General features: G+C 39.8%; 1 protein-coding gene across 1 annotated transcript; it reads right to left on the bottom strand.

Annotated features, from left to right (window-relative positions):
• Nucleotides 1-28,428: 28,428 nt before the first annotated feature.
• On the bottom strand, nucleotides 28,429-71,329 carry IPO5 (importin 5). Its single transcript, XM_005141123.4, has 26 exons — nucleotides 71,203-71,329; nucleotides 66,523-66,603; nucleotides 60,585-60,777; nucleotides 60,003-60,105; nucleotides 59,640-59,736; nucleotides 58,450-58,554; nucleotides 55,083-55,205; nucleotides 54,865-54,985; nucleotides 51,603-51,690; nucleotides 48,382-48,488; nucleotides 47,022-47,146; nucleotides 46,843-46,932; nucleotides 46,584-46,757; nucleotides 46,138-46,356; nucleotides 44,702-44,785; nucleotides 43,779-43,911; nucleotides 43,570-43,691; nucleotides 42,950-43,046; nucleotides 42,290-42,462; nucleotides 41,734-41,845; nucleotides 41,149-41,204; nucleotides 37,345-37,467; nucleotides 36,822-37,041; nucleotides 33,899-34,127; nucleotides 32,201-32,342; nucleotides 28,429-29,393 (listed from the first exon to the last, which is right to left on the bottom strand). The coding sequence occupies exons 1-26, from the start codon at nucleotides 71,284-71,286 to the stop codon at nucleotides 29,307-29,309; spliced, it is 3,288 nt and encodes a 1,095-aa protein (XP_005141180.2). The 5' UTR covers nucleotides 71,287-71,329; the 3' UTR covers nucleotides 28,429-29,306.
• Between the last annotated feature and the right edge of the window lie 760 nt (nucleotides 71,330-72,089).

Here is a 72,089-nt window from a genome sequence, read left to right as displayed (position 1 = left end):
TATGGTACATACACAAAGTGTATGTAGAACTTCCCTGACAAAGGACAGAATTTAAAACCCATTTTAAATCTGAATCTTGTGATGATCTGAAAGGAAATCTTTAGCTGACTGTATTCTGCCACAGGGGAGAAGGGAATAAAAGCCTCTAACAAATCCATCAAGATAACTGTCCAACACCAGACTTGCTATTTGCAGTCTAAATCATACCAATCATATACAAAATTCGTTGCAGCATTTAAAGGCTTTATGCCAAAAAAAATTTTAGTATTATTGGGCCATCAAAACCTGCAGATGAGCCTTCAATAGATCTGCATTCCTTCCTTACTGTTAAGAAAGCTGTAGGACTAATGAGAAAAGAATATTCCTGAAAATGTACATACTTACACTTTTGTTGAACATGTAAATGAATAGCTGAAAAGCTCTGGGACTTTCTATCATCAATTGTTTTGGCTATAAGCCTACTGAAACTTTACAAAATATAAACACTATGTTCTTCCATCACATTTATCTTGTCAATGAAAAATAAATACAAGTATCACAGATAAATACCATAGAGTGCTGTCACAGACAGTAACTGAAGAAGGAAAAACAAGTAAATATTGTACAAATAATCAATACTTCCAGGTTTGGAGAACACCAAGTAATTCTTATGATCTGAAAACCGGATAAAAGTACCATCAGTAGCATCTCAATTTAATTAAAGGAATGATTCCATCCCTGGCAGTGTTCAAGACCAGGTTGGATGAAGCCTTGGGTGATACGGTTTAGTGTGAGGTGTCCCTGCCCGTGGCAGGGGGGTTGGAACTAGATGATCTTGAGGTCCTTTCCAATCCTAACTATTCTATGATTCTATGATTCGGATTGCAGACTCGCTGCCCTGTATTTCAAGAAGAAAAGCCATATATTCACGAATTTACAGTGATTAAATACATTTCCCTAATCTCAGCCTTATAACAGCAGCAGTTATTGTTGGTTTTCCTCACAAACTGGCAATAAAACTAAGACAAGAGAAATGGTTCCTCCCAGAGCTGCCAACAGCAGCACACATAGAATCATAAAATGGTTTGGGTGTGAAGGGACTTTGGAGCCCATTCTGTTCCAACCCCCCTGCCATGGGCAGGGACACCTTCCACTAGAGCAGGTTGCTCAAAGCCCCATCCAACCTGGCCTTGAACACTGCCAGGGATGGGACAGCCACAGCTTCTCTGGGCAACCTGTGCCAATATCTCACCACCTTCATAGTGCTGAATTTCTTCCTAGTATCTAAACTAAATCTTCCCTCCTTCAGTTTAAAGCCATTCCCCTTTGTCCTATCACTACAGACCCTTGTAAAATGTCCCTCTTCTATGTCCCCTATAGGATGTACAGAAATAGAATCACAGAGCCTCCATTTACATCATGGTTTTCTTTCACCCCTGAAGAAATTCAGCCTTATTAGTGAATCAGAAATAAAGTACATACTGTTAAAATACTGAGAGTATACACACATGGGGGTTTTGAGGAGGAGGAAGAATGGGGAAATAAAGGGTAGACAAAAGAAACAGGCACAAAGAAATGGGTTACTGTTCTTCCCTCTAACATGAACTAATTGCATATTGGGTAAAGATAATCCCCCGTGACATTCCAAAAGGTTTCAGAAGTGTTCAGAAGTCAAGACTTGTGCTTTTCAATTGTCCCCGTCAAATCTTATTCCCCGAAGAAAATGGTCTGAAGCTGTTCCATATTACACACACTCGCCGACTTGGGGGTTAAGCATTCTAGCTCCACACAGTGTAGTATTGCATCAGGCATCACCAACACAGCCCTTGGAGATGAGCACTGTAACACAGCACACGAACAAGAAGCACAAACAGGCAATGATATGAGACCTTCTAAAAGCTATGTTGTCTGTTCCAAAATAGCAGGGACAGGGTTTTAACACAACTGCATTCATTGTGCTAACGTACAAAGGACTCGTTTCACCTGTGTTGCTATGGGACTTTAAAAGTGGAGCTCTTCTCTCTTAAGGCTTTTAAGAGCATCACTGGGGGACAAGCCTGTACCCACTGAAACCACCCATTCCCAGTGATAGAGGAACCACTCCAGCCACTGTACCAGGTATTATAAATCTTTCCCAATTGCAGAACTACAAGACAGAGTCCTCAAAGCAAGCACCCATATTACTGCTACTCCTCTCTGCAGTCCCGCACAGCACAAGGAATTTGAGTAAACCTCCGCTACAGGAGAACACTAAATAAACACTGTAAATTAAACAAAACTATGCTGATGATCTAGTTGCAGTTACTTCCAATTGATTTGGAAGAACTCAAGCTTTAAACTTCGTAGATAAAAAAGGATCAGGCCTTACTGGGCGAATACCAAAGAAGGAGTTAGGAAACTTTCCTTGAAAAGTAACCAGACTACCTTGTCCTCCAGACAAAATTCCGATTAAATTTAGGCTGGAAGTCTAGTGAAAAAAATAGGTTATTCCAGGATTTGCCTAAGCAAGTTAATGCCTTGAATAAATTCACTCATTGGTTAATATACACACATACAAATTACAAATTGCTGCAGCATATTTTATTTCACAAAAGTCAGATACTGCTAAAAGACTCTGGGAAACTTTTACCCAGCTGATACTGTATACTCCAGCTCTTACGCATTTCAGCCTTCTCCAAGTTGAGCCAAACTGTCACTTGATTGCAACAGGAAACATATGCACACTAGTGAAGTGGGGTCACTTACTGCAATTCACATTATTCTATGGGAAAACAAAAGCAGATATTCTATTCCACTCCTTTGAACTCCTCTGCGGAAAAATCCTGGAATTACTTGCAGATTTTAAAACATCTTCTTATGTCCTGTTATACACTGTCAGGTTGGGTTTATAATTAATTTTCAGATATTAGTTTCATTGGGCTCGATCTACTTGCAAGGGCCAGACCTATTATTCTGATTAATTTTCTCTTCCACGTCTCCAACCCAAGTTTTCTTTGCCAAGCCGGAACCATTCTCAGATCACCATTCTCTGAAATGAATTCTGCTCCGGGGTTAGCTCAGAACTGCCACAGATACAAGGCTTCAAAACTTCTAGAAGTATTTCACATTTTCCAGTAGACATTTATTAGACGCATAGCTACCATTTTCCTTTCACAGCACACATCTAAGCTTCAGTCCCAATCCTGGGTTGCTTTTAAGTGGAAAGAAATTTATCCAGGTTGGAGAGGGCATCTCGTTTTGACAAAAGCAGGCAGAAAAGCATAATATAGGCTCTTATTCAGGATATTTTTTTCCATTGAGTTATGTCTACACTACAAGGAAAATTCTATGAGCTTTGTTTTAATCCTGCAGCAATAAATATCCTTATATCACACTGATGTTACAGAGAATCCAAAGATGAAGGGGCACACCTAGCTCTCCCTACTGTTTTCTTTATGCGAGAGCAGGAAGGAAAATGTAGTTCTTTTGCCTACATCCACCTTTTGTGATACATACTCAAAAGAGTTCACCATCTCTACAGCCAACCACTTCAGCTTTAATTAGGTTATTCTTTGTTTGCGTATTAGCTGTTCTCATCACATCACCTATTCTCCACTCTAAATATTTCAAATAATAACATAAAATATGTATTTTCAAACATTACTCTCCCTCTTAAGGAAAAAAACTTTCAAGAAAATATTCAGTAGTTTTACCCACTTCCCAAAGAAATTTTACCAACAGATCTAAGGGGGTTAAAGCAACCCTAGCAAAGAGCTGATTAAGAAGAATACTGCATTCAGTTTTAATGCTTTCACATGTATGTCTGAATTTTCCTGAATATACAGAGTGCTGGATTTGATTTTCAGTTCCAGAAAAAGAAAATGCTTCTGAACTCCCATCTTCTCATTGTATGTACAGCCATACACACGCTACTCCATCACAATGGTGATCTAATTTTTCAGTCATGCACTTTTAACATGCCCCTTTTAGTCCCTAGCTCTCCTCTGTCATGTAATTTCTCTTCATTCAGGAGGACAGAGATGACTCCTGTGTTGGGTTTTCTCAAGCAAACAGCTACAATCAAGAGTCATTTGCTCGTCCATTGCTTCAAATGATCCCTGAAGCATTATTATGACTAGACACTGTTCCAGTGATTTCTCTGGTGCCTTAGCTGGCAGTCATTGCACACAAAATTAAGGCAGAAATGTTCATGTCCAAAGTATTGCCTGATTGATCATTTCTTGGTCCAGAATCCGAACTAGTCCTTGATTTGCACTTGAAAAGCTGGACAACTGAAGGTAAACTTCATGCAGATACCCTGCTCTTGCACCATCATTTTAGTACTTCACTGGATAAAGGCATGCTACTTCATGGCTACAAGAAGCATCTTCAGGTAACTGCAAAATTGCACATAGTGTCAATGTGGCCAAGGTTTTTGATAAAGATTGCACTTTCTGGACAAGCTTCATTAGTGCTAGGTTTGTTTTCTCCCCACTAAGAGCCACTATGTAAACATGCTCATGTCTGGTGACCAACAGAGCTAATAAAAATTGGTTTCCACTCAAATGATGCGCTTCTCTCATCCCCTGCATGATGAAAATCCAGCTGCTGCATGGCTCGCTCCACCACACACCTCCTGTACTGCCAGCCAACCCCTCTCTCCACACTGTCCTATTTATTCCCTGCTAATTAGATGGCATGAGGCTGCATTTGCTTTAAGAGGTATCTATGCGACTGCCCAGCCAATACAAGTTGAACGGGCAATGCAGATGACCTCCAGCAACAGCTGCAGGAATTTGAGTCTCTCCTCTATTAAGCACTTATGTTTTAATTAAGTTTCACTGTTTGCCCAACAGTTTACAGAAGTATAAGCAGAGAATAGTCACAAAGAGTCAGCATTACCATTCAAGCCTTAATTGTAAATAATATGAAGGAACAAACTACCCCATAAAGTTACCACCAGAGCCTCCCTTCCTACAGGTCCATTTAGAAATCCTTCTCTTAGCGGTTCACTTCTTACACACAGGTTTAGGCAAACGGATCCTTGGATCCTATATTCTTGGAACTGTGCTGTTTTTGACTTATCTTGAAACTCAAATATTATTAGTAAATGCAGAGCTGTGAGCAGCCCTTAATTAGAATGCCTTTTTAAAACCTTTTTTATATTCAAATGGCACAGTCACTTGCCCTTCTCTTCACTGCAATACTATCACACCATCTGCTTTGTCTTTGTTTTATTTATTTATTTATTTGCTATGGAGGCACTGCCAGGGTATTTTCTGCTGGCTTCAAGTTCAATATTTATTGAATCCATTAGACTACATTCTAGGTATCATTCCCTTTTTGCTTATTTTGTATTTCTTTTCATGTTTTATAGTATTTTATTTTCCAGAGTACTGAAAACAATGCTGAACATTTCAAAGCACAAAGGGGGGGAAATGGCATTCTGCACCAAAATGTTGAGCAATTTTGTTTTCCACATTACACCAGTTAATTCAGCTAAGCTGTAAAAAATGGTTAATGAACAATATAGGTTACAATGGCATAACCGTATAGTTGATCTTCCTACATGCACATACTGATGTTTCTGTTTAAAAGGCAACATTGAATGTTTAATATGTTAAAGGTAAACATTAGTGGTTTCAGCTTTTACGAATACAATACAAAACAGAGGTTTTCAGGAGGAATTTTCACAAAGATAAGATGGAAGCCAAGGTCTTCAATTAAAAAGACAGAAAACTACCTCCGAGGAGGCTAATCTTGCAGGTTCACACCAAGTTCAACTTCTGTAATGCACCAAGACTACCTGCTAAATAAATACACTTTTAATTCTCTACAAGGTGCAGCAACTGAATCCCCCCCATTCTCTTGTACTATTTGTCATATTGTTAAGGGCCTGAATACTAACTGTTCCCTGGAGAATGGCAAACTCCTGAGAGAAAACACAACTTCTGCAGATTCTTACTTCTATAAGAGTTTTGACTTCCTTTTTAGCCTTGATGTTTGAGAAAATAACTTCAGGCAGGACAAAGTAAACAAATCATACTTTTCCTTAATCTGAAAAAGACACTACTTATTACACACCACAGCAAGAGTTGGCCAGAGACTTCTCAGTTGTAATCACTGTTATTGCAATCATAAGACTGCAGAGATTTAACAAAATAAAACCAAACCAAATTCATTTCACTTTGATGGTAAGCCATAAGCAGCAGCAAACTCCAGGATAATTGGAAAAGTGAGAGATGAACAGGAAAAAAATCCTCAACTCCCAAAAGGCACCCCATTCTCTCTTCCCATAACCATATGAAGATCAGGGTGGCCAGGGAAACACTCCAAGTCTGTCTGATACCTGCTGTGTTCCCAGAGACTCTGAATGATGTGAAGCCCTGCTCCAACTGAATAGATATCACCACATCCTCTTTTCGTTTTAAAATAACTTTAAGATTTATTTTCACTTATTTACAAATGCAAGGGAAAACACCTCCTATATAGGTAGCATAAAAGTTTGCTCAGCATTCCTGACTCTCTTAGCACAAGAGTCTGTTTTAAACACATTTCGCAACGGAAAAAGGCAGCTACCAAAGACATACTTGCTATTTCACATAATTTAATGGTACTCTTCCCCTCCCCTGAACTTCCAGGCCAAAAATCAATGTCATACAAACCTGCTGAACAGGAAGCCTAATTATTCTAACATGTGCAACCAAAGCGATAGGGAGTTTCACAGTAAAACTGATAAGGCTAGACATAAAAGACTAATGAGCAGCCTGCCAGTGCTCCATTGCTGGGCTAGCAAAAGTCCCCGTGGAACACCTTTGGTATTGTTCAGTGGAGGCTGGGACGTGGCCAAAAACAACACTCAGAGATGGAAGAAATGAACACACGATGTCTGCAGCTCAACTGCTTAATCCAGGCACTAAAAAAATATTATTTGAAAGAGCATAACCAGCAGAAAAATGCATGATGCAGAGCAGAAAGAGCCAATTAAATGTACACAGGTTACTGAGCAGCGAGACCCTTTGTGCCACATTTGCTATTTGAATAAATTGACAAATGTCTTCTTGACCTGTGCCTGCGGTGCAGGTGACTGAAAAATAATGGTCCTTCATTAAGAAGACATAGTCGTTAGTATTATTTGTGACCAGTGATCAAACAACTGGTCCTGCAGTAATCAAGAATGAAAGACACAGAAAGGCTGACGGTGGCCAGCAGAAGCAGCAGCCCCAGACCAGAGAAAGAAGCACCCAACAATACTACTCTCTCCTACCACTGCTAGGTTTTCCAGGTTACCAGTAAGTCATCTTTTGGCCTATAAAAATGTGTGCCCTTCCCTAGCAGTGTTTTGTACAAGACAATGCAGGTATGTGAGCATCTGCTCCCAGAAGCAGCATTCCTATTTTCTCTATTTATCCAGAGCCTACTCCCTCACTCAAGAGCAGCTGCTTCAGGCAGGAATGACTTGCTGCTAGTATCTTTGTTGAGAAAATCATTGCTTTTCTTTAGACAAACTCTCCATGTGACACATATGCAGCTGTAGAATTTCTATAATATTCTGTGTATTGTACACACCTCATGTATTCTAGAAATAGATGCCCTGAGGAGACGTATACGCTGGGGGAGGAGAAGTTCTCTGGTTCCAAGACTTACTCTTCTGCGTTAACATACCCAATGAGGGAGAGAGCTTGAAACAGCAATTTAAAAGAGCCTTACAAGTCAGTAGAATCACACCTTAAACTGGAGTGTAATAGTCTCTTAAAGTACTTTCATTGTGGCAAATTCAGTTACCTTGCAAGGTCAAACCATTACTTTGGCTCCCAGGTCAACATATTTTCAAGGAAACTGGAATTGAAATCATCATTAGCATTACTACTCAGTTGAGTAGTAACCTCCAGCAACGATGCCAAGGTAGCCAAAAAACTGATTTTAATGGCAAGCAGCAGAGTGCTGCATAGGTGAAGGATCACCAGGAAGGGAACCAAGAACACTGCCTCAGAGATGTGGTCTCCCACCTTTCAGGAGGCTTTACCATTATGCCCAATTTATGACCTGGGAAAGAAAACATAGTCTGGAAACACCATCCCTGCCTCAGACTGAAATACCACCCAAGCCTCTAGGTGTTCCTCATGCCTAGTAACAAATGTGTATTGTACAGAAATCTACTGTAAACCTCAGTATGCAGATTTCATGGCTTCCTTCCTCCATTTTATACAGCAATACAAAACCAGGTTTTACTGTACAGACTTACTGCGTCACATTCAAGGACACATCACAAAAATCACAGTTCCCTCCAAGATCAACAGAAAACAGAACTTTAGCACCTCTATGAACTTCACCAGCATTACTTAATTTTGTTTGAGTACCAACTAACAGAGGCTCCATTCTTTTTTAAGTAAGCCCTTTCTGATAACCAAATATTAAAAATCATTTCCCATATTTATAGTTCCAGACTAAAAAAAAACAAACCCAAACAACTGTAGCTGCACACCCTGTTTCTCAAATCTCCCAGAAGGCATATCATATTTTCATTGCTCATAATATTTAATCAAGTCCACCTCATTACAGACAAGGCTAAAAAGCTCGTCATGCTGCAATTGATTACAAACAAGCCAGTGCCCACATCTGATAAAGACTGACCTAATTGTCCGATTCGCCTACATTTCTGCAGGCCAGATTTACTGACATTTCACATAAATTCAAAGCTGACTGAGCCTCACGACCTTTTATACCTCTGTAATTAGTCTTCTGTGCCTTTACAACCAGAAAAGCAAGTTGTCTCTTTACTCTCCCTAATTCAGCAGACCATCTGTAAAGTACAAACTTCACCATCTACTCATCACCTACTAGTCAGAAAAGTACATGGAAAATCAGAAAACACACAAACTGCAACTTTACAAAGTCATGAAATTAAGTCTGGGAAGGCCCTTTTAAGATAAACATGCCAACTACTAAAAGAAGAAACTAAAAAAGCAGGACAAGTTAGTGGACCTGAATCCAATAAACAGCATTTTTATCATGCTTTTCTAAAAAAGACGGTATAAAGTAAGGATACTGGCATAGACAAGCACCATGAAAAATAGTGGAAAAAACCCAAAACAAACCAGAAGCCAAAACCAGTATGTTTAGTCCCCATCACTAATATCACAGCAGTATGAAAAGTATAATGCAAACACAGTGATTCTACTGTAGAATGTAACCAAGATTGGTAATACAGAGGTTTAACTGCAGAAAACATCCACTAGAACCTCATTTATGTATATAATCGGGCTTTGCAACCCAATCCTACAGCTGCAAAAAATATTTAGAATTACCAGCCTCTGTTTGAAAAGATGGGTCAGGTCGATCCCAGTGAGGTTCTGGATCCAGCTCCCTGCTGCAGTCAGCAAGACACAAACTGCTTTCCCCCACACGAAGCAGAGACAAGGTCAGAGCAATGACCCACACTTCAAATTCCAGTCTCGGAAAAGAGGGACAGACAACCATTAACAACCAGTGAAGACACAACATTGTTCCCTGCAGTCTTCCTTCCACCTTGCAAAACCTGAGGGGACGTACGTGCTCCATCAGCAACAGGCTCATGAGCCTTTATCCCACCGGCAGCCCTGGAATTTCTCTGCCCACCAACCAACTTGTCACTGCAAACACTGTGAAAATAACGTGGTCCCATGGACCATCTTCCCCAGTCTCGTGCCCTAACATTTCATGAGACACTGCACTAGTCAGTCCCTTTAGATTTAGAAACCTGTGCCCAAGAACAAGCTAAAGACTTAATGCAAAGCTATTTCAAACCAGAGCAGCATTTCTTTTGCACAGCTCCATCAGGAAGCATACATAATCTAAAAAGCTGCCAGCACTGGCAGCCTCGTATTCATCAGTGTCAAGAATTCTTCTATTTTTTAAAAAGAGCTGCTAATTTTCATCTTATATGTATTTCTTCAGGAGAATTTTGGAATTTTTCCTAAGTCAAATGAATCTAAAATCAGCAGGGAAAGTTTACTGACTAGCTCTTTAAATTCAGAATTCTAAATCTGAATTTTAATGCAGAAATACATCTCCTAAATCAAGTCTCTCTCTCCCATTTTTCAGACCATCACATTTCAGTGGTGTTTCCCCTGTGGTCATTTATCATCCACAATTTTCTTTCAGAAAGTTTGGTTACAAGTAGCTTTAAAGTATTGATCACAAAATGACTAATGAACTGTGTCAACATGAGAGAGGATAAAAGATTTCCAATTTGAAGTCCAGCCATTAAACAGAAGTCAAGCTTTGCTATTACACATTCAATCTCTAACCAACTTTTGACATTTTGACATCCCATGTTGCCATGTGTTACACATTCTGCTTGGTTGGTCTGTTCACAAAACAGAAGCAAAAAAAAAAAAGGAAAAACACAATTTAATTGGCTATATACAAGATAATACAAAAAAAGAGAGCACAGAAATACAGCTTTCTAACCCCTTCCCATGATGCGCACTGTTGGCCCTACTGCCAATGATACCTTCCACAGCTACATTGCATCTTCAGTCTGTGGGGATAAAAGTATTTAGTGTGTTTGGGCTTATATAGCAACATCTCAGATTTCAAAAAGAACCACTGTCATTCAACGTGTTACACATAACCTCTCAACTTTGCTATTTGCAAAGAAAAGAGCCTCTACCCAATCCTAGAGCAAAACCATACCTGAGAGAATGAATTAGAAAGCAAGAACGTTAAGCAGGATCCTTGAGCCACAGAGCTGTTACACTTTGCTTGGCATCAGGCTCTTCTGATACCAGGAAGGGCCTATGCAAAGAGGGATGACAAGCTCTCACCTGCTTCATTCACAGCCCGCTCCTTATGCACACAGAGCTTATCAGCTTGGCTGCAGGTCAGGGTAACTACAAGCCCCACGCTGCAACGCGGCGGGCACAGCACCCATGTCTCCCATCCTCGTCCTGACGTGTCAGCCAGCGCAGAGTTTTGAGACCCCAGGAGGTTGGACACGTGAGGCATGGCTAAGAGGATTTTGTACTTTCTTGGTATGTGGGACCATTTCGGAAGGGCTCAGATCCACTCATTAGCTAGATACTGCAGTTCTTGCACAAAACAGCCTTAAGTAGGGGAAGGGGGTATCTTAATTCACAAGAACATTTGGGCTTTTCTTGACTCCTCAGGAATTTTGTTTTTGTTGACTTGATTCCAACATCAGCTGCCTGCTGTAAATACTTATTGGAAGCAACGCACGGAGTGTAAGTACTGAGATACAGAGAGTGAAACAGCTGTGCGACACTGCTCCTTCAGAGCAATCATCTCTCTACTCTCTGGGGACAGATCTCTTTGAAAGAAGCCCTGGTAAGAAGGCTGTGACTGAAAAAGATACACTACACATTTCATTTATTTCATGCCAGCAATCAAGCAAACCCGGCAACTTTACAACACAAGTGCACAGAATTTGTGTCTACTTTAAGAAAAGCATACGAATCACGAATGATAAGGCCCACTACACACGAGCTCCCACTCGGAAAATAACTTCTGTTTACTCAAAACTTTCCCCAGCGGTTCATGCCCGTTTGAGGCCGCTTATACCCAAAAGCAGCGAACTTTCCCTCTCGGCCAGGGGCAAGGCGATGTCTGAAGCGTCGAAGGAACCAGGCCAGAGCCGCCTCAGCGCACCCCTGGCCGAGAGGGCTGAGGGAGCACCGGGAGCTGCCAGCGCCAAGAAGGGAGCACGGGTGGGTGGGGGCACGGGGGGGCGGCGCTGGCCGGGGCCGAACGGGCAGCCCACACACACCGCCACCGCTCGGGGCCCGGCCGGGCCGTCCCGCCCTGCCCGGGCCGCCGTGGGGCCGAGCTGCCTTCGTACTGCCCCCCGGAGCTGCACCTCCCCGCCAGCCTGAGCTAAACCTTCCCTCGGGACAGCGAGGACGTCCGTCCGTCCCTCCCTCCCTCCCTCCCTCCCACCCTCCAACTCTGGCCGTCACCGAGCGTCCCACCCGCAACCGGGCAACCGCCGCGGGGGGCCGGGTCCCAGCCCGGGGGCAAAACAAAAGGCACCAAGTTGAGTGTCCGCCCTCGGCGTCCCGGCGGCAGCGGGGAGGGAAGGTGGTCTGCGAGCCTCCCCGCGGATTACCCTCGGTAATGGGATTACGCGGGGCTGAGCTGTCCGCCGGTTGTCACGGCCCGGGGAGGGGGCGGTGGTGCCTACCGCCGGCTCCCTCACGCCCTCCGGCGCCCCGCGGGCGGGTCCCGCCGCCTGCCCGCAGCCCACGCCGCGGTGCCCGGCGGGCGCCACCCGCTGCCGCTCCCGCCCGGCCCCATTGTTCGCCGTGCTGCCCTTACCGTGCGTGGGGCTGGGGCTGCGCGGGCTCCCGCGGGCTCTCCTCGCTGCGGCTGGTGCAGGGACAGTCGCGCTTGGCCGCCGGAGGTCCGAGCCATTAAAAGCTCCGTGGGCAGGAGGAGGAGAAGGCGGCGGCAGGAGTGGTGGTGGCGGCGGCGGGGGGAGGAGGAGGAGGACAGCCGGGGGCTCGCAGGAGCAGGGTCGCCATGTCCGGCTCTGCAGCGGGGGGGAGCCCACCGGGCCGGGCGCTAAGGAGAAAGGGGACAGGCGGCTGCGGAGCTGGGGTCCTACTGCCGCCGGCACACCGGGGGAGCGGGAACTGGACGCCGCTCTCCGCGCTGCCGCGGCTGCACCTCCCCTAACCCTGCCCCCTCCCGGAGGGGGAGCCGCCGGCGGGAGGAGGCGGCCGAGAGCCCCCTCCAGCGTTCACAGGCGGTGGCGGCTCTCCATGGCCGCTGCCGGCGGCTGAGGGAGCGGGGTGCTCGCCTCGGCGGTGCAGCCCGTCGGGAGGAGGAGCAGCAGCAGCGGCGGCGACCACCGCCCTGCGGTGCTGAGGATCCCAGGTACCCTGCTGCTCCTCCTCCTCCTGCCGGGCACCAGAAGCGGCCAGCGGCACTCAGGGAGCAGCCAGGGAAGGGTTAAAGCGGCGGCCGCCGCAACACCCTCACGGGCTGCCGTTCCCGCCTAACCTGATGTCCCGCTCTGTGGGTTTGGGGTCACCGTCCGAGCAGGTGCCCTGAGCGGCAGCCCGCAGGGAGGTTGTTCCCTGCTGCCCCTGGGGAGGGAATTGGTTCACCCGCCAGAGCTGCGAGGTTGAGAGGAACCAGGACATCGCCTCAAGGGGTCTGTGCAAACCCATTAATAGCCCGGCTTCTCTGCTTGAGCAGGAGGCTGCAGGACTCCGCGGAGAACAGATCGATGCTTGATTTACCAAGAGGTATCCATTCCTCCACTCTCATCATACCCAAAGTGCTTGCCTGAGGCACAGAGAAACCAAAGGACTAGGTGTATGGGTAGTGCATGCACTTTATGGTTACTAGTTAGCAATTTAGATTTTCTTCCTCGTTAAATAACCACATACCTGTAAAATTTAACAGGTAGTAGCAATCTGGGCTTCAAGGGCCATCTCTCCAAACAATCTCCACTGCAGTATGCAAGCAGAAAGGAGACCAGGGTTGGGGGTGTGCCTTTTCCAGAGACCCTGTACATCCCCTCAGGGAAGATGTGGGGGTGTAGCATAAAGGCTGTCACATCCCTGGGAGACCAGCAGTTATCTGCACACAGCGGCTCTTCCAACACCGCTAAACATTTGCATAACTTAAGTGTTAGGGTGTGCATTCCTTTGAACCTTTTCCAGCCTTTTACCCATTTCTTTTTTTCAGGAAGAAGACAGGGTGGTACACACAGTTGAGCGGTGCAAAGACACCTCAGACATTTGAGGTTCTCTTGGTGACCCAGGAGGGAGCAGCAACCTAAGCATATATTTAAAGTAACCCCTCTGAATATCTATTATTTAAAGACCATTTGGGGATCCCACCTAGCATCTCTGTATTTAATCACTGGAGGAAAGGGAATTATATGTGAATGCCATAACTACTATTTTTTTCATCTAAGCCTTGGCCTCATTTAGTCCCCAAAAGACAAATTCATTTGCTGTCAACAGCAGTGCGTCTTTGCACAAACACCTCACTACAAATACCTCAGCACATATGCCAGCCATCCTTGTGAGATCAAGAGAACTTACCTTTGCTCAGCCCTGAAACCTGAAGTACATATGTTACTGACTGAAAGGCTGCAAATTGCCTTAGCTGTCAATACTTGCTAAGATAATAATTATTGTTACTTTTCCTCAGACTTCTTCCATAAAAAATACGTGGTCTGCCTGTAGAAGATCAAGACGAAAAGAAGAAAGATTAGGTTCTCATTCTGACAGTATAGAATAGAATTAGGATAGAATAGAATTTTTCAGTTGGAAAGGACCTACAATGACCATGTAGTCCAACTCCATAACCACATGAACTGTGGGTAGTAACACTGACATAATAAACAAGATTGCCTTTTCCCAAATGCTTATTTTGCCAGCAGCTTTAACTCTGACTTTAAGGTGCATTTAGGGTTAGTGCAGCATTGCAAGGGTCAGTTGTAGCATCTAGAATTTCCTGGTGCTTTTTATATCGACTTCCAGATCATTAATGTCTCATTCACACGTAACAAAAGAGTTGTTGTAATCTACATCAGATGAGTGAGGTCATCTTCAATGCCTTCCAAGTCCAAGTGACCTTGAGACATTTCTCAGTACTGAACAGTAGTAACAGGTTGAACTGCAGCTACTGGTCATTTATTACTGAGCTCCAAAAAGCAACAGTGAAATACTGTCTTGAATGGTATACTTACTGAAGCATCAAAGATGATATGTTGCTAATTTCTCCAAGAGCCATGGGCAAGCTAACATGTGTTTGTTTAGTTAACTCTTTGATTCTTGCATCTTCTGAAGCTATCAAGGACAGCTAGGGACTGACATCTAGATAGACTTCTTTACTTCTTGATGTTTATCTACTTAGTCGTAATCTTTCACCCATCCATTTCCCCTGATGCTCTCTACATTCTTAAGTAGCAGTTTTTCTCTCAAATATATTTCTCTCATGTAAATTACAAATAGCAGCAATTCTCACTCTTCTGATGTGATTGCTAAGAAAAGCACTCATCACTGCTATTAGCTTCCTGTAGTATGTAGGATTACATTTCCCCCTGTTGAATGAGATATGGGATTTGTTGGGACTTCAAGTAAACAAAAGAATTCGAGAGAACAGCATTTGTTTTTAAAAAGCCATTGAAATTAGAAAAATGGTCCTAGTTAGTTCATGTTTCCGAAAGAAAACAGATAAGCTTTGTCTGCATCCGATGGCAAAGAAGAGAAGAGCTGGAACTGGATTTCAGATTAAGCAAAACCAAGCTGGCATGATCATACATTTCTGCCTGACCTGATAAGGGAGAACCCAAGGAAAGGAAAGGAAAGGAAGGAGACAAATATGTTGAAAGGGTTCTTGAGAGACTGCCTCGCTGCACCTTCTGCCTTGTTCCCTGTTAGGAAAGAGATAGCAACAGCTATGATGGAATGCAGACATGGATCTCTGGAAAGCCTTCACTTTTGCAGCTCTCACATGCTGGGATGGATGACGTGCAGTTATTTTTTCACTGCCATTTTTGTTGCAAGATTCTAGAAGGCATGCATGCTTGTGGGCAGCTGTGGCAGAGTACCTGTCAATCTGCATTTTCACCTGCCATGTGGTAACTTCTTTGCCTATCTGCGTGATTCGTCAAACTTAATTACTGGATTCAAACCCCAAGCATGTAGATTAAGTTCTTTGGTCTGGTTTACACTTGGGTCAGACTAGGTTCTTCAGGGGTCCTTCTGGCCTTAAAAATCAATGCCTCTTTTGTAAACTACTTTAAAATATGCGTTGAGTTCAAACATTTTTCTGCAGTTTATTACAGTGAGAAGCTAAGGTGCTGCCCTAATCAAAATCTCTATATTTCAGCTCTGTCTTTTGTCTAGTAATTCTTTTTCATAAAACATTCCACAGATGTTTTCCTGGAGCCTGAAATTTTGTTTCAAAGACCCTTTCAGCAAATACTTTCCTGATAGATTTATCAGTGTGTTCTTGTATAAATGTGGTTTAGGACTCGGTCTTGGAAACCTCTGGCATTTGGTTAGTCAATTTTAGGCTCTTTCTCATATGTCTTCATGTTACCTTGTGTTAATTTATCTGGTTTTGCTATTTTCTGTGCAAGAGCATAACAGAACTATCCATCAATTTTTTTTTTTCAGGATCATTTCACTATTATTTTTATCACAGGTTTTGTAGCACACATGCATCTCGCCATTTCAGTGGCTACTTTTTGCAATATATTTTTAACCATGTCTTCCCAAAATATTATTACAGTCTTCAGTTGTTACTATCATCCTACCACTAGCTCTTCTGGTAAGGTTACTAATGTTGAACTACTGTGTCTTTCTTGCTTCCACATCAGAATGCAATGTCAAACTATAGATAGAAGCTGTGGTAATTAACAATTTTCATAATCATAGACTGGTTTATTTTAGAAGAGACCTTGAAGATCATCTGGTTCCAAAGCCCCTGCCATGAGCAGGGACACCTTCCACTAGTGCAGGTTGCTCCAAGCCCCATTCAACCTGGCCTTGAACAGTGCCCAGGGATGGGGCAGCCACAGCTTCTCTGGGCACCCTGTGCCAGTGCCTCACCAATCTCATAGTGAATATAATACTAGAGGTGGACCATGTGTTAACTTCCGAGGAAAAAAGAGGGAAAAAAAACCCAACCAAACAAACAAAAAAATCCCACAAAATAAAATCCAAAAATAAATATTTAGCCAGTTAGCAAAGGAGTCAATTTCCATTCTAGACTTTAAGATTTCCATGTGAAAGAAACACTGTAAAGAAGCCATTTAAGCACTTAAAGCCAGCCAGTTAACAGATTTTGTTTACTGCCCACTCAAAGTGTATAATATCATGAATTAAAAGAGAAGCATTTAGTGGTGTATGCAAAAGGTTTTCCAAGCCCTTAAGAATTTATATAAAGAGAACTTTTGCGTATCAAGCTGTTGGAACAAGTTCCTCCCCCTAACGTCGTAATACCATACATCATATCTGTTACATGCTATCCTGTTTACCTTGTATTGCCCAATGGATTTGCCTGTTTCAGAACTAACACATTTAGTACGTTAGCTGCATATTCATGCTAAGATAGTCACCAGTGCAGCGGTGAACAGGTGGATCCTCCCTGAAACTTCAGAGTTAAAAGTTTGCTTGAAATTCCGGAACGATTTATACTCCTCAAAACTAGGTAGACTCTATGGGCTTATACTTGCTTCATGCTTGCTTCTTTCCTTCTGCAAATCCAAGGAGAAATAAATGCCTCATTTTTTAAATGTCACTGAGAATTCCGAAGGATTCATTAATGGACAAAACTGCCAACTACTGCAATATAGATTAAAACATTAATAGTATTTTTATTATTATTTATAAAATAACAAGTTATTAAATTACAAATATCAGAACCTTCAAGAAAATAGAAGCCAAGGAAAAATACAGAGGTTTGTGTTTTGGGGTTTTTTTAAATAAATCAAATATCTTTTTGCTATTTATATTGAGGTTTCCTCTCCTACAATCCATTTTCACCTTTTTCCCAATAGAAGAGAAAAAGAACACTGAATATGAGGACAAAATATGTATTTATGCCACTATTTCCATCAGAAACAACGTACCTTTTCTGTCATGGTAAGGAGAGAGAAGTGATAATGGGAAGAGAAAATATTTACAGATGTGAAAAGATTTCACATGTTGAGTAACAAATAAAAATAACTAAAAGAGATCTGCCTCCTTCATCAAGTGCCATCGAGCCTGCTATGCAACGTGCAGTGTGTTGGGCAGGAATGAAAGCTCATCATCTCCTTGCTGAAAGTAGCTTTTAAAAACCAACCACATTAACCTTTCAATACTACTTTTTGATAAGATGACCAAATATGTTGTTTGAAATAGAAATGTGTTCTTAAAATTCACCCTTTAGGGCAGCACTCCCAGTATTCTCCCAGTTCATTCTCTTTCAGGTTTTTTGTTGTTTTGGACAGAACAAACTGTTTATTTGTTAAGAAAAAAGGAGGACAGTTCCAGGAGGACACTGCAATTAAATTAATGAAATTATTATAAGACCATTTAACACTGCAATGAAGAAGAATCATTTAAGTACCTGGACAAATATAAGTACATATGGTTCTAAACCAGAGAAAAATGCCATTTCTGCAGCCCCTCAGAACTTATATCATGAGTAAACACAGCTGAAAAGAGTCCCCTTGCAATTATGAAAATGAGAAGACTATGGATGGTTAAACATGGCTTCTGGCATTATCAGTCTTAAGGATTCCCATGAAATTCCATGATTTCCCTCTTGCTCTATTCTTCTCCAACATCCACCCCACCCCCCCACCAATATTTTTGCTGTGACTTCCTGCATAGGAATACATCTGGAACATATCAGTGTGTCTGAATAAATCCAGGGATAATCCCCACTTTAAAGTGGTGGTGGGGGAACCTTATCCAGTGCTCTGTCACATTCAAGATCTCCCATGGGTCCTTTCTAACTTCGTGCTGGATGATAAACATTTTGCCTTAATAATGGCCAGTTACAGCAGGTGGCTCAATTACTGTCTTCTCCATTGTCACGCTCTTCTGTTCTAATTTTTACAACATCTAAATCTGGCTGGAGGGAGCAGCCATAAAACTTGTCAAAGCAAACATCAATCCAGTGTGTGAGTTTGCTATTTCAGAATGCAGCCCCTGAAATTAGCCCATTCCTAAATGTCAGACCAGAAGCTGGGTCTTCTGAGGGTGGTAATTTATTTGCTTCCTGCATGAGAAATACAGCACAGTGAAGAGAAACAAGCCCATCTATTTTCTGTCTGGGTTTAATATCATTAATTAAATTCCTTCTTCAAAAGGCATCTGTGAAACTTTCTGCTCACAAAGTGAAAGTTATTAAATAATTTACAGACACAATATTTCACTGTAGAAAGCTTAGCAGGATCTGCATACTTTACATTTAATAAAATCAAATAATCAAATGACAAGAGACTTGAAAAGCATTTATTTTTCTGTTTATCTTTTATCTACTGTGGTTGTCATCCTCAGAAACAAAATTCCAAAAATGAAAGCAAAATGACTGCTCTTAAAAGCATAAAAATACATAAAAAAATGCAAAGCATTATTTAATTTTGGTGATAAGAAAAGTAATTTACAACATCACAGTCTACTTTCTGCTATAGTCTACTTTCAAATCAGGAAGGCATATTCTCTTTAAAGCTCAGGTAGATCAAGTGCATACTCCCATCAGCTTCCATCAACTCACTGACAATGACACACTGAATTGTTTGCCATGCTCTTCCCCTGCAAACACATTAGATGGTCTATCACTGTCAACGCTCCTATTCAACCTGTTCTGTATCTGTAGCAACTTGGGCTTTGAGTTTGAAGTGTAAGTGAGGAATACTGTCCTATCCTGTGTCCTACGTTCTGATGCTGGAAGATGTACAGGGAACAGATTTTGCTTAGTCTCTTTGTTTTCTGAGATACAGGGTACAGGCAAAGAGTTTTTCTCATGCCTAATTTTTTCCACCTAACAGAATCATCCATAATTCATTACCACTGCTTCCAATTAGATAATTTTCCCACTTCACTCAAGAGAGGAAATTCCCTTATGTTTGTTGTCACTAGTATATTTTTCTGTTTCCCCAGTTATTGGTCTGTATGCCATGTAAGCCTGCATTCCCTTCGGCATTATGGTGTTCCATAATCTTTCAGTTTATTGTACAGTTTTCTACTTTATAAATATTTTAAATATGAGATTCACTATTTGCTCTGACAATAAAACACAGAAAACAATAGTTTTTGGTTTATCAGTAATCTTTAGGACACATTTCTCCTTTAAAAATATCTTAATTTTCTGTAGTGATCATTTGCTATTTGCAACAGAAAAGAAAAAGAATCTTATTTTTTAAATATTAGGTTTCAAAATGAACAGGAGCTTAAAATATAACTGGATTGAAGTCACTCTGCTGAAAAAGGACAGGCTTAACCAGAATAGTTCCCAGAAAACATCCTAAAGCAACCAGGAGTTTTAATAATAGTCTGTACTAAATTTATCCAGCTATTCATAATAAAGATGCCTATCATCTCATGCTTTTAAATCTGAAATGCATTCTTTTCTTTGATATTGCCAGTTGCTTCACCACTGCCTGTTTAGTTTGTTCCCCCCATGGTCTCTTTGCAGTTGTTGACAGCACTGGGCATTGCACATCTGTGCTGTGCCCTATCTCCCTCTGGCACTGGGGATCTTAATTCCTAGCTCCTGCTGTAATCTCTCCTCCTAAAGAGGCGGATCAGTAACAAAAGAGCTGCGGTGCTCGTAAAACTGCCCCAATATTAAAGTGGTTTAATCTTCTACTAGGGAAAGCCAGAGAGTCCCACTGCATGGTGTTACTTTCTACTGCACTTTGATCTATCGTGTAACTCACAAAAATTCAGCATGTCAGATTTGCCACATTTGAATACATGAAAAACCCACTAGCTCCTTCAAAATGGTGCAGAAAAAGATGTGATAGAACATTTTATTATGCATTTCTCCTTTGTCTTTTAGAATCCAGGTAACAATCAACAGTGCCAAGATAATGAAATAATTTTCCTTCTCAGGCCCCAGAGCGAGTGTCTACATGAATGTTAGCACTGAGATATGTTTTACATGAAGTGATTCCTGTTCTAGTTGATCCCGTATGACCTGGGTGAAGAATTACTTATATCTCATAAACCCCACGGATACACAATGAGGAGATTCTGATTTGTATGAGCAAAACTGGGGAGGGGAAAAGGAGGAGTGCCATAATGAAGGATGTGTACAAATGGCCAAGTGAAGCCTGATCAGAGCAGCAGTCTGACAGGAGATACAGTCAGGGAGCCTGAGGGAAAGAGTACAAGAAATGGGACAAATGTAGAGCAATCCTTTCTCTAGCCAACTCTCCCAGCTTCTGACAACTGACAATTTATGAGCTTCTTGAGTATTTTCATCAGGAGCACCTTCCTTATTAACCATTCATACATCTACCCTTATAAACAATTGGTCTGATTTGGTTTTTGGCTTCTATCAGAAATTCATTTTATGCTTCAATCACAGCATCTGAAAAAAAAATTACTTCTTACTGGTTTTAAATATCCTAATACTTTATTCAGGTAGCATTTGATCTGTGTTAAAAGAAACAGTGAATTGCTCCCTATTCACCTACTCCGCTACATTCACAGATGTATAGGAATCTCTCCTGCTTCCCTTGGAGTTGCCATAGAATCACAGAATGGTTTGGGTTGGAAGAGACCTTAAAACTCACCCAGTTCCAACCCCATGGGCAGGGACACCTTCCACTAGACCAGGTTGCTCCAAGCTGCATCCAACCTGGCCTTGAACACTGCCAGGGATGGGGCAGCCACAGCTTCAACGGGCACTCTCTTGTCGCTTTTTTCCAGCCGGAAGGACCCTAACCCCTTTAGTTACACCTCAGCTGGCTGCACGATGTACTTACACTTCTGACCTCTTTCTCCACCTTTCCAGTTCTGCTACATCCCTTTTCCAGCACTGCATCAGGACTGCAGTTGAGGTCAAGGCAGAGGGGCACAAACGGTTGCACAGAACAGCCCTGGCAGTGGCAACTGCAGCGCCTGCTGCTCCACTCCCTCCTTAAGAAGGAAGAGGGATTTTTCCAGGGAAGACCAGCCTAGAGTCATTCAGCATTGCCCTTTTTCCAACCAAAGCAATCAATCTCTTCTACTATAGCTAGAGAAATACCAGAGAAATTTAGAATTTTGAGGAAAAATAATTATGAGGTTTTTAGATGATCTGATAGAACCTTGCATGTGCTTTCAGAGTTAGAGATGGTATTTCAGCATAAGGGCAAGAGAATATAATTTAGGTGTCCAGGTCTCTCAGTTTAGACACAAACTCCCAATGTTTTGTTGTCAAGAAGTTAATTTGTTTGAATTTTCTTTGGCATTTTCATAAGCAAAAACATTAGCAGCTGTGTCAAATAAATAAAATAGACCTACAGAACACAGTGTCCAAAACCAGACCCTCTTTTCTATAGCATTGAAAGGGACTTGAGTTACAGCAGAACAAACACTAAAAACAATGTGGCTGAAAATTTAGGCAGTACAAGAATGATCTCCTGCACTCATGTGAGGAGCTGTTAATTCTTTATTTAGAAAATAGGAGTTAGTGTGCAACTATTCAGAGCTCTGGTTTGTGCTCAAGAGTGATGAAAGGAGTCCAACTCCAGCAGCATGGAGGCTTGGGCTAGGCCATTTTATATATAGATTGTTTGGGTTATGGGTTTTGTTTGCTTGGTTTCTTTTCCCTGAGGGTAATATATATTATGTGACAAGATATTAATAGCAATGAGGGCAAATGAAGACTCCATCTTCTCAGATTTCATATCCTTCCTCCCCCCCTCCCCCAGTTAACCCTTTGTAACTTTCCACTTGAAATGTATTTCCTTATCACACTCTGCCACTTCCAGCAATATCTAAAGCTTTTATTCATTTCAAGGGTAGAAATTCTCACTCTTTGACGTTAATGCAGAGCCTCAGGAGTTCATACACACATTGGAACTGCCATTCCTTTTCTTTTGCTCCCAGAGACTCACAGGCAACTCAAATGAAACTCATTTCCCTCTTACCCCATGGATGAGGGGAGGTGGGAGGTTCCCGAGTCTGCCTCCATAGCAGCAAGGAGAAAGTTGCCGTGGCTGTCTCATTCGACAGTGAGATGTTTATTTATGGGCATATTTATTATTCACATTGTTCAGTGATGGGAGAAACAGGGATAGCAATAAGACCTGGTTAAGCCTGTATTGATTTAACACTCCCTCTTTGTTTTCTTTCTCTGGAGTTGCAGCAGGCAGCTCTTGAGACAAACTACCTGCTCCGTGCACAGGTTTCCAGTGAACAGAAGTTACAGTTTAACACTCTGGCTAAGAGACTGTAAAGGAGCAACCTTCCCCACCGCTCCAGTATGGCCTTCTAATACTCAATTGTACCGTCTCCATCTACTGGCCGGAAAAAACTTCAGTTGGAGCACAGAACTGGTGGTACAGAACTGCATCCACATCTTCACACTACAGACAAAACCCGGCAATTCGGGGGCTGATGTTTACGGTTGGATTGGGATTCTTTTCCCAGGAATACCAACTCCTAAACAGAAAAAAACCCTCTTCAGTAAAAATATCTCTTGGCATTTTATTCTCAGAGATTTTAAAATGGTGGTGTTGCATGATTTTACTGCAAGTAATTCAGGCAAGGTTAAATTCCCTGATTCAAGATCCTGTGTTACAATCGTGTTTTTCACTGATCTGCATCCAAAACATGACTTTTACTCCAGGCTTTTTTTGGTTGGAAGATTAACATTAGTTTTTAAGGTAGGATACAAATAGAATATTAAACCTTTTAATTCATTTATATTAAATCCTATCACAGCAAGATAGGATTTGATATAATCCTATCTTGTTAATAGCATTAACAAAAAGTTATTAAACAACATTTTGTTGCCAGCACATAGTACATGAAAAAACATACTTCAGATATATTTAAAAGATAACTTGCTAATTAGGAAAAAAAAACCCAGTCACATATTTAATGCAGAAATAATTAGCTGAAGAAATCCCCTTTCTTTTCTTCTTTCCTCCTTCCCCACCTGCAGAGGACACCAGCCACCTGCAAAAGGTAGCAAGCAGTGGCAGTGGTGTTGGCAAAATGAGGGACAAGTAATGTGAGCAAAACGGGCTGAAGTTGAACTTGCAGCTCCATTCAGTCACCCCTAACTCTGGAATGTTTCCCTATTTACCCTGAGAACATCTGTGAACATGCATGCTTCCCACTTTTCAGGAAGAAAATTCCAGAATTGCATTATTCCAGCAACCATCTGGTGCCTCAGGAGAGCTTTGAGCCCTCCTCTGCCAGCAGCAACACCACATCCTTCAAAAAAAAACCCAAACCCCTTAAGGTTTTCACTGCTTACTGTTACATTTCCACTCTCCATTGCTAAATAAGTGAAACTCAGCTACAAATACTTGCATGCACCTAGTGTTATATTAGCTGAAGTTACTCTTAAACCAAGCGTGGTACCAATCCTAAACTGAAAAGACATTTAGATGCCATGGTTTAGCAGCTACAGAAATTCCCTGCACCTGAAGTGAGGTCATGGGCAACCTCTGGAGTGGGAAAGCAAAGTCATAAAAGTCAGAAGTGACTTGACCATACTAGGTCTGACCTTGCCTTCTTGGAAACATGCAGGGGAAATCACATCACTGGTGCAAACCAGAATGATAAGAAAGCATCTCACAGAGATCATGGAAACAGTCTCCTTGGAGCAGAAGTGGTCATTCCTTGTCTCTGAACTAAAGAGGTGAATTTCACCCAACTCCAGCACTGCAAAAGCACTCAGAGGTCATCATCATCCCAGGCTTCCACTCCCAGGCTGATTTTCTTGACAGACTCAGAAGAGCTGAGAGGCTCTTTGGTTTCTTTTCCACCAGAAAATTAGAAAGATCAGAGTGAATTCTACAAGCAAGATCTGTGAACTCATAAAGACCAAACATTTGAGCCTCATGGGCTATGAAGGAACAAGACGCTGCCTTTGAAAAGCAAATACACTGATATAGGAAAGTATTAAACTCAAGGGAAAAACCCAGCTTCCTACTGGAACACAAACCATACTGTTACTGAGCTTAGCATTTTGTATTCAAAGATACAAACCAAGCAGCTTTCTCATGTCTTGAACGGGTCTCCAGTCCTCACATCCCTCCTGCCTCAGAAAAGATGCTGTAAAAACCTAGACTTACAGCTTCTAGGGCTACAGCAGTGGGTTATGCCTTCTGAATGAGGCTCTTGTGACAGAGGAAGTTAATCCAGTAGTGGCACAGAGGCACAAACTTGTTATGGGACCTGTTAACAGTATGTTAGCCTGAACCCAACATAATCCAGACAGAAATCTAACTGGATGACAAAAGGAGATATCTATGGAGGTAGCTCACACCCTCCAGAAACGGGAGCAAACACTCCCCTAAGTGGCAGTTAAATAGCAAGTAATTTATCTGTCAGTGTGGAACACCTCAAGAACTGGCAAAATCTCCCTGGGAGCTGATGTAAGGAGGCAATATCAGGGCTGAACTCTTTTTACAGAATGGATTTTTGTTTTAATTGATCTATTCTAGGAGTAGGAAAAGAACAGATACCAGGAAATCCACATGTTCGTGAGTAGTTACATTACAGAACAATGACTGAGACTATTCAGTGAGCCATTACACTGCCAGTAACAAACACCATCCCAAGAACCATCTATCAGCCATTTCTGTCAGCACCAACTCACACAGTATTTGTCTTTGGTCTCAAACATTTCTTTATGACAAAACATATCATCATCATCATCATCATCATCACCCATTTCCCTTCACAGAACAGGGCTGCAGACAATTTATGTACAAACTTCATGACAGACACCCAGTATCAGGTGAGATAAATCCTATTACTTTTATCCAGTATTGAGCCCACACCTCTGAACTCTCAGCAGAGGTTAAGCTGTCCCAAGAGATGTTCTTTCTTGAAGCAATGCGAACATCTTCGTGATACTCAGAAAAGGGAAAGGACCTTTACTAGACAGAAACTTAGATCCTGTTTACAGCTTTCTGGAAGACAACAAATGCGTTTCTTAGAATTTAAGAGACTATCAAGCCCCATACAAGTAAGTACAATTGACAAAGTTAGCAGAGTAAGAGTGGACCGAATGATTAAACAGCAAAGGCCAAGGCTCCTCCCCAAAGATGCACAGTAAAATACTTACAAATATAACAAAATGTAGGGTGGCATTCTTTTTAGTAACACCCTCATCGTATTTGGAAGACTCAGTGTATGCGTTCATGCCTATGAATACCACAAAGGCAAAACTAAAGCTCTAGTTCAAGAGCCCAAGGGAGCCCAGCACATATATGCATACACAGAGCCATTAGGAAATTCACTTTTCTTTATTTCATCAAAAATGCATATACTCCACACATGAGACTGAAGATTCTAGATGTGTGGAGAACAACAGACATTTGGCATAACAACAACCATTCTATGCTGTGGAAACAGCCTTTGCACTCAGCATAAATTTGAAGTCTCTGCAGAGACAATCCAATGACAATGCCACTGCTCTACATAAACCCAGTGTCAAACCCATGAAGTCTACAAGTCACTTCCTTGCACAGATTCTCAGCAAGATCTTGTAGACAAAGACAGGCAAAGGAAACTAGACATTTATCTGCATATTTTAGTATCTCTCATGAACAACCTAGAATTACAAACAAAACACAAGTAGTTTCACCTTCAGAATGATACGAAAAAGTGAGAGTCTAGGTGGGAACTCACTTCAGCTTCAGATGAGCTGCTCTGGAAAGCAATGCTTGTGAATGCTGGTTACTGTATGCTTAAATAAGCAAATATAACTGCAATTCTGGAACACTGGCAAGTTTTCTGGTTGTGTTTTGTGTTAGACTACAACTTCAAACACTTTTGTGTGGATGACTGGGTGGATTTGGTACCTCTTTGTTCAGCCAAGGCAGAGCACTCCTATTGTTTGTGGTGCTCTTTACACTAGATTAGGTACATCTATTACCTAACACCACGGTGGAGCATTTTGATAAAGCATGGTTGGAACTATACCCAGGAAAAATGGTTGAAATAAAATCACAGAACGGTTTGGGTTGGAAAGGACCTTAAAACTCACCCAGTTCCAACCCCATGGGCAGAGACACCTTCCACTACAGCAGGTTGCTCAAAGCCCTATCCAACCTGGCCTTGAGCGCTGCCAGGGATGATGGGGCAGCCATGGCTTTCCTGGGAAACCTGTGCCAGTGCCTCACCACCTTCACAGTGAACAGCTTCTTACCAGTATCTGATCTAAGTCTATCCTGTCAGTTTAAAGCTATGACGACCCTTCCCATATCCATACTGCAGTTAAATTCCTTCAGCTCCTTCCTAAGGATGACTTTCTAGTTTTTGATAGCTACAGATAAAGCCATTGTTCTATACTGTTTGGGCAACAGCACTTTAGTGCTGTGGAAGATCAAGAATGGCTGATTGCTTAAAAATTCTGTTCTGCAAGCATCAGCTAAGGAACCTGAAAAGCTAAGATTATCAATTCAGAGAGCTTTTAAAGAAGTGAAAGGGAAGGGTAGTGTTTCTGAAACATGCATGAGTTCAGAAAAGGCTACAGAAGCTTTTACATTAATCCTGATCAAGTTCAATGAGGACAAGCAAGATGAGACCTCCAAGTATGCCCTAGAACAGACCTACCTATCAGGTTGGCACTGCAATTCACTCACTTGTAAAACCTCTGGTAAAATGCTTGTTAACAAGGTAAAAGCAACTGCACAAAGTTGCTCCATGCCACCTCCAGCACACAGAGCAACCCCAGCTCCTGGTTTGTTGATCTCATTTACTCAGAATGAAAGGAAGGAAAGATTAAATTTGGGCAGTAAAGAGAGCAATGCAAATACTACTCTCTTGCATTACAGAGAGCCAAGGTTGATGCTAAATGGGCTACTATTTTCTCCATATTGCTGCAGCCCAAAGAAGGGGAAAGAGAGAAACTTTGAGAAGAGTACAAAAAGCAAGCTGCAGGGAAGACATGGCACGGTTTAGGCTGAGAGGAAATTTAAAATAAAGAATACTTAAAAAAACCAAACCCCAAAAAACCCCAAACACCATGAACAAGAGAGATATTAAATAGCACAATTTTTGTAGTTGGAACCAGTGCAGGGATAACTGACTTACTAGTTCTCTCACAGTACCAGTATCTTACCCTTAACAGAGCATTTTCCAGATATATGAATACTCGTATTTCTGCAAATACAAGATTAACAATATTCAGTGAAGTAGAAACTGGGTATTTTGTTACACTGCTTCAGCTGCATCTAAACTGCAGCATCAACCCCTACGGTTAAGGCAGTCTGTGTCACAGACATTTGGATATAATGGTGCTGGGCTGGTCTTGCTACCCCTCATTCTGTAGTGGGTTTGGCTTTTGAAACATTTTCTAAGGCAATATTTATTTCGCAAGAGAGGAATTTGTTACACGTGAAGTTTTAGCTTTTCTTGTTCAAAAGGAGGAAAATGTAACACCCTCTTTGAAAAGATTTTCATGTTTTAAGAGACTATTGAGATTGAACAGCACTGCAGTAAACAACTGAAGGTTTTAAAACCCAATGCATGTAACATCCTCAAAGTAACAAGTTTGAAACTTCAGAAACTTCACAGAGTACGTGATTTCTCACACTGATGTTTGCTGCTTTGACAGCTGGTAAATATTGCTCTTGCAATACCAAAAAGTCCTGGAAAGTTTTTTCATTCTTTCAGGTCAAGCCATCAGCTACAGGATTGTTTAAACAAAACACAGGCTCCTGTAACAGTACCAGTGGCTGCCAGATCATGTTGCACATTTGCAGCTGGAACAACACTACATTTTATAATGTATAACTTAGGCAGTGAAATTGCATCTGAACACCAGAAACACCTTTAAGTCAAGATACGTAAATTTACTGTCATAAAAGGAATGCCATTAATTTCCCATACTACACACTTAGGTGAAAAATTTGTTAGAAACAAACAAACGCGTAAAATCTGTAATAGGCAATAATATACAAAGTTTCAAATATAAAATCATGACTTGTATAGTTTGTCACTTGCATCTTTTCACAAGAGGAAATGAAAAGAACCACACATCACTGAACTTCTACACAAGCTTCTTGCGTTTCAATGTCATTTATTGAGGAGTGAATGAGATACTGTCAGACATGCCAAAGAGACTTCACATTCAAGGGCTGGAAGCTGAACAGCTTTCCTCATTGAGTCACTGTTGTTTTGGGGATCTGAAAGTCCGATCAATGAGGTCTTCATGCTTGATGTTTGTCTTCAGTTTTTCATCTTCTGATCTACTAACTTGTTGGGCAGAAGGACATTTTCTACCCTACCAAGACTCACACTCCAATTAATACAATTAACACTAGATGTAGAGAAATGTTTATCTGTTATAACGTACATCTACTGCTGGAAGTCTTAAAGCTGTTTCTTAATTCATTATGTCTAACAAGAAAATTCAACTTGTTTCCCTTTCACCATCATAGGGATGGCTTATACCGTTAGAAAAATACTCTTCAGTGCTATTGTAGGGTTTACAGGAAATGTCTTCTGTGTTGTGGGATAGAAACAGATTTAAACACCGTTCTGAAAGAATGCTTCTTCTTGCTGCCAACTGCCTGTAGGTTGCAGAAGAATGGCCTACACGCACTACAGTTCTGGTTTTACTCAAAAAAGAAACAAAAGAAACCTAAACAGTAGGGTAAACGTTTATTTGGAGTTAGTTTTCTTGCAGATGATAATTAAGGCCCTTCAAGCAGAGTTCAGTAGCTCCTGTATGGCTGCCTGTTGATCTGCATTAAGCTGTGATATGCATTCTGTCCACAGTTGTCCAGATGTCTGGAAAACAAAATGGGAAGTTGTGTTTAAGCAGGCTGTCAAGCTTCTAAGGCACACACTAATTTTGATGTGTTTACAAAGCTCAGTGTTCACTGGGCTTATTCCTGAAATATATACATATATATGCCAAAGAGAACAGACTGAAACCTTCAGTTACACAATCCTACACATGCTTAACTAGAGAAGTTATAAAATGCTAAACTGAGGTGAGCTCTGATTAAACAGCAGTGGAGTGATTAATTGGAAACTCCTGGGAACTCCCTATAACTAAGTGGGTCAAATGACAATTGACACTCTTTAAGTTAACCATAGCCTAAACCATTTGCTGCATTTTGCACCCAAGTTGGAAGATCAACATCGAGGCAAAACTGAACCATGCCTAAATGTAACAGTATCTTTTGGGCAAAGGTACAACAGTCATATTCACAGGAAGGGAACACTGTGATTCCATCATGACAAGCTACACACACTACATGTGTATATGCAAATGATGCTGCCCACACATGGCATTACTCTTGTGAAAGGAATGGTAAATTACTTCCCAGAGAGAATAGAACACATGTAGTAGCATCCATCTGGGTAAGCGTAAACCCACACTTTGTTGCTCCTGAGTATAATTCATCTCTGTTACCACAGCCCTCAGCTGAGATGTTGGCTTTTACAGTCACCATCATTCAGGACTGGCTCTAATGGTACCAGAAAATGCTGTAAATTAAAAAAGGCTGGGAAACAGGATTTATTCACTTATCAACAGAAGCTGGAAGCAACTGGCACCCTATAGAAGGATGATGATAGGAAAAAGGAAAATTGCAGGTGACTGGCTGCAGGTCCTTAGATTAGCTTCTGTAATAGCAGTATACTTGAAGTAAACTAAGAAATGCTTTAATTTATATTTGGTATATTTATGTTCAGCGCTACTGTAATTCCCTTTTCTCCCACACTTTTTAGAAAAAAAAACTAAAAAAATTAATTCACAGAATTCAAAAGAACTTGGAAACAGAGTCTTCAAGTTGGAGTCTGGGTTTTTAAATAGCATTAGGCATTTTAGACTCTCCATGTGCAATGGATTATTGCAGAATCAAATGTGCTCTTCCAGCATTTCTGACACAGGTTTAAATTAATACTCTACTGAAATATTTCTGGCCTGAGAATACCTAAGCATGAGGACAAAAGTTTATGTTTCATTCCAGCTGACCATAACACTGCTCATGTCAGATGCTGGCAGTGGAAAAGCTTACTGAGATCATTAGAAGAAAGTCTGCTGGAACCTGGGAAGCAGCAGCAGCAGCAACTGGCCGACTGTTAACAGCCTTTAAAGTTCCTACTCTGGTATAAAACATTTACAGTGCTTTACCCAAGCCAAAGTACTACGTGTGAAGACAGAAAGGGTTGGTAACACTATGCTAAAATTGTATTTCAAAAACAAAACAAAACAAAAACCCCAAACCCATGACCTTTAAGGTGCACAGTCTGAATGTAAATCATTCTACCAATACAGGAATCTTGTTTCTAATATTAATGTTCCTACTATTCCTGGCCAAGAAAATGACTTTCCTATGCACAACTGATCTCTATGTGTATGGGCTATTGTATTGTTAAAAATCAACTAACCTTGAGCATTTAAGGTAAACAAATGCATTCACATACCCTAATACAGAAGTTCCATACCCAAACTAAGCACTAACAGTACAAATTCATGTCTGTCAGTCAGAATCTAAAACAGCCACTCACGTCACTTTCACTTTGCAACTTTGCTTGATTTCATTTTTTTTATGCCTTCAGAGTTTTAATAGGTAATTTCTACCAGACATAACAGATCTCACAGGCTGATATTCATCCAAGTGAATCCTTTCCAAAAATCAAGTATTCCTAAAGTTCTTGAACCTGAGTTTTGCCAAAGCATGCAAGGTAGAATGGACAACAACTGAACTGCTGCTGCTCCAAATCCTCTATATGTTTTTATCAGCCCTATGCTTATGCTGTGGTTTTCTCACACTAAATCCAACATACAGACCGTACCAGCTACTAGAAAGGAAAATAACTCTATCCCAGCAGTAACCAGGACACCTCACCAGGCACATTACTTAATGTCATTAGGTGCTGCAACTGTCAAGTGTGTCTACATGGTAACATCTGGCCTTGGGTCACATCTGTCTTATAAGCCCTATCACTTACAAAACTGTAGAGGTACTGCTTAAATACTTAAGACATCACCCTCAGCCATCACTTTAAGTATTTGTTATGGCATAAAGGAAGTGAACCTTGAGGTAGCTCCCCTAAAGTAGGAGAACCTTGAACAGCTGCCTATATCTGTACTGGATTAGAGGGCAGTAGTAAAATCACTTGTGGCTTGCACTCATTCTCTAGCGAAACTCGCAAGCCTCTACTGTATTATTAGGTCACCACAGGGTGCTGGGGATCCTTCTAGGAACCATACATATGCTGGATCAAATCCCACTGTACAGTTCATTGATACAAAGATAGGCAGATTTCTCTCCAAATTTTAATTTCTGGCTCAGAAAACACAATTAAACAACCCCACAACCAACCTATACTGGCTAGTATGTTAACCCTCTAGCTGCATTGTTTTTAAATTAATAAACTTCTGAAGTTTATCAAAAGAGATTCAAGTGCAAATGCTACCAAATTTTATTATCAATGGCTCAAGGAATGTCCAAGGATCTTCAAGATCACTTGCTGAAGCACTATTCGTTAAGGAGGTAAGGCTCTCAAAACTTAACAGTTTGGTAACTTCTGAAAACAGATTCCAAATGTTCCCTTCATACCTAAGGCAAGCATTTACTTACCTGCACTTGGCGAACAACATTAGCCAACCGCTTGATACATGGATCTTCATGTTTAATAGCTTCATGAATTTCACCATCTGCTATTATACCAAATATTCTGGGAAGGTTGGAATTGTTGGGACCGAGGACAACTGGGTTGTTGCTGTTACAATCAAAACATAATACAAACACATTAATATGTAACAACAACAATAAAAAAAGAAACAAATCAAGCATTTTCCATGTAAGTGGAGTGATTTTGAAATATTTTATTCTAAAGCTGCTTATTTACATTTAAGTTTCACACAGCTGAGTAAGTACACGCAGCTTCATTGCCTGCTGACAGAATGTTCCCTCTCTGGTTAATATTTAACCAGCTGACTCTTTAATCGGCCCACACTTTATCAGGAAAAAGTTCTTAACTGTACCGAATGGATGAGTTCCATGCAGGCAGAACTGTAAACAGCGTGACAGAAATACCCTGCCTAAAAGGGCTTGTTCCTCCCTCTGGCAGTGCTGCAAGGGGGAGGAGATACTGTTACTGGCATGGGGAGAACCAGAGACTGCAGCTCTCTGCCAGCACTCACAGGCAGCAAGCAAGCAGTTCTACTCCCTCTTCCCAGCCAAGTGTTGGAGTAAAGAAGTTCTGGCAACCAGGGATCTGGGTGAAAAACATGATCTACTTCCAGTCCTGCTACCTACCACTGCTGGAACGCAGAAGCTGTGAATGTAGGACGGACAGAGATCCAGGGAAATAACATTGCAAGGCTGATACACGTGCAGAGAGCTGGGTACAAAACTGTGCTAGTACTGCAATTCCCAACTTCTACATACACCTGTATATGCATACATGTCAGTATTATTACAGTGTCTCTACACAATAATTAGTTCAGGGATCTCAGTTGCTGCTACCATCTTGCTTTAATAAAGCACCAAGAGATAAAAGGTATTCACATAGCAGAAAAGACTATAGGAAATCTAAGTTACTTCTTTTCTATTTTTCTAGTAAGATATAACATGGTGTCAGCCACAGCATGGCTCCCACATACTGTTTCAGATGCTGACATTCTTCCACTCAATGATGAAGTGCAACTTGTACCCAGACTGTAAGATTATCTTTTCTTCCTCCATTGACTTATTGGAGGGAGCACAAATCTAAAGAACAACCTATGGGACAAGATGCTTTCAGCAATAACTGAAATTATTACAAACTTAAGGCAGATAGAGAGAAACTCATGGTACAGTGCTATTATTTCTGTACTTCATAGTACAAAAAACTTTGTTTTGTTGATACTGAAGCTTTCAAAAAGCAAAAAGGTGCAAATCTGCTTTAAAAGGTTATGAAAAGAAGGCTGCAAGGACATGAGTGCTGCTCTTAAGTAAAAAGGCTTGATCAGTAATGTTAACACGCAAACAAAATAACAAAAAATTTCCTGGAATTTTCTGTAGAAGTTCCCAGCTGGTAACTTTCTCATCACAAACATGAAAATAATTCCCGGCTCCTTTAATAAAACCATACAGGCATTAGTTAGGATAAGAACACTATTTAAAAAAACCAAGCAACAACATAGTGGAAGGGTCAGTTCTGACATTCTAAATTCTCCTCCCTAAAGCATGTGCAAATTAACCTGTCAGTTTCTCAGATGTGGAAAAATGAATGCAAGGAAAGAATCTGCAAACGAGTTTATTTTCTGTACTAATGTCAAGACTTTGCCTTACCTCTCAATCAAGTCACACAGATAATTGAAAGTATAAACAGCTTCTTCTTTATCTTCATGGAGAGGAAGCCATGATAACCAGTGTGGCAGGACTTCTTCAACATTTACACAGTCAGGCTTGAACTTCATTATCTTTCCTACAGCTGAAATGCAGTTCTCTGTTGCATTGACATTCTCTTTGGTTTTGGCATCTGGTGACTGAATGACTCTCACCAGCAATGGAAGCGCCTCTAATTGTTAGATAAAACAAGAATAAAGTTTATTGCACAATCAAGTTTTATCTATTGCACAATCAAGTTTTATCACAAATTCCACATGTATGTATTAAAACCAGGATTTTTTTTTTGCAGCTAAAGCACTAAAATACAGTCATACCAATGTCCCACTACTTCTAGGCTCTTCACTGCTCAAAAATCATATGAAAAATGGATAGTTAAAGCTATGCAAGGAAAAATTAGAAAACAGCTACTGCAGAAATCTGGATCTGCTTTACAAGTTCAGAAAAAAAATAAGAACTTTCCTGTGCAAGTCTGATCTAAAAGATACTGTAGTTTATAGTAAAAAAATAGGTAGAAGCATTATTTTTTTAATCTAACAGGTTATAGAAACACAGGATGATGAAAAGCACTGATGGAGTGACAATTTACATTAGTTTGGACCGTAGCGCATGTCTACAGTGTATAACTGCTGTATATCTAGTACCTGCGCACACATACACATATATAAAAATATATATGTATGTACACATACACAACTCCCACCATTAAAGGGTGCACTGGGAAAAGCTCATAGGAGAAATCTCATCTGGTGAACCCACTGGGCACAGTTTAGATGTAAAAAATTAAAAAAAAAAAAAAATCAAGCATCCAGGAAAATGCCAACTTCCTTGCTAGGCTAATAACAGTTAGATTTTTTTAGGCCATGCAGGTAATCACAGGCACACTTAGTGCTAGGACAAGGGGTTAAGGGGTTAAAACTTGAACAGGGGAAGTTTAGATTGGATATAAGGGAGAAATTCTTTACTGTGAGGGCGGTGAGGCACTGGAATGGGTTGCCCAGGGAGGTTGTGAATGCTCCATCCCTGCCAGTGTTCAAGGGCAGGTTGGACAAAAGCCTTGGGTGATATGGTTTAGTGTGAGGTGTCCCTGTCCATGGCAGGGGGGTTGGAAATGGATGATCTTGAGGTCCTTTCCAACCCTAACTATTCTATGATCCTAAGTGAAGATTAGTATCATGATTTTAGTTACTAGTATCTATGAGGACTTCAGAGCACTCTACATGCATGCAGGAACAATTGTCCTTGTGTTCTTCTGCTAAAAATATAATGCTAAAGCTGTGAAATTCTGTATCGGCACGAAAAAGAGGTTATAGAATTGTGCAGAAAGCACACTTCAAAATAACTCCAATTACTGAGAGTGAGATCTCACACTACTTCATTTGCATGAGTAAGTTGCAGCTTTGCAGTTACGAAATACACAATGACACCTGCTATATTAACTTCACTGAATTAGATTTGTGAAGAATTTAGCAGCTATGGAAAAAAAAATTAACCCTAAGCTAGACAAGGATACTTCTATGGGACTTCTAAACTTCACAGAACTGCAAAACCTTGGTCATCAGACCTCCTAGCTTGTGTACTGAATGCAGGATAACAATGCTGGACTTTTCTGCAAAGCCAAATTTGTATCACAGAAGTCTACTATGTCTACTATGAAATTCATTCATAGACATACATAACAATTTAAAACACTTTTTAGGTAACTGCTAATAAGCTGGATACTGTAAACTAGAAAACATCAACTAAAGGAGAAGCCAAGTGTCTGAGTTTAATCAAAGCTTATTTATCCAAATACGAAGAAAAGGATTAAAGTTGTTACAAAGTTTAAGTGGGCCAAGGTGAAATCTAATGAATGAAAATTAAAATCAGACTTGAAGAGATGTTAAACTTCCCCAAAGCTTCAAAAGCAGAACTGTCTTGACCTCAGTCTCCATCCCATTAGTTTTAGGACAAGACATAAAAACCTTAAAGAGAAGTTCACAAAGTATTTTTCTAGACAATTTTAACTGTCAATGTTCTTAATGGCTTGCTGCAATGCTTCCCCCTCTGCTTCTTTTTTTTTTTTTTGCTGAAAGACACCTCATCTTGATTGTCACCATGTGGCAGTTACATTTATCCCTATCACATGGTTCTTATTTTCTTATGTCATTTAATTCAGCTTTTGTTTGAGATTCCTGTGAAACACATATTTGAAACGGCTGACTAAATATTTGCTTTAAATAAGATCTTTTATAGGGGATGCTAGCTAGTGCACAAAATGAACTTTGTTGACTGTCAAGAAGAGTGCCAGAAGAAAACTGTTTCTTTAAATTCCAGATGAAGTTTTAGAGAAACTCAAGACATTCAGAAAAAGCAAAATGTTTCTGATAGGCATTATAATTCTAATTGCATTTCTTAGTCACAGAAATCAGACTCCTTTTTATATAACGGGAAAGCAAGGGCCACATTAGTTATTAGTATTCTAGGCTACTGTTAATAGATGCTGTATTTTTTTACAGACATCGAAAGTGTTTTGCATTAATATGTAACCATGTTAGTATTAATCAACAGAATTCAGCAACAGAAATGCTCCTACACAAAACATTATTAAAATCCCAGGGAATTCAGGGACTTCACTAATCACTACCAGTCTGCCACAGAGATTACACTGGCAATCTACCTTGCTGCCAAAGGGAAGAGACCTCATTAACCAAAAGAACAGCAAATTTTTAATTATTCCCCTCCCCATATCTCACATTCAAAGAGTTTCATCACAGAATAGTCAGGCTTGGAAAGGACCTTGAGATCATCTAGTTCCAACCCCCTGCCATGGGCAGGGATGCTTCACCATAAACCAGGTCACCCGAGGCTCGATGCATGTACATACCTGTGCAAAAAGGACGATAGCTGTCTCCGCCAAATTGTGCCATAACTCCAACACCATAGGCAGCTGCTTGCCTAACCTCTGGGCTGTTGTCACATATTGACTGGAGCATTGGCCTCAGGAAGTATTCAGCGTACTTGAACGAGGAGGGGCTGCAGTGCTCTACAATATCGTCAAAAATGCACAGCCCCCACTGCCTGTCAGGCCACGGCCTATGTGGACACTGCATCAAAACCAGGTAATATTTAAGCCACCTTAAAACTGGTATTTTGTACAGTCAGCAATTAGATCAACAGAACAATCATAGTATCAGTGATCTGGTAATTTTGTTAAAATCCTCCTGGATTAAATTTAATCTTACAAACACACAGTTTTTCTGCTGTGAGACTTGCAGTGATACCATAAACAAAATAAAATCCAGGTGAATATCTGATTGAATATACAAATTATCTAGCAAGTTCTCTAAGATTCCAGTATGTTTAAGATTCCAGGCCTATCAACACATCAGAGCGAGCCAGGTACTTACAATTAGGTTGACAATTAGTGGAAGTAGCCTTTCAAACCAAGGCAGTACCTTCTCCTTGTAACTGCTGAATATTGAGTGCAAAATGTCCGATACTTTAGTCAAAACATAAACATCATTGTCATCCTGATAAGAAAAGGATACAAGTCACATTAAGACTAATGATCTTATAAATAGTGAAAGCCACATGAAATGCCAAGGTGTCTAACAGAATGAAGTTCAATGATTTGGTTTTGTAAACCCAGTCTTATGTCCACTATTTTTCAGCTCTTGATCTAATCATGAGAAGACAGAACAGTTTGGGCTGGAAGGGACCTTAAAAATTGTCTAGTTCCAATCCCCTGCCATGGGCAGGGACACCTTCCACTAGATCAGGTTGCTTGGAGCCCCATCCAATCTGGCCTGAACACTGTCAGGGATGGAGCATCCACAACTTCTCTGGACAACCTGTGCCAGTGTCTCACCACCCTTAGAGTGAAGAGCTTCTTCCTATTATATGATCTAAACCTGCCCTCTTTCAATGTAAAGCCATTCCCTCTTGTCCTGTCACTACATACCCATGTGAAAAGTCCCTCTCCAGATTTGTCTGCCCCTTTAAGTACTAGAAGGCTGCTGTAAGGTCTCCCCAGAGCCTTCTCTTCTCCAGGCTGAACAAGCCCAACTCTCTCAGCCTGTCTTCACAGAAGAGGTGCTCCAGCCCTCTGAGCATCTTCATGGCCCTCCTCTGGACCTCTTGCAACAGGTCCATGTCCATCTTGCACTGGGGGTCCCAGAGCTCAACACAGCACAGCAGGTGGGGTCTCACAAGAGCGGGATAGCGGAAGAGAATCCCCTCCCTTGACCTGCTGGTCACACTCCTTTTGATACAGCCCAGAACATGGTTAGCTTTCTGGGTGGCAAGTTCGCAGTCCTGGCTTATATGTCATTTTTCCATCAACCAATATCCACAAATCTTTCTCCACAGCACTGATCTTAAATCCATTCACTCCCCACTCTGTACTAATACTGGACATTGCCCTGAACCAGACTCAGGCCTCTGCATTTGGCCTTACTGACGTTCACAAAGTTCACACTGGTCCACTCCTCATGCTTTTCAAGGTCCCTCTAGATGGCATCTTTTCCCTCAAGAGCATTAACTGCACCAACCAGCTCAGTGTCACCTGCAGACTTGCTGAGGGAGCTCTCAATACCATTACCTACATTGTTAATAAAGATATCAAACAGTACTGGTATCAGTAGAGATCCCTGAGGGACACCCCTTGTTACTGATCTCCATTTGGACATTCAGCTACTGAATGCAACTTTTTGGACATGGCCATCCAGCCACTCCCTTGTCCACCAGACAGTCCTTCCATCGAATCTCTATCTCTCCAATTTAGTAACAAGCATGTTCTGTGGGACCATGTCAAAGGCTTTACAGAAGTCAAGGCAGATGACATCAGTTGCTCCTTCTTAATCCATCAACACAGCCACTATATCATGGAAACCACCAGATTATTTGGGCATGATGTGCTCTCTGTGAAGCCACATCAGCTGTCTCTAATCACCTGTCTTCCATGTGCCATGACAGAGCTTCCAGAAAAATCTGTTCTGTGATCTTACTGGGCACAGAATGGGTCTGACTGGCTGGTAGATTTCAGAGTACTTTTTACCCTTCTTAAAAATGTATGTCAATCGCTACTGTGTAGGACTTGAATGTTTGTTTCAGAGACAGAAAAATTCTAGCACGATAAACACTTTTTTGTGCAAATTTACTGCTTCAGTGGATTCATTTTACAGAAGACAGAAAATCCTTTCCTCTTCTGTACCTTACAAATGCTACAACAAGCTTTTATTGAAAAGTAAACGGGTAACTGCTTTTGTGACATAAGATTGTAGCAAAAATGTAAGAGATATGAATCCTCTCCTCTTGCTACTTCATTTTTCACCTTGCTCAATTATTGCATCAAACTGGTGAAGTAAAGATCCTTAGTTTGGATCCAGCTATCATTTCATATTATGGCTGCAAATGATTGTTCCCCAGACACACTTCCATTCAGAAAACCCTTTTTGTTTTAAAGCAAGTTCTGCTGTACTTTGTATGGCTCTTTTAATCAGTTTATACTTTAAAAGGCAGGGGAACACAATACAGCTAGTTTCTGGTCCCTAGTGAGAAACTAGTAAGTATTTCTCATGTAACAGACAGCTTCTCAGCACTGGATGTTTAAAATCTTCCTGGTCAGGCAACTTTTGCATTGTCAGGGCATAATTCAACCAGTAACTCTGGAACATATACATGAACAAAAATAGAAAAAGAGAACTGCTACAGCACACCGCAAGGTCCACCTGGCCTGATATTGCTTACTAAGAGCTGATAACAGATGCTCAGGGAGAGAGCATATGCCTTCTCTCTATCACATCAGCAGCTTAGTTGTTGCCTAAGCTGGGGCTGTATCTGGTTATCTTACAGAAATTACTGTTTGAATATATTTTGTGACTTCTGTACTCCCTTATATTTCTGATGCTTTGGGGTAAGGGCTACATAAACAAATTCTGGGACCTAAGGTGTATATCTGTTACCATATATTAATTCAGTCTACATGGCAAATGACAATCTGGTCCCACTCCTACTTTCATAGGGCAATGCAGCCATGTCTTCCTTGCAGTCTGTAAAAAAAAAATCAGCAAGCTCAAATAGAAATTAAAGCATTTTTAAAATGCCTTGCAACTCTGTGCAGAATATGGATTCAGCTTTTCTGAGACTGCTGCTTGCTAGCATTTTCTCTCATTATAGGTACACAGTGACACATAAATAATAAACTGCTTAACTCACTGTCTACAAGAATGAACAGTAAAGCAAATCAGAAAAAGAAAAAACAGGAAAGGCTTTTGGCTCAGAACTTGAGGTTTGTTTTTTTTCGATCCCCAGCAGTATGCAGGTGCCAGAACTCTATCCTTTTGAATGCTGGCCTAATGGTCCCAAAGGAACGGGGCTCAAGAACTGTGTTGTTAGTTCTGAAAGTATTTACATATCGGTGCCTGATCTGTTAAGAAAGATTCTGAAGTCTGTATCCAGGTTAAACTCATGCGAGCAAGCTTCACAGTTCAGCTTCACAAGCTTCACACCTGCACTGTGGCAAAAAGAAGTTCTAGCTCTTAAATTTACTGAGCATCCTTTACATCTCGTCATAAGCAGCAGTGACTTATTATTCTTTATTACTCTTTCCATACCAATGATAATTTCATAGAATCTCTTCTACAGTCACCTCAACTTTAAATTAAAAAAGTCAGTATGGCATCTTAGTGGCAAAGCATTCACTTTGGTATTCTCGTAAGCAAACACATTATGTCAGCTATTCATCCTGCTGTCCTCCTCTGATACTATTTTAGGTCTATTCTTACTGAGACAGGCTCCTAACCTGACACATCAGAGGTATGCTCAAGGTTAAGAGCCACCTAGGTCATAAGGCACAAAGAAAAAGGAAGTCAGCAGGGCTAGGCTTTAGATAATCACTAAATAGCCTGCTGCAAAGTGCTGTATTAAAGTCATCTAAGAATTGTTTGAGAGGATTAAGAAAATTAAGAGCCATATCCTGAACTTCCTCCTTCAGTATACCAGACAAAGAAATGTTCTGTATTTTAAAATTCAATCATGTAGTGTGACCTTCTTCTTACTGGAATTTTTGAAGGAATATGGTAACATACATTCTTCCAGAAAGAAATAATTCTGCAGATGCACTATGCTTTAACTGGGTAGCATAGCATGTCCATGTAATATAGTTTCATCCTGGTGCTCTGCAAGTGGAAAAGCTCCCCAAACAAACTTACCTCATCTTGCAATGACTCTTCAACTTGTTCATCATAGTCTTCATCTTGTCTTTTCACTGAATTAAAAAAAAACAAATATTAAAACATTACATTTCTGTATAAAAAGCCTGTGAAATTAAAAAAAAGAAACAAATTTAGAAAATAGGAAACAATAGCTGAAGATGTAACAGGAATTTTGTCTTTAAGGAGCTTCAAAGAGCTTTCACAGAGAAACAAGAAGTATAATGAGACAGCTCAGTTTAGGAATGCATGTAAAAGCACATGAAATAGAAATATACACACCAGCTTGTCCACAAGGACAAGAAAAATGCACAGAAATAAAAAGCTACCAACACTGTCTTCAAGTAAATCTGCCCATCAACTTTCGATTCAACTGCAGAATTTCTGCAAATGATGCCATCTTCATCCTCCCAGAGCTCACAAATGTAACTCATGGATTCTGTTGTTTCAAAGCCCAATTACCTTACATAAATATGCAAATTAAAGAAATCTGAACTAAGCTTTTTCTGTGTTCAGAAATTATTAGTAATTCTGCTTTAAAGAACAGCCATTATCACATATCAACAGGAATTTGTGTTAACTTACCTTGTCTTAATTCTTGGTTTTTAAAGTGCTCTTCTAGTTTTCCTTTCAGTATTCCTCCAAGCTCTTCAAAGTGTTCATTGTTAAGGCATCCATCTCCCATTACATCAATGCACTAGTGAAAGAAAATGATAATCTGTTCAGCTTTAAGTTACATGAGCAGTTTCAATTAAATCTAAGCACACAATATTAATACATGCTCTGCTGTCAGTGATCATTAGCAGAAATTATACTAGTGGAACGTTCATACTCTAATCAATGCTCAAACTATACAAGGCAGGCATAGTACCACTGCACATTCCACACACAAAATTGGTGCTTTCTGTTTAAAAATTAGTAAGTCCAGTCATTATTTTAGGTTAATACTTTGGTATTTTGGTTCTTGCAAAAAAAATACAACCAAGTTTTCAATCAGTTATAATATTTACAGTCAAGCCAAAATTCACAGAGGAAGCTTTGCAATTTTTCCAGCCATTTAAACAAACATCAAACTCATGTCCTTTCTTACTGTAAAAAGCTATAATCAGTAACACCACTAAATTTGTAAGGAAGAAGTTACCTTTGCAAAAGAATGCATTATTTCTGAGAGGACATCTGAATCTGGTTCTGTTCCAATGGCTTTGATGAGCGCGTCACACATGAAGTGCCACATTTGTGTAAGGTACTCTGGCCCACGAACTCTAGCACATTCAAGAAGCAGGGGCATTGACTCTGCTGCTGCCACTCGAACACGTTTCATTATTAAGGAAATAAAACAATCAAAGCCAACATAAAGTGCTTAGAATTTAAGCACCCACCACCATAATGAAGTTATTAGTTTTCTACCTGAAATCTATTTTTTTATTGTAGTGTATTTGATTTCTTAATTAGATACAGATTAAAACCACAGAAAAATTAAACTAAGTTGTTTCAAGACTGTGTCAAGCCATGACAGAAAAGCTATTCAAGTTCTCCTTCACTTTGTTGGCACAAAGAGCACTTTCTACTACTTTCTTTTTAAATAAACGTGTTTATAATCTTAGAAGAAACTAGGGGAAAAAGTAGGATACGTTGCCTAAAATAGTGTGTAAAACAATGTTCTCTGAAACAATTTCTGCTATAAAGCAACAGAATTTTTTAACACCAACACTTTCAATATGTTTAGGAAAACAGTAAGCTTGACTTTTCATTCTTCCAAATTAAGTTTCTGTTTTCACAGTAGAATTTGTTAATAGGATATCATCATGGAAATAGAACTTCAACAAAGGAACCATCAGCTTTACAACTTGTTCTGTGTACTCCACAAATCCTTCTTTCAGCTCTTTTGCATAGCAAACCTGAAAAACAAAGCATGGCAACACCACCTTTAAGGGAAAATACCGTTACAGATGTTTTCTCACCCATGTAATGGTGAGAAAGACTGTTAGAAGGAAGGGTTTTTTAATTTTATTTCTAAAATCATGCAATAATCCATTTATTTACCCCCTCCACTGTGTTTTTTTAATAAATTCTGATAGCACCATAAGTTCTCATCTCAGTCTTAGAACATTCAAACGTTTTTCAAACCAAACTCAGAAACATCAGTATTTGCTGAAAGGATCTGCCCTTCAACATCTTAAATTCTTTAAGGGTTTTGCTAATGAAAGAAAAACAATCTACTTACCTTAAGAATTGAAATTTCAAAATAAATAAACCATTTTTAATCAAGCAAGCCACACACAATGAATTGTCTGAAATCTACCTGACATATCACACAAAGAAAAACAGAACTATTTGATCTGATACTATAAAGAATATTTTTCCTTACAGATTTTGGCTTCAAACTTGATTGTCCAGCAGTACCAAAACTCTATTACTCACCAGCATCTGGCATGCAGTTGCTTTTTCTTCAAGGCCTGCAGTTTTAATTCCAAAACTTTGCTGATCTCCTAGATTTACAAATTCCCAACCATCATCATCACTCATATTTTCCATATCTTGTGCTGTTACACAAAGGAGAAAAACAAATATGTAAGTACTATAAAATAACTTCAGTATCTTTTTCAAGCAAAACATGATTTTAAACCTACTGTCTAAAAGAGCTACTTCAGGTTTAATGGACGCAGTCTTCATTAAAGGTCCCATGACAACAGGAAGGTACTGCTGAAATTCCTTTCCAAGAATCTTACACATTCTGGCCCATGCTGAGATCATGTAAGAAATCTGGAAGAGATAGGATTTTCATGTCCCACACTTACTTAAAAGGAATGCATAAAGGAAGAACATTACACAATAGGACTTTTAAAAAAATTTGTCAACAGTGCATAAAACTTATTTCAAAGAGTACTCATCCAATGTGCTATCCATATAAGAATGCATCTTCAAAAGACATATCCCCAGTCTGTATTTGTAACAACGCATTAACGGTGCCTCAGATCAAAGTCACTATATAGGTAAAAAAGTGACAGTATCAGATGTACTTGCAATGCAACCATGACTGTCGTGAAAAGTAAACTTTTTTCTGAAACAAATCATTCCCTAAATTTAAGCGATACCACTGAGCCATATGTCTGAAAATAACAAACAGAGCAAAAAAGAGAGCAGCACTGTGCTTTCAGGAGTATTTGTTTTCAAATGCACAAGTCAAAATAGCACTCCACTCTTTAGAACAGCTGTTAACAAGCCTTGTTGAACTATTTATATGGAGGTGACACCAAAGGAATAGGTCATACACGGCCAAAAAAAAGTAGTTAGTAATAGACAAGGAATGATCACCCACATGCTGAAATTTCTTTAGCAAATACAGATCCTGGAAGTCTCATTTCCTAAACACATTTCTGTGAAAGAGTCTAAGGCCATCTTAAGGCAATCAATCCCAATCTATGTAAGACATGATGAAAAATTAGCCTGAAGGTGTAATTGTGGAAGGGGGGATGGGGGGACAGAAACATCACATGTACGAAGAACATTTTTAATACTAACCGACATGTTACACACTGTAATTTTAACATACCTGTGGATCATCATCTTCTAGATCACTGAAGTCTGTTTGTGTCTTCAGTAACAGCTGCATTACATCTGATGCATCCTGCATAAACTAGATACAGGAAACAACTATATATTTTTAAAGGCAAATTAAAAGAGTACTTTTGCTATTTACATTTAAGTACTTTTTAGACTTAAATGATCACTTAAATTGTTTGCTGTTAAGTCGAGCACACTGCCTAGACACAAGTTTAAGCTAGAAATAGAATCATAGAATAGTTAGGGTTGGAAAGGACCTTAAGATCATCTAGTTCCACTCTCCCTGCCATGGGCAGGGACACCTCACACTAAGCCATGTCACCCAAGAAAAAATGAAGACTGAAATGCAGGAAAAAAAAAATGAAAACACAAGGTCTTTTTCTGGAAGCATCACCAAGTCATTCTCGTCTTAAGCTTCACTGTATCTCTGTTCACTTGACAGCAGAGGAGTATTTAAATAAAACACTACATAAATAAATACTAATACTCCAACAATTCTAACTTCCCCAGATACCCTTCTTACTATTTTTTGACTCTGGAACTGGGACAAAAGCTGGTAACATGACCTAATTACTTATGAGCTTGTAACATTTTAGGTCACATCACATGCCCCAGTGATGTTACACCTACCTTCTTTTCACTCCCCATGTTCCCAGTAGTCCTCCAACACTAATTTATTAAAATTAGTTATGTTTAAAATTTAGTTGCATGAATGATAAGTTTACTGGTAGTCCTAAGTCAAAGGAAAGTGCTAGTAACTGGGGGGGGGGATTTTAGCATTTTTTGTACTGCATACTTCACATTATTTTACTTTGAAATGCTATTTTGTTTTCTTCACTAAGATGAAAGTGTGTAAACTGATGCAAACTTGCTATCAGAACACCACTTACACTGTCCTTCACAGCTGTTTCTCAGTATGTTTACAAGAAGTATGTTTTAACCAAAAAAACAAAAAAAATCCCCAAACCTGTCAAATACATCAAGCCTCATGACAAACGAATACTTCTAGTTCTGTTACAAGCACATTTAAACTTTTCAGGCATCTGCACGTAGAAACTATGCTAAGCTTCCTTCAAACTACATACATCTTACCAGCCATTCTGATACTGCCCAAACGAAATCATTCAGTATTTCTCTTAAGGCAAAAAGCCACCCCAAATGAAGAAAAAAAAAAATGAGCGCTTTCAACACTGCTCAGTGTGAAAAGACTAACTCAGGCTGTAATATTTTCATAGGATTCTATTAGGAACTCATGAATCTAAACAGCAAGCCTGTCACCTCAGAAATGAGAACAGGAAAACAAGCATAGAAATCAGCAACAACATAGCTGTATGTGTAACAAGTGAATATATTAATTCAATGTTAACTCTGCAAAAAGGGGCATTTTAAATCATATTTAGACCATTAGATAAGATCTAAGCTTACCTTTTCTTTACCAACAGCAAGACCAATTAGGCTGATGCATTCAATAGTCTTTCCTCGTAGAAGTCTTAATTCCTTCTGAACGGCATTCTCAACAATGTGTTTTAGAGAGGGCATAAATAAATCATAGTAGGGAACAAACTTCTCCTCTGCTGTATCTGCAACTGATGCAATTGAAGTCACAACTTGCTCCAAAACTAGCTTAGTGCCTTTCTGTATCAACTTGGAAAGAGGAAGAATAAAGTGTTATATTTCTACAGCACATTCTTTACTTAAAAGCATGCCAAATGTAAAAATCTGTTCTTGTATGTCCTAATTATGTCAGTTTAGATCAACATCTGCAGCTATGTTGGTCCAACACCTGCTTATTTCAGAGGTCTTAGTGCAGCTATGGTTATTCCCTGTGACAAGCTTACCCTCCATGAAACAATTTGTTCAGTATATTATACCTCTTGTAATTTTATCACCATAGTGGAATGAAGATGCTTCACTAGATTATCCAGATATGGAATAAGCAGCGACTTGGGACAATCTTCAGTGAAGTTTATGAGTGCTGCAGCTGCATGGGCTTGAACACGCTGGTTGCCTTGATCCTCCATGGTTTGCAGAAGGGCTGCTATCACCTAAAGGAGAAATGTGTATTTTCAGAGAATAAGTTTCTGAAGGGGACATACTTTTACTACTTCCTCCCCCCACTGCACTACTTACCTTCTCATGAAATTTCTTTTGAAAACCAGGTGCAAAGTCAGTTGCCATTTGTCCGATAGCGTTACAAGCAGCGTATCTTACTCTCGGATGCTGAAAAAGTATTTCCCTCGAATAGTTAACAAGTAGTTATGAGAGCAGAAATGAAAACGTTTTGAAATTATTAATAAACTTATACTCACAGGATCCTGAAGGAACAGCAAAACGAAATTAACTATCTCATTTAAAATTCCTTCCATCTGTTGATGGCAACCTTCTCCAATGGCCGAGAGAGCCATCAGGCCAGCATGCCTGTATTTCCAGTCAGCTACAGAGGAGTAAAAATGAGAATGTTATTCATTTTGGAAACAAAAAAGACAAACCACCTTTTTGGGGGGCAACAGGAGGAAGAAGAATGAAGAGCAGAAGTGGGAAGGAAAATTGATGCATCTACTTGACATGTCAAACACTTTCAACTTTTCCTCATACATACTTCCAGAGATGCACAAAAATTTGAGTATTTAATCCAGGCCAAATCCAGACCTAGAAAAAAAAGAATTCTTAACTGCTGATATAAGAATGTACATAGTCCTAACACTTGGAACCAGCATGTTAAGTAAGCTAAGCAGGGAAGCATCAGGACAGGATTTCTTTTTCCCCTTCCCACATAAATACATAATATATACACACACACTTTTTTAATTATATCAAAGCAGCCTATGAGCCTATGTCTTATTCTTTATGTCAGGAGGGGAAAAAGGCCTAGTGAATCAAATACCTGAATTTACAACAAATGATCAGTACTGAACTTTCCCAGCCATTTCCCCAAGACACTTAAGAACATTAACATTTCTTCCAGGGATGTAAGGTTTTCCCTGCCTCCAAGTCCTATTAGTCTACTCTTTTGGATTTTTGTTGTTGGTTTTGGTGGTTTGTTTTCTTTTTTTTAAAAAAATAAATAAAAAACCCACAATCTCTGTGCTTCTGTGCTGAAAACCATGGGGATTACAGAAAAGAAAATCAGAGAAACAAACAGGTTTATCAAACAACTTGTGGTAAACACACATAATTTCTTTCCTGATATAATGCAAGATTTCAATATTCCTGATTATTTATTAAATTCTTGGAAACATGACAGTTCAGAACATGGGAATCCTGACAGTCAAACTTCTGCTTTATGAGAATGAAATAAACTATCACCTTAAGCAAAGGAACAGTGAAGAAGTAGTTTATTTTGCACTAAAGTTCACTGGATGTTCCTAGTTAAGCTTACTCTTGCTACTCTAACTGTATTACTGTTAGCATGCATTCCAGACTTGAAATTAATGATTCTACAAAACAAAATGCAATTACATTTGGACCATCTGGCTACTGAATCCAAACCCAGTTGTTCTAAATTATTATTTCAATAAACATTCATGAGAAAAATAGTTCACAGCATTTAAAGCTGAAGTGTATAACAGATACATCGAGTAGCTAAGCATGAAGACCTAAGGGGTTATCAAAGGTTCTGAAAAGGACAGAATTGTAAAAAAAAAAAAGAAAGAAAATGTGGCTACTTACGATTCTGAAGCATCTGCATAATATGCTCTTTAATCATAGGTAAAACAAGTTTTCCTCCGAGGCCACATGCCATCCTGTCCAGTGCACTCTCACCAGCAACTGCATTGCTAAATATCAGTTACAGAAACATCAATGGGTTGATAACTACAATAGAACAGTCCAGCAGGGCACAGAACTGCCCTCCCTTACAGTTCTAGTCTTCAGACTTTTGCCATCTGAATACACTAGAACCTCTGTAAGTAAATAAAGCATATCCAAACCTAAAAGTATACACACTAGTCACAAAACAGTTACTTACCCTCTACTGAAACATTATTTGTAGCCTACTGGTTAAGTCTAATAGAAAGAAACTTAGGCCTTACTAGCACTGAAGATATATACTGAATTTTGCAACAATTACACGTACCTACAAAGCTGAAACGAAGTTTGCAATGAATTACACAATATTACTGGCCATCATCTTTTTTGTCATGAGAATATGAACCAGTTCAGACTTGCTGTTAATCAAGTGAACCAGTAGAATTCAAGCTTTGGCACATAAGAGACCTTTTTTGCACAGCTGCAGTATCAGTAGTCTAGAAGCATGTTCTCTTGCTAATGACTCAGGCAGAAAATATCAGTCCAGGTGAGGAATCTGTGACTCCCAGGCAGTTGCAGAACTGAGAATCAACTAACATTATCTTTGTGAAGTGATCTGTTCCACCCAATAAATTCCCTACAGAAAAGCAAGAAGGTTTCCAGGATACAGATTACTGGTACAGATATTACAGCCCATCCTAGACACCCATGCTGATGGAAAAGCTGAGTAATAGTTCAGAAAGTGATGAATCTCCCTCTTCTTTCACGTATCAGTCAGCTGGGTCAGAAACAGGGGTCTTCAAATTATTATGCTTAAATCCCCAGCTCTCATTACAAACCATAAACAGTATAGAAACTCAGAGGCTGTGACAGCAGTATTTGTGCAAAGATACTAACAATATTGTAATTTTTCTTCTAATTAGTCATGCTCAAATAAACAGACACATCACGAGGAGGGCAACAGAGCAGGGACACCAAGCTTTAGACTGGAGCTAAAGTTAATGGCACTAAAGTTAATGGCAGCTTTTGTGTGAAATTATATTATTTGAGCTCTTTCCCCTCACCATGAATACATACGTTCAGTTTGAGGAACTAAAGATAGTCTCTCTTAGAAAAATGACCACACACCTCCCTGCAATCTTTGCAAGGCTTTTGCCAGGAAAAAAGGAAGCTGGATTAACCTTTTCCTCCTTTAGAATTTCATTGCTCTATGAAGTCAGAGCAACAAAAACCTGGAAATGCTAAAATATTCCCTGCAGCTTTTGTGTAGGCTGACTCACATCCCCCTTAGATCTGAACACACCCTAACCAGACTACAGCCTGATGATCATTTAATGGACTGAACAGAAATTCCAGTCTTCTTAAGAAGCTATAAAGACTCAAGCACCCAAAGGTGTCAGCATGAACATCAGCTTATCAACAACTCTCCACAAAAGTGGGAAACACAAAGCAATATGAGTGAGAAAAAACTACCACCACATACGCCATCATCAGAGACTAGTTCATGTCCAGTGTTTTGTGTCTAAGCCTCAAGCTCCCCTATTACTCTGAGGTCCAAAGGAGCTACATTTCTCCTTCAGGCTAAGGTTGCCAAGCATAACCTGTTTTCTGATCTTTGCTCACTCTACTTGAAACTTGTAACAAAACGAAACAAAAGGGTGGGGGGAAAAACTGTCACTCAAAAATCCATAGGCAGCTAACTTGTGTTTAGAAGCACTAAGTTACTTTGCTGACAATAAAGACAAATTGGCATGCCTCAAGTGGATGATTCAGAGCTCTTACTAAGCTGCTTAAGCAGGATGTCTGAATAAACTCCGCACCCTGAAAGGCTTGATGAGGATTTGAACTTTAATATTCTGTTTCCTCTTGAAATTTAGCTGAATGGAAAGATTCAAATACCTGACAAATCTGCACGCAGTAGTGTCTTGACAGTTCTACCTGTATAGCAAAATTCCAAAGTTGAGGAAACTAAATCAGTTAAAAGGGTGAGAAGGAGAAGAAACAACAGCTTACTTTCAATTCGTAATCAAGTGGAACAAAAAACCAGTACTCCAAGTCAAGCAGAAATTAAGTGGGTTATTCCATAAATTCCTATGCTTTGGTTTTGCTAAGTGTCTTTATATGCCTGGTATCTAGTCGAAGTCACTATGTGGTTCAGTAGTAAATCAGTGTCTTTTCTACTGCCTATCTTCCTATGTGTTAGGAATAACACATACACTTCTCAGTGTGTTCTGTGGCAAATTGTTTTAAAACACTAATTACATCTGAGCCTTGAAGGAGTTGGCAGATGTGGCAAAAAAAAAAAAGCACCTAGACTGGTAAATTAACATCCTTGTCTTTACAGAAGCCTGGAAATAACTATCTCCTACATATATTTCTGCTTCATTCTAACTGTATTTGGTCAAGAACAGATGTAACAAGATGCTGTAGATAAATCACTGTCATTCTAGTGAAAATCTGGAGCAAGCTACAGAGCATACAGGAATAAGCAAATCAGAAAGATCAGAAGATCTTTAGTGGATCTTTCTTGGCTAAGATACAGTAAACTACTGCTAGCCATAGCAAGGGATTTAAAATAATAAAATCGTATTTTTGAGCTAGATTAAATCCAGCAAGGAATTCCACTATGCATTCTTATGTTCTTTCAAACATAGGCAGCTTTTCTCTTTAACTCCATCCTTTCAAAGGCACAGATACAGAAAAATATGAAGAGATAGGATGTAGATGATTAAACTGGACAGTGGCTCTCAGCTTTGGCTCCAGCTAACTTTAGGATAAGCCCTCAATTTAAAGGGTTAAGAAGTGCTGACTTCTGAACTAAGCAACATAAATGACAGAAGAAACAAGTGTGAAAAGTTAAAACAATGCAAAACAGCAGACAAAAGGACATGCAACATGTACAAGTAAATTACAGCAACACACAAATACCAAAAGAATTTATTTGCTGAACAGTACCTAAATAGCCTACTTAAAAACTGTTTGAGAACAGACAGATATACTGCTCGCGACCAAGGAAACAAAACCGGAAGTTATTTGAGTTAAGGAGAAAGTAATGCACTGCAGTTATTTGCATCTTGCACTTAAAATCTGCCTTTAGCACACAGTCTTGATAAAAATATCGAAACAAGTGGTTTCCTAATTACCTGTCAAAATCATCATCTTCAAGCTCATCTGCATTTGCCCAGTCTTCATCTTCTTCCAAGTCAACCATCATTGCTAACATCTGAGGAACTGAGGAAAAAAAAATATCATCCAAAAATTTAAGCTCGAGTTTTCTTAAAATAGATGAGAAATATCTCAAATATGTTCTCAAATAACAACCATAAAATTTAAGTTTCCTCCTTTCACATAAATAATTGAAAAAAACCAACTCTTCTTCCAGTCTGTCAAACTGCATCAGCCACTAACTCACAATACATTTTCAGAAGAGCATTTTCAGAACATCCAAAATCAAGAAAAAATGTTGAGTGTATTTCTTAAAGACCCATAGCTCAATGCAAGATTTTTTTTAAATCATAAAGACTGCAAAATGTAAATTACTTAATAAAGTCTAAGTTCTTTGAGAGAGTTAAAAATAGCATTATATGCTTTAAGAACTCAGACATACTTCATTCATTTTGCTGAAACTCTGACATCACCCCTCAAACATTCACTCATAAAAGAGACTATATTAATGAAAAATTATATTCAACCCTGACAGGATATATTTTGCTAACTGTATGTACAGTGGTCAATTAGCATTAAGTTTTACTTTTATAATAAGCTAATGGTTTAGAATTTGAGATTTCCCCCATGCAATGTAAAATTTTGGTTTGCATCATGAAAGTATCTTGCACATAATAATCCAGCAGTTTTTCTGCTCCTACCTCTGTGGATCGATTCTGTGTGCTCTTCTCACTGTAAGTCTTTAAAGAGGCCATTACACAATCTTTATCATAACATTCAACTATTATACAATAAGCAACACCTATTCTTCCAAGTTGTACATACTAGAGGAAGAAGTGCAGTGATTTGTCTATTGTAAGCCTGCCTGTTCTCGTGCACTTCAGAAGCCCAAAGCATGAAAAGTACATACACCTTGCACTTTCAGAGCAAAGTAAGGTGCTCTTAAGTATTCTTTATATTATACTACCTGCTCAGAACACTTGCTTGAATTCAAGGTAATTTATGCAAATAAGCTTTATTTTGCCCTGGAAGCTAAAGTTTTCAATCAAATACTCAACCTTTGAGGTTTAAGAATCTTTTTAGGACAATCTACCACATACCTTGAAGGCAGACATCATAGTTAACTGGCCTTTACAGCAACCTACCTCAAAAACTAGAAGCATACAGTAATCTATGCTGCTGCTGAGATACACTGCAACTGATTAGGTATACTGCAAGTGGTGAATTTCCTAATAACCTTACACTACTGTAACCTACTATACAGGCACAATCCTAGGCAAATTCAACTTCTGATGACAGAAGAAAATACCATTACATCAAAAACCTGCAAAAGCCTGTGAACATATTGTTTCTTCTTCATGTTTAATACGAGTGTGGCTGCCTGTGAGTGCAGTTTCACAGAGAATTTTTTTAAATGTAAAGGTCTGCATTAAAGTCTCACTAAGCCCCCAAAGTCTAATTATTACCAATATACAGATTGCATACAAAGAAGTTTAAGGATGACTAAGACTGCTTCTTACTGCAGCATGTCATGACTGTTCATTTTCTGGAGACCAAGCGAAACTACAGCCAAAGATAGGCTGCAGCTTTCATTTCTAGGGAAAGAGCAATAAACCATTCTCATATATTGAACACTGAGCTCAAGGAGCAAAGTTTGAACTCATGGAATTCCTGAGCAGACAACTGGTACATAGGATACAGCCTTATTCCTAAATCAGCACCATGTTCAGCAAAACCAGCATAAGATGACAGTTTTGCTTGTAACCCCATTCTAGTTGTGAGAATCAAGTGATCTAGCAACTTCTTAGTTGAATGAAAACAGAAATAATTTTAAACTAAGTCATAAAACCAAGGCAAAAGCAGGTTTTTTGCTGCCTTTTAATAATTCTGAATGTAGCTGCTTTACTAGTTCTGCAAAATACATGTCTTTCACCTAGTGATTCATTAATATTAAAGAGAAATTTTACAATGGGTTCCAAACCAAAGGCGTTTCATTCCTGCATGGTACCTTATCTTAATACAGTATCTTAATACAAATATTTCATTGCTGAACAGCGGCTAGCAACCCAATATAAAAGTAATACATTCTAAAAAGATACGAGGTACTTCACTACATTGCTTGATAAGAAACTTGTAATGATTTGGGGACAGCAAGTGTCAAGTGTTAGCATTCCTAACAAGCCACAGGACAGAGTATAAAGACAGCATTATAAACATTTTCAAATTTCAAAATACATTCTGAAATAATTTGTTTTTTAAAAGCTATTCCACAAATAAGCCAAACTTCCGATTAAGCCAAGCAGATCCAGTTTTCAACTTCCAGTTTCCAGAAGTTTTTCAATTATTTTAATGGCATGTCTACAAAAAACTTTCCCCAGCCTCAGCACACAAATGAAAAAACAACCAAAACCCAACAGCAATCTCCCCCCAACAAAACAAAACAAAAAAACCCAAACAAACCAAACAAAACCAAAAAACCCAAACAATTGTCTTTACCCAAGTTTCAGAAAACAAGCAAGAATTTAGACCAATACAAGCATGACAAGGAGGGAAAATAATCCTTCCAAAAAGCAGGCTACACTGTCATGTCAGTGATCTACAGTGTGTCCTGATCTACTCTTAAAAACAGTTTAAAAGGCACAGAAATATCACTATGCACAGCACTGCTGCTGGGGCTGTCCAGAATATTTTTAGTATCTCAGATAATAATGCACGATTAAAAAAGTGCCTCTCCAAAGAATTTAAAATCCACATGTTAAATAGAATAATTTACCTCTATTTATATAAGCATCTGATTTTTAATTCACAGCTTTAACTCAATACTGAGGCTTAACATGCACGCTGAATTCCTTCAGCCTTCAGTTGCCAGCACCACAGAATATCTGGCCTACATACCAAACTTCAGACATAGAACTTGAGAACTAAATGCAACTTTTCTTCAGTAAAAATTTCCAAAGCCAGCAGAAAAATTTGAGAGTAGTGCTTTCCTTGGAAGCACCTACTGAAGAGTCTACTGTATTGTTAGCGTTAGAGTTGCTGGTGGCTGCATAAGCACAGATTAATTTATGAAGAGTCATAATAAGAAGGGGTTTTCTCTATAAGAAAACTCAGTTTGGTGTCACCTGAATTTAACATCACCAGCAAACTCTGAGTTAGACAGGGTTTTGCCACTAAGTGCAAAAGTCAGTTTAGCACTGTAAAGACAGAAACTGTTTCAAAGAGAATGAATAAAATACTTACTGGCTTGTGCAACGATGTTGGTATGCCTCCTCAGCATAGCAGCAGCAGTTTCTGACAAGGTCACAATTACTTCAAGTGCCAACTGACGCTGCATGTTACTGAGATTGGCATCTGCACACAGCTACAGTCCAGAAGATTAGAGCAAATGGTTACAACAGAAGTTCTGGGCCATGAAGAGTGATTTATTTAAAAACAAAACCAAAGCAAACTAGCTTTACCTTCAGACTTAGTTGCAATGTGGGCTCTAACTGTGGTCGTAAATACTTGGGAACAGAATCTGCAATTTCTACAAGGGATTTCAGGACAGAATCGTCATTTTGGTAGCAGGAATCATTAACAGCCTATAAAGGGGTCAGATGAAGATAAGGTTAAATAAAAACAAATAATACTATGAATGGGACCACTGTTCTAGAAGAAATTTGATTAAATGTGATTCATTAACATAGCCTCACTTACCATTAGTAGCTTAGCATTAGTAACTAAAATAGTTGAAGCCTTAGGCTGCAAGAATTGACCAAGAGTTTGATAAAAGTAATGCTGCTAACAAAGGACTAGCTGAATCTGGCAGATACGAGCAGAATGAAGAAGATAAGGAACAAGGAGACAATTCCAAGAGAATAAAGTAACTTCAGAAGGCCAGCCCAGCAACAGTGAAAACCAGTATGAAATTGAGAGACCACTGATAAGAATTAAGTGATTGAAGATGGGTGGCACATGTATAACTGAGAAGTGTAAACTGGGGTAGGAGTCCCTCTGCAGAGGCACCCAGCTAGAGCTGTAACCTGAGAACTAATAAAAAAAAAAACAAACTAATTGGAAGCCTTCATTCATACTCTACATTTTCCAGTGGGATCCTAGGGTCAGAAAATGTATTAATCTGTAACAGCTACAAAGGGATAATATGCAGGGCTGAAAATGACAAGTTTTCTACAGTAAGTTACAGCTCACTATGTTATATGCCATCAATTTTGGCCCACTACTAGTTTAAATCTAACACAGCAGACACACTCAAAGAATTAGTCACATATCAGAGGCACCAACATGCAAAACCACATACTATGTTTTTACAAGAGTAACTTCAAAATCCATTTTAAGTTAAGAAAAACTCTGCAAACTAACTGCTCAGAAGGACGAAAATGAGTAGCTTTCCCCCCCCCCCTCTGTTACATGACAACAGCTTGGAATAGATTAAGCTTACAAACACCTTACAACTCTGGAGAGCCACCAAATTAAAGCAGACCTTCCAGGCTTCACTCACAGAACACAGGAAAGAGAAAAAAAAAATAAAGATCTTTGCAAGTATCCTTCCTACACCCATAACTACATTCTGAAAAGTAATTTAAAACTTACTTTTAAGTGATCAGGTTGATACTCTGCACAGAGTTATTCAAAGGTGTTAAAACTCTTCTAGAAGTAGCACACAAAACCCAAAACTCCACAGGAAAAAAAGGAAAAACAAAATAACCCCCCTCCCAAAAAAAACCAACAAAAACAAGTCTCTAAACAGACTTTTGGGGTTTTGAAAGGAATTTCATTAGCTAAGCGTTTGATGTCTTCCTAATGTAGAAACATCTGTTGAAGAGTTACATGTTTTTCTTAATACTTAAGTCTAGGATCCAACACTTTGATAATGCCACTCAAACAGTCCACACTTTCAACACAGAAACAGTGTTTTCTAATATCAGAAGCATTCTGTGAGGGGAAAATAAATTTATCTTGGATAAGGCCTTTTGTACTAATAGTTAGCTGATTTTGATCCTGATTTTGGAAGAGAATAATGTAGTCTTTCCTAGAAGTTCCTGTAAACCTCGTATTTTATACCCATTTGACCTTTGATAGTTTTTTGAAGCAATACTAGGTTTCTGAAGAAAGAAGTTCAAAGTGCACAGTGAGCCCTAAAAGGCAGAAGCACTTTTCTGTAGTATCAGACACCAGCAACCACAGAAGTAAGCTGAAGTTCCAGCTGCTTTTACCTCCACTGCAAGATAAATCTCTTGCATCTAAAAGTTCCAAGTATTAGTACTGAAAGTTTAATTTTCACCATAACCATTACATATTTTAGGAAAAGGACTGGATTGCCAAGTCAGACTTTTACTTACAGCTTTTTTACCACACCAATATTTCAAAATTAACTTCAACAGCAACGAAAAAAGCATCCAACTATTTCCAAAGGTCACTCACCACTATTCTAGCACATCCCATCTCCTATTTATAAACTCAGATCTTCATATCAATCTTGCGTTACCACAGCCAGAAAATCTAGTCCTTCTTGCAATAAGTACTTTAAAAAGGCAGACTTCATAGCACAGTTCTGTGCTGTGTACTTGCAAAATGAAGCTTGAAAATGTAAGCCAAGTGCATGTGTTTTTACAGCCTAAAATAGTAGCACTGAAACTTACAGCACACAAAGTGGGCTACCAGTCTGAAGTCTAAAAACAGCATACTATTTAATTGGCAAACATTAAGACAAATGGCATGCCCACATCAAACCCTGCTTCACTCCCACTCATGCAGCACTCAGTAGCCAAAGTCCTCTCAACCAGCTACAATTTTTGAACAATACAACTGTTATTGCCAAAGTCACAGACAGGGACTAATCACCAAACAGTGACCTCAATATCAAAATACTTGTATACACTACAGAACATTTTCAAGTTTGGCTTATTTTAATAAATTCTCCTCAGTTTGCATTTAAGATGAAGTAGAATTCCATCAATTGCAGAAGCCAGCAAACTTGGCACAGTATTTCTTCAGCTTGCCATAAAGCACACACAGACAAGGTTTACAGCTCACACTGTCAAAAGGGACCTGCTGTACTGACTATAGCAAGCACTCAGTCTTTAACTTGAATTTAGCCTAATTTAAATTTGCAAAAAGCTCACTACCACTGTTATCACAGGTACTTGGTTATTTTGACTTTTTCTTGATACACAAAGAGAACTGTATTGTGAAATTGTTGTCATTCGGTCCTCAAACCTTTTCCATCTCTAGTTTGGTTTACAATAAGCTTCCCCCTGAGAGTAAACAATTTTATATTAGAATTCCAACTTCACTCAAATTCATCCATCCTAAAAAAGATCTAATCCAGCTTCAGAAATGGTATGAAGTTTAAAATGGCATTTTGTTTGCCATTTCCTAATTTATCAAGACTACAAGGATCATTTGTCTAGACTGTTTTTACTCTAACAATCTTTGTTCAGAAAATTCTACACTGTCCCCTAAACTGAACAGATACAGGATATTATGGGTCAATGAATTTCCCAAATACTGATTACTTGAAGTCTCATGGTTAACTTAAAAGCTGTAAGATTGAGTTAGTTAACTCAAAATACCTAGGTAACACTGTGTAAATTAATCAGCATTAAACTATGTACCTCGAAACACTATCAACTAGCTTGTATTTATGAGATTCCATATCAGTTTCCAGTTTGTCTTGCTGGTGGACTGAAGCCAGGCTAATTAGGATAGAGTTAATCCAGGTCTCAACAAAAATTCATACGCTACACAAATCTGCAGACCAGTAATTTGTTTGGATACAGGCAGACAGTAATAAGCACATTAAGTGTTATTTGTGTGGTTTCTTACCTGCAAGATTCCAGGTAGCAAGTCTGCAAAATGTTTAAGCAGGGGAAGATTGTGCTCATTAGCAAGTACAAATGCAGCTGCAGCTCTAGCAGACAGAGTCTTGATCTAGAAGACAAGGATTGGACAAAAAAACTTGAAGACCTGGTAATGAAACATGCCTTTGTTTTCTTCTAATGTTAGGCCTATTATTTGACTATATTTTGTATTATCATTTCCCTTTTATACTTTCCTAATAGATACAGCAATTGGTTTTTAACATGGATTTTACATTTTGCTTCAAATTAAGGTAAAGCAGTAATGAAGATCTTCAGAATGTCTTATATGATATAAAAATGTTTATCATATGAGGTGGCAAGTATTCCCTTGTTTTGTTTGCATTTGTTTTTTTGTTTTGGTTTTGGGTTTTTTGTGGTAAAAACTATTGTTTTCAACTTCCTTCCCTATTTCAAATGTGTACGCAAGTGTCAAAATCCCATTTCTCAAGAAGTGTGATCTAAGTGTTCAAAACATGCTTCTTTAAAGGCATGACTTGTGGTACTTTAGAAAATGTTAGTCAGTTGACTTTCAAAGGTCAGAAAAAATAACCCATGGGGGAGCAACAAACTGAACCCATATACCACAGCAGGGTTTCCTATCCTTGCCCAGCGTTTTCCACAACAAGAAAAACATTTTCAAAGTCTAATTCTTTGCACAAATCAATAAATAAGAAGCCTTCCAGAAGAAGCTTGCTAATATAACCTTACAGCAAAACACAAACAGTCCAAGGAGCTGTTGCATATTCAGTTTTGAGACATATCGTGTACGGATACTATGTGTAGAGATACTTTGTGTTTATACTGGCAAACACAAGGGCCAGAAAGAAAGCTTAACAAGGAGTCTGACCCCTCAATGCTGCTAGCTAAACCTCCAGTCTCTGCTTTGGCCCATTATAATTAGGTTTCTCAAAGCATAACTACTAGGGAAGAATCTGAGCCTAAGCAGTGCAGACAGAAGCTAGCCAGTCAGCTTTAAGACCATAAGAAGGTTTGACCCTCTTATTTTGCAGTAGGCATAATCAAAACTCCAGCTGTACATCAGTTTTAGGTAAGGCCATTCTCTGCTTGAAATCTGTGGTTTAAGTTTCATATTTGAGACTACTACATGAAGTTCCTACGCTCAGGACATAGTAGGAAAACAAGCAAAGGTCTTACTGATGGATGCTCTTGATCTTGCATACACTGAACCAGCATTCTCTTAATGACCTCCAAATAGTGTTGCTGCTGATTGCCAAAAACCCCAGGAAAATTCCTAAGGACAAGACAAGACAAAAACATTAATAAAATTCACAGTTTTAACCTTATTTTAAGCTTATCCATTGTTCAGGCTACAGATTGTAACTGTACATGTAAGAGTTAAGTAAACCAAAATACCTCAGAATAAATGAAAAACACATGATAGCTTGTTAAAAATGAAATATATGATTGCTTATTAATTCAGTTGTGGCAGCTTTTCTTACATTTTTACAGCCATGATTTGTCTAACCTGCAAAGGTGTAGCAAAGTCTGAAGGTTTACCAGAAAATATGTAGAGCAGCCTCACGCAGACCCACATTCTGAGAGCTGACAGAGTCAAATAAGAATTTCAGAACTTCTGGCCACTGGTTGTTGCCATCTTCATCTAGATGAAACAACAAAATTTTAGGATAAACAAACTTAAGAGTGGTTAGATCTAAACTGTGTAGGGCAACCAGTCATCACTACTGGAGTTAATTAAAAAAGCCAAGTCACAGCATAAATGTTAAATCAAGAAGCACTCATGAACAGATGATGATATCTACTTACTGTTACATAACAGGACTCAAGAAAGAAACTGATGTAGATGTTCAGCATGACATTCATGAGAATTTAAACAAAACTGGATTTCTAAACCTTAATAGAATCTAACCTAAACTCAAGCCATTTAAAACACAGACTTGAGAAATCTTATTTTTATCTGATCAAGGATAATGTGAGCAAATATTAGGTTTTATTTTAAACCATGAAATCAGCTAGTACATCATGCGCAAATGTCTACAGAAGATCAGAGAACAAGAAATAAAAATACAGCTACCATCAATACATAGACATTTTACCACAATACCAGCTTATATAAAGTACCTATTAAATTCCTGGCCAATTCAGCAACTATGTCACAGATTTTTTTTCTCATACTGGACTGTGTTTCCAACTGAATAATCAACAGCAGTCCACTTTTGATAGAGGTCTGATCATCAGGTGAAAGAGCTGGATAAACTTCTTCAAAAGCAGAAGACAAAAGACGACGTAGAAGGACAGCTGCCATTTGTCTAGCCTATTAAATAAGAAAAGTATGTTAAAAGTGTTTTGATATGATAATCCTAATCTTATGAGGAAAGATGACCAACATCATGCTTCCAAATGACCAGTTTTCCCTGTGTACTTGTTTGGTGAATGAAGTACCTTTCAAGCAACAACAGATGACAATTACAATAGCAAGTAAAAACACAGTAAAGAAACATGACCTCATAATCATGTTTCTGACAATTACAGCTCTTCAAAGAAATAATCATGAAGTCCATAGGTATTCAGTATTTTTCTAGAGATGAACCTTGGACATATTTTGTGGCAAGTTAAGGATATAGCTGCACTATTGAAAGAAAGTTTGAAGCATGACTTCCTTCTATTTTAAATGACCTTCTGAGATAATTATAATCCAGATGGGTTTTTCTGGATTAACAAGTGACTTAATGGGACGGACTTGTCAGAAAATTAACCTGTAAACCCTCCTTCACTTTCTCAGCCAAACTCTAAGTTAGACTTTTGCAAATAAAATTCTACTTTGACAAAAAAAACCCAACCAAACAACACCCTAAAATCAAAGCTTTCAGCCATTTGCAGACCTACAACAAAACAATTTTCTTCAAACTTAATAAGCATAGGAATCTCAATACCACATGACCATCTTCTATGCTTCTTGCTTGCATAAAGCAACTGTACAACAGCATAATTTACATATCTGTATTTATTTACAAATACACAGGAGCCAGAAGCAAAAAGCATGGCCGAGTAATTTAAAAATAATAGAGCAACACATGCAGTAAAGGCAAAGACACATGAAGCACTAAGTAACTTCACAAACAGGATGGTTCAGTAATCAGTTTCTAGAAAGACAAATTAAAAACCATCCCAAAACTTCTGAAGTTTAACATATATAACAAAACCTTATACATGTTAAATTCCTCACAGAAAAACCCCACCCTCCAATGTAACATGCCCTCTTATTTTTCTGCTAAGATATCCTTATTTAACGTGTACTTGAACAAAAACGTTTCATTTATAACAGCCAGTGGAATTAAACAGTATTCAGTGACCAGCAGAACTTACAAAGTCTGATTTCCAAAGATCTCTATATTGCTACAGCATAATCTACAGATGAGAATACAAACTGCCTCCAAGTCTCAGCTTCTAATGTACCCTGTAAAAACTGGGTATTGCTAGAACATCCCCCAAGATACCATTCCTTTTTGTGTTCCACAGTCTTGAAACTCACTGTGCTTTCTTCCAATCTAGCTAGCTTTCTCCTATCCAGCCAAAGAGTAGTGTATGCAAAGACAAAGCACCTCTATACTAGCTGAAGGGAAGGGCTAGAACTGGACTATACTCTAGATCATTTCTTATCTCCTTAACAGCTCCACTGTGGATCAAAGCCACCATGTATACAGGATTAGTAGATCTAAGACAGATGAACAAAGAGGATCACAGTCACCAGTTGTGCAGTAGCTCCCAGTGTAAGCCAAAGTTCTCCAGGAACAGGTCATCGCATGGGGAATGCGACTTAGGTAGGAGAAAGATTCTTTCCCCACTGCCTCTGGGAATCCCACTAACAATGTATCCAAGCACCTTAAGGGCAACACAATATAATGGAGTCTTTCCTTCTCCCACCTCTGGAAGCACCAATATTGTGAAAGATTAGTTTCTCTTTGTTAGTATGGTGAGCTTACACAGGAAAAAAACTTGAATGCAGAGCAAATTTGTTGGGACTAAACAAGGCAAAAATTTCAATGCAGTGTCTTCCCTTAATCAGCACATTGTGTTTCTGTGCATAATGTCCAACATCAAAAACTCACATTTACTCCTTTCCTGAATAACAGGTGGCCAGAGAGAATAAAGCTTATGCTTAATAAAGCACACAGTCTCAAAGATAAGAATTCCCCCTCTGAAGAATTAAAAATATTAGAAGACTGACAAACACAGACTGATTACAAAGTAAAAATACAAGTAACAAAGCATACAGAAAGACCCAAGACCAGCATTAGATAAATTAGGTCTTGGTTATAGTTACTAGCTTAGAAAAGAATTCCCCAATTCCCTAAAGCAAATTTTGAAGGAGTGACAAAGAAGCAATTGACTTCTAATAATAAATGGCATATTTTCTCTAAGCAGATATTCACCTATATATGAAAATAACCACTGCCAGATGAACATGGCTGGATTAATGTCAGCTCGGAGGCGGAAGTATGTATTTTTCACACACACCAAAGGGTCTTTCATGTTTAATTATTGCAAGATATGTACCCAAACAAGCATTTTAAAATTCTGTAGCTTAGTAGCTATAGCTTTTGATGAGAACAAGAACAATATAAAGTGCACATCCCAAAAGAGGAACTTCCAATGAAGCATAAAAAGAGCAGAATTTTCTTCTACCACTGGGTTCTTCTGCATCTCTGAATTACTCAGGTGCTCACATACAGTTGGAATGTCAAAGTTATTAACATAAGAAGTAGTCATAATTCTCAAATTTCAACATATCACTTCTTATTAATAGAATTTAGTGCTACAAAAATGTTCTAGGGTTTTACAGATGATGGAACCAACACGCAAAAAGACAACCAACTTGCAGGGCAAGCATAAGAATTATGAACAGAAATCTGGGACACCATGCTCTCCACTGGCATCCAAACTGTCCAGGTAATTCCATGTACTTTGCAAGCAAAAGACTATCTCATGTACTACAGTCAGTGATTTTATTTTAGGTCCTCAAGGAGGAAAACATGCATGGATGGAAGCAATCAATATTTAGGACACAGTCGAAAGATGGACTTTCACAACCTCATTTAGGGATCTAGCCCCACACAGAATTCAAAGCACACAGCATTCTAAGGTCCTGCATACTTAAAGGCAGAGCTTTGGTGCCTCGCAAGTGCATGGGCTGCCTGCCTTCCCCTCCAAATGCTGAACAGGAAGCTGCCCACAGCAGTAGTTTTCAGACTAAGAAATGCAACCCCTTCATGTGACAATACAGAGGAGGAAGGGAAAGGTCAGAGCCCTCTAAGAGGGCTGTGAGTACAGCAGAAACACAGTTTTACACAGCACTTATTACTGTATTTCACAGGGCTCAAAACTAGTCAACTGAAAATTAGGACACAATTTAAAACTGCCAAACTAGAGTTAACTAGGAAGACAATATATGCAAGAGAAAATGCAGAACTGTTCCTTTCTAAGACTTATGCGGATAATCAAAACTGCAAAAAAACAGCCTCTAACACCTGAGAAGCATTCTAAGAATAAAAATCAGCAAATATAAATTGTGAATATGTACCACCTTTCTCCACAACCCTTTAAAATGCAGTTGCATAGGAAGAAGTAGAATCCTAACTTCGTAACAGTGAGACTAAATGTTCAGAAAGTTGGAAACCTGGGCTCAAGCCCCTCTTCAGCCTGAGGTGTACAAATCATCTGTCATATCATCTGGCACAGAAGTGTTCTCGCTGCTAAATCAGACACTTCCCTCCACTTCTATGAACAGTGTTACCCTGCTATCAGGAAAATATGAAATGAGAAGAGAGGGGAAAAGGTGATTATTTCCACACTTTAAGTATTTGGTTAGGAGAAAACCTGTTACACAGTTAGTTTCAAAAGAGTTATTTCTGATCTAGCTTAATATTATTTTTTTCCAATGTCAAATGCAAGGGGTCCTGGAAATAGGATCTGAATTCCCTGTTTCTCTATTTAAATGCCAAAACTACTAGCTTGCAGAGTCAGGATTCCCCCAGCTGCTGTCCAAATAGTCCTATGAATCTTGGATTCTCTATAACACATCCCAGGATGGAGTACTTTCTTCAGCTTGATTTTCTTGTGAGGGGGTAAAGCAATACAGCGGTTTCAGGATGAAGAAGAATCTGAGCCCAGCTTCCCCCATTGCCTGAGCAAGGGATCTTTAAAGTTCTCAGGCTTCTTCCAGCAGCCTATATTTAGTGGTGTTTGTACATTCAGTGTGCTCAGAGGCCACATCAACAGGCCCAAAGCTTTATTCCCTGATGACATATGCACTATTCTTCCCAACATCTGGATTTACATAAAACGTATACTGACACAAAACCATACCTGTTGACAGCAGCACCATACCGAACACAGAGAATGATTTCCTGCATGTTTATATGCAATGCTTAGCTGAAGCATAGTGATGACTTCACTAAATGGCTCTATTTAGGTACTAAGTTTTTGGACTTACAGGAAAGAGAGGTTGTTTGCAGGTTTTATTTGGATATTTATCAGGATATTTTTTGAGTCCAGCACCTAGTGTCTTCTTAAATTATGAGCTAATATTTAAACTTCTTTGATTTATCCATTGGTGGAGTTAAATGAAAAGTTATTCTACAAATGTTAACCTCTGATGTCTCCTTAAGAGTAACTTCTACAGGTGAAAAGCTCCTTTGCACTTGAGTTAAGTTGGATTCCAACTCATTGGCTAGATTCTGAATAAGTTGTAGATTGGGCTATTTCCTTAGCTGATATAATGGTAATAAAATAATTAAATACATGGAATATTTATTTACACAAGCATGAGTTGTCAATTCAGACTTACCACATGTATTCAAAACAGAAGCACATGCAGTGCAGCTATGACTTCTAGGGCACAGTTATCTGATTAACATGTATGACATTCTGATTAAATAAGGGCAGTGGCAGATCTTACTTTTTTATGGCAAATTTAAATACAGGAGAAACTACTCAATAGCCTTTTATTGTTTGAAATCCCTCACAGGGGCAGGAAAGAAAACCACATAGCTCTTATGCAGCCAGTTGCTAGTATAATATTAAAGGATTCTGTTAGAACATTTCTTTGCAGGTAGATAAGCACCAGTATTAGTAAACTGATACTTACTGAGCACTAAAAAGCAAATAGCATCTATCTCTAAATCGAATTACCATCTAAGAGAAGAGACAGTTATCCAGAGAGAAACAGAACATTTACACTCTTTAGAATACTGTTCACAAATTCTATATGCTACATCTTTCTGACTTTTTCAAATCTAGAGTTTTATTGGACAACAGATGTTTTTACTTTTAAGTGACTCAAGCTTGTAATATCTTGAAAGTTTAGTAGTTCTTCAACTCTGCATTTCCAAGTGAATAATAGTTTTACTAATAAATACTATACCTGATTGCAAAGTATGCTAGCTTTTACAAAATTAAGGAATAACTAAAATGTACACTTACTGTATACATGCAGAAAAACTGCATATAGTGCTTAAACTGCTCTCCATTCATTCTGTAACACTGCTAAATGACTTAATGAGCACATCCTCCCCAAACAGGACAAAATACAAAAACCATCTGTAAAACAACTGCTACCTTATTTTCCCCCCAGTTCTTATTTCAGAGGCACAAGATGCATCAGTTTACATACAAGATTAACACACTGTGGCACAAGATCCCAAAATGCAAAATATTCCTCAACTGCAACTTGAAGGAACAGCACAGTAACAGTAATATATTAGTTACTCATTTTAAGGGAAGAACCCATGAAACACAGAACCAGAAAACAGTGGGCATCTAAGCAGTTATTTATGAAAGACTACATCTGAAACCAAGTATCCTCCATCAAAAAGTCCCAGCTACTAAGCTTGACATGCATCAAACTAGATGAGTGGTTCCTCTACAAACATAAATTAAGATGACTCAGTTAATGCCCATCTTATTTATTTATCCCCAAATGACCAGCACTGATCTCTTGCCCCTCTTTTTCAAATTCTCTTGAAAAAAAATGTAAGATTCAAAGACTATTGAGACATACCTCCTCAGCAGCAGCAGTATTCCTGATTGCTTGTAGGAGAAATGTGATCTTAGATTGACCTGGAATATTCTCATATGTCTCCTGCATAAAAAGAGATGCAGCTTATTGTAAACAATTATTAGAAAGCACGTGTTAAGCACTAACATGAATTGACTTTCCTTTTAAAAAAACTTTAGTATCCATACAGTTAATAGAAAATAACATAGAAAAAAAATAAACCTAACAAAATGATCTGACCTGTTTTAAAATCATGAATAAAGTTTTATTTACCTAATAAGACCTGACACATTGGAATGCTCTATATATGTGCTACCGGCCACTGACAAAATGAGTTAAGAAACAGAATCACAGAATGGTTTGGGTTGGAAAGGATCTTAAGATCACGTTGTTTCAACCCTCCTGCTGTGAGCAGGGACCCCTCTCACTAGACCATGTCACTCAAGCGTTGTCCAGCCTGGCCTTAAACACTGCCAGGGATGGAGCATTCACAATTTCCTTGGAAAGCCTGTTCCAGTGTCTCACCACTCTCATAGTAAAGGATTTCTTCCTTACATTCAGTCTGAATCTCCTCTATTTAAATTTGAAATACAACATATAAGGAACACACATCCTCCTGGGAAACCATTGTATCTTCTATCACATAGAAGCGTTAAGACCTTTGGAAGCCTGAAACTGAATTATGACCAACAGGTTCATAAACACTGACAAATGTACAGGCCAAAAAAAGTGTTTAGTTCTTTTTTTGAACCCTTTACAGCCTTTGCATTGTCATGTGGCAGCAGTCACACATCTCAACTGTACGTCTGGAATAAGAACTTTACATTTCTAAACTCCTGCCTGAATTTCAGAGCAACTATTTAGTCTCCTCCTCACAGGAACCCTCTTAATAAAATGGAGCGTTTAATGAGAAGTTCAGTTACACTGTCTTACACACTTTTGCTGTGCAGTACACTTGCAATGGCTTTGTAAATTAGGTTATTTAGAAGCTAGAGTGAACACACAGCAAAATACATTTTACTATCCAAAACATGGCATATGTAAGCATTTTAAAAGTATAAATACTTGTTTCTAATATACAAAGCCTATGTAGGTAACAGTAAGCTGAAGAGCAACCACCCGAAACATTCAGAAATAATTCCATAGTTACTGACTCTGAAAGAGTTTTTTGTGAATACAGTCTTGAAGATAAATGACTCCACCCTCGAAATATTCACTATCCCATCCTCAAGGAACAAGCCTACTATAATTTAATCAGTTCCATGCCTACCTACTTCACATTCTTACCATTTTAGCAGCTCTTTCCAATATTCTAGCAAATTTACACACCTTGCAAATATGCCTGCTTCTTTCAATGAAGCGATTTCCCCATCACACACTTAATGTTAGACATCATCTTCTTCCACCTTCTTGTCCCTGTGTCCTAGTAGGCCTTATTCATGGAGTTAGTTCTTAATTCATATTCCCTCCAGTTACTAATGAATGCTCACAGTCCATGAGATTCTGAATCCCCAATGAATCCCTGCATTTAATCTAATAATTTCATGAACACTGCAAAATTAAATGAGGTTTAGGGTCAGAATAGAAAATCTTCTCAGATTCACCATCTCCATGAACGTATGTATTTATATTGTACTATTAGCTACAGATATAAAGACATATACAGAAACAAGAAGGTTCCTTAAAGGCCCAGCATGGACCTGAAGCTATGATTCTGTGGATGGCTGAAGCACTGTAAAAGCTGGCTTCTTTCATGCCAATTCGGGTAATAGTGAAATTTTATTTTGAGTTGTTTAGACTCACTAGAAATGGCAGCAACCTATCCTTTTGTTCACTGACATGATTCTGTCAGTTCTGTAAACCGGATTCAGAGATGTTAAAGAACACTAGGGCAAGGTAGGCAAAAGAAACACATGGCCAAGACCAGAACCTTCCACCTGTGCTGGTGGAGGACTACTTTGCTGGCTTCTCCCACATCACTATCACCCTTGGCTACAACCCTAATTATGTACCTGGATCCTGCTACATCTTCACTCTATTCTTTTAGCTCACTATTAGTTCCCCAGCTACCTTATCCAGAGGTACAAATTTCTCACACAGCATGACCAACTTTCAAAATACATGCAAGCAAATACCTACTATCCACTCTTAGTATTCATGTTATTCTAAACTTGAGAAACTTATATTAAAAAAAGAGCATAAAATCACCAGAAGTTTCTTTATCAGAAGGTAAAAGAAAGACAGGCTTTTAAAGTCAACAAAGTTCCAGTATTTTTAATGGGAGATAAAATGAATTAATCAGGTTTCAGCAAGCTGGTCAGAATAAGTTACCAGTGTGCTAACGCATACATAGCTCCATATACATAAATACTTAAATAAAAATAGGTTTTAGGTGACTGGATTTTCCTCCCCACCCTTTGTTTTTTTTTCCATCTTTCACTACACCCCCACTCAAACAGGGCATGACTCTGTATGTCCATCAAGTCTAGCATTCAACAGAACATCCCTCATCCTAATTTCAGTGACCAGACCTATTAGAAATAACCCAAGTCTGTCTCCTTCAGTTCCTGTCCATCCATTTCGCTTTCTCACTGGCTTTCATTAGACACAAATTAAAACCTGCTATTCAATCTACCTGTAGTGATTTGAATCCCTGTGGTATTCAATATTGCTTTCCAACAGTAAGTACACTATAAAAAAAAACGAATGGACTACACAGATGCCTAAGATCATATGAGTATGATTTTAGCAAGCAAATTTTTCTTCACAGTTGAAGAATGAGAGATAACCGGCATAAGCTGAAAAAAAGAAGGTTCGAACTGGGTAGACTTTCAGATCCTTTGCCCAAAGAAGCCAATCAAGCAGGAGCGGGTTGCTCAGAGAGCTTGTGCAGCCTCCATTCTTGGGAGTTTCTAAGACCCAGCAGGACAAAGCCTCCAGTGACCTGGTCTGACCTGATAGCTGACACTGCTTTGAGCAGGAGACTGCACTAAAGACCTCCTGAGGACCTTTCCACTCTGAATGGTCCTAAACCATAAGAAGATTTGCAATACACCTTGGAAATATGCAAAAACAAATGCCAGATTCAGTGTAGCTAAATAAGGAAAAGTTACACTACTCGCTTGTACTTGTATACAATATCAATGTACTTGAAAAGTCTAGTAATCATGACAATTAAGCTTTCTTATTCTGACTACAGTGTACACGCAGCTACGAAGATAAAAAACCTCCAAACTCTGTTCCAAGCAGGTTTCTGACCAACTGTAAGAATCCAAGTTTCAGATTTCTTTTCCAGGAATGTTTTCTTTCACAGACATTATGACACAGTCAATAAATTTACTTTGTCATGATTTTAATAAAGTCCAAAAAGTCACAAGAAATGTTCTTCTGTTACATGCAGGCAGCAGAGAAGAGAAAGAAACTCAGCTCCCAGGGAATGGCCTCTGTTACAGTTCTATGTTCAGGAATGTGGGAATAATTCTTGCTGCTTCTCTAGAAAACATCTGTGGTAATCAATATTGAACTTTGCTAGCTTTCTGCAAATGTATGTTTCCCTTCTTTCTCATTCCCAAATTATATTTTAGACATTTTCACTGCACCATCAGAAACAACGCTTTTTATTCTTCACCAAACAATGCGCTGAACTCTGCTGACCGCTGAAGTGATCAGAGCGATAAAAGACCCGATGCAGCCATGCAGTGGGAATTCATGCTAAACCTAGACGCTAGTATTTAATTCAATGGGAGAGATTCCCCACTAGGCTTGACAATGGAGTCTTAAGCATGACAGAGAGAAAGAATTAACGTGGCTTAGCCATCACAAAGCATTTCAGCTGAAATAACACATCTGAAAAGTTTTGCTGATAACAGAGAAGCTCAGTATACTGAAAACGCTTCTTTTAGTGAAATATTTCTTAGCTGACGAAACACTTGAATACACGTAAGTTCAAAACCAAGCTATTGGCTGGCAACAGAAGAAAACCTCGGCGGGCCGGGGGAAGGCTACGGCCTCAGCCGGCGACAGGCCCCCGGGGTAGCACAAACCCTCTGCGAGGGCCGCTCCGGGAAGAGGCTACACGTGCAGCCGCCCGCCGGGGCCAGACCGAGCGCTTCAATCACGCTCCTCCGAACTCCGCACCCACGGAGGGCAGACACCCCCTCACCCCTCCCAAGTCAGGGAGGACCGGACCCGCTACCCGCCTGACCTCCCTTTCCCGGCGAAGCTGGGGCTAAGCTCAATCACGCCGGCTAGCCAAGACAGAGCCAGCCTAGGCCCTGCCTCGCCACGGGTAACCGCTGGAAGCAGCCCCCGGGGCCGTGCACAGCGAGGAGCGCGGGGCCGTAGAGGCCGGGAGGTGCCAGATACGACGGAGGGAGCGAGACTCCTCAGGCCCTCACGCGCGCCAGCGGCCGGAGCACTCGCCAACGACAGCAACAGCCCCCGGTGAGGAGAATCGCCCAGCTCCTCCCCGGAGAGTCGGCGTCGACGGGCGGTGAGCAGGCCCGGGCCGCCCCGGCAGCAGCTGGTGCCGCTGCTCACACGTGGGGCTCTGCCGGCCCCGCCGCCTCCCTACCCCCGTCCGCCCGTAAACCTCCTTCCTCCCTCTCTCCCTCCCTCCGGTTAGGTCCGGAGGTCTGACAGGCCGGCCGGTCGGCCAGGGCCGTCGCGAGGCGAAGCCGTTACCTCAGCCTGTTTGCGGACCGCATTGTCTGGGCTGAGCAGGTTACCCAAGAGAAGGTAAAACTGCTCCTGCTCCGCCGCCGCCATTGCTGCGAAAGGAAAAGAGAGAGAGGCAGGCCGGCAGGGCGGGGACAGGGAGGCGGGGAGGGGGAATGCCGGCCCCCCCAACCGCCGACTTAGAGGGAGAGAGGGCGGAACCACCGCCGCGCTCCGCTCCCGGCTCCCCGCCCTGGGGCTGGCTGTGCCGGCCGTGCTCGCGAGCCCGCCCATTGGCTGCGGCCCTCGGAGCCTCGCCCCTCATTCGCTGGCCTTGCCTGTGACGTCCTCGCGACTCAGGCCCGGGGTCGGAAGAGGGGGAGTGGAGAGCGACTGTACAGCCGTCCCTGAATGGCCGTTCGTCTTCTCTTGCCTCATTGGTACACCCCCGGGACGGAGGCGGGGAAATGCCGCGAAAGGCATTCTCATTGGCGGGTGTCTGTGGCAATCTCGGCAGGATTGGTCAGAGGCGCGGTCGGGTGGTGTGGGGTAGGAGGGGTTGTGCCGGGATTGCCGGGCTGGGGCAGGGCGGTGGGGGAAGGGGAAGGGAAGGAAAGCAAAGCGCGGGAGATCGCAAGGCGTCTGCCGCTGCCGCCGCTGCTGCTCCTCGACGCTGAAGTGCAGGGATCCGGCGCCGTGACCCAAGCGGCCCCGGGCTGCTGGGCGGCAGTGTGTGTGGTGGGTGGGATGTGTGAGGGTGTCGTGGGTTCGCGGCAGAAGCCGTTCAGCACACATCACACAATAAAAGCACAGAATCGTCTAGCTTGGAAAAGACCTTTAAGATGAAGTGTTAACCCAGGATTGCCAAGTCCAGCACTAAACCGTGCCACTGAGGGCCTCGTCTACACGCTTTT

The sequence above is a fragment of the Melopsittacus undulatus genome, chromosome 2 (genome assembly GCF_012275295.1).
Source record: "Melopsittacus undulatus isolate bMelUnd1 chromosome 2, bMelUnd1.mat.Z, whole genome shotgun sequence".
In the NCBI taxonomy this organism is placed as follows: domain Eukaryota; kingdom Metazoa; phylum Chordata; class Aves; order Psittaciformes; family Psittaculidae; genus Melopsittacus; species Melopsittacus undulatus.
The sequence above is the reverse complement of the archived record's forward strand: the minus strand, read 5'-3'. Positions and strand labels throughout refer to the sequence as shown.

Bases quoted from the DNA above. Each gene is read 5' to 3' on its own strand.
- IPO5 (XM_005141123.4), bottom strand. From the start codon at position 71,286: ATGGCGGCGGCGGAGCAGGAGCAGTTTTACCTTCTCTTGGGTAACCTG. The intron at 42,463-42,949 runs ATATCCTATTAA...TAATAATGAAAC, and splicing joins GAAGTTCTATTTCCATGATG to GTGTTCGAGTGGCAGCAGCA. The intron at 37,468-41,148 runs GTAAGTTTGTTT...TTTTCTTATCAG, and splicing joins AAGAGTCATTGCAAGATGAG to GATGACAATGATGTTTATGT.